We start from the raw sequence: 72,089 nt of genomic DNA, 5'->3' as shown, positions 1-72,089 counted from the left end.
TCTTCAGGACTCAACCTCTGATTCTATTTTTCAACTGCTCTGGCAATCTCAGCAGGATTCTTTGCTCTCAGCTCGGGAGGCTTAAAGACACGTCCACCACGGGTAACATGGCGAACCTCATCACAGAGATCGTTCAATAGTAGCAAGTCCTCATCCTCAAGCTTAAGGACATATGGGACTTCGCTTTTCTCTTCCTCCCTCTCGAATCTGAGGACATAAGGACATTCAGAGGATTCCCCAGCTTCTTGCTTAGAGGATAAGACATAAGGCTTTTCGCATTCAACTTCGTCATCATCGGATTCCCACCTCAAGATGTACTTCTTTTCAGAAATAACAGCACATATACGGGAATGATCCAGGACAACTTCTTCAGTAAGAATAGCATAGACATTTGGAGGAGGCATAGCATGCATTGGCAATGGATTCCTGGTGACATTAGGAAGAGCTTCCACCGCGATTTCTTTTGCCTCAATCTTATTCTGGATCTTATGCTTTAGTGCCAAACATCTGTCAGTCAAATGCCCAACACTCTGGTGATATTCGCATTACTGATATTTTCTCCAGTATTTCGGGAGAGGATTGGGAACTTCCCGGGGTTCTAGTAGGGTGATCTTCTTGTCTCTCAACAACTTTCTGAGAGCTACAGATAGGGAATAGGGTAAAGGAGTGAATTGTCTGGGCTCGTTCCTCTCCGGACGACCTCCTTAGGGACCTTCCTTCTTGATTGGACGAACAATATGCATATTGTTAACTTCCTTCGGAGGCGCCATAGGCCTTTTTCCCTCTCTGACATCTGAGGAGGAGTCCTAGTTCTCAGGCCGCCCTTAGCCAATATATCTTTGATTCTCGTCCCGGTCTTGATCAGGTGATCAAAGTCATTGAAGTACTGGATTGACATATGAGGAAAGTAAAAAGAGGAAAGATTCTTGACAACAATCTTGATAAGATCTTCATCCGGTAACTTGTTGGTCATTTGCGCTGCCTTTCTCCTCCATCGCCGAATGAAGGAAGTAAAGGTCTCATTGGGTCCTTGCTTCAGCAATTTTAGGTCCCTTTTTGTCACGTCAATCCCCTCTTCCATGGAGAATTGTTGGACAAATTTGTTAGCTACACCTTCAAGGGTCCTGATTTTTTCTGGCTTCAGATGCAGAAACCACTTCTTGGCTGTCCCAGTCAAAGTTCTAGGGAACACTAGAGCAATCTGCTCTGGGGATAAACCATGCTACTGCAAAAGAGGAAGGACAGACTTGAGATGGCTACGAGGGCACCCCATTCCGTCGTATTTGTCAAAGTCTGGCATTTTGAACTTGGGCGGAAGTACGACCCCTGGAGCTATCATGAATTCAGACATATCCAACTTTTTGGGACCTTGGCACTTCATGGTTTCCATATCCCAGGTCAGCTTCTCAATTTGGTCAGCCAATCCTTTTGATTTATCAGGATTTCTCAGGTTAGGAAGACAGTTCTCTTCTGCGTATTGGTCCTCATCAAAGTCTTCGAATTCAGGCAATACAGCTGGCCTGGGAGAAACAAGAGGGACGGAAGGTAAAATTGGAGGCTGCTGATGGGCAGGCTCTTTAGAGGTAGAAAGACGGTCATTTTTCAAGAGGGCTATTTCATCCTTCATGGCACTCAGCTGAAGAAGAATAGCCTTCATCATCTCATTCATATCAGGACTGTTGTTTCCGGTCTCTTCCATTGATTCAGATGCAAGTTGAATTGGTGAAAGTACTTCTGGAAGACCAAGGAGAAGCGGCGCAGGAGAAGTAAAGGATTCTGGGGAAGAAGAATGTCTACTCAGCCTGCTCTCTTTCCCGCAGGCTCTTCTGGTAACTCCTTTCATTAGACTTTAGATGATAGAGCAAATCTCTTATCTGTAATGTTATTTCCCCAAGCAGCTACAATAGACTTTATGAGACCGGGAGTAAGCTTTTCGCAAGGAGGAGGGGTTACGAATCCGGGAGGACATGGATTTCCCGTGATCTGGTAAAGCAAACGAGTGGGTGCATAAAAGGTTGACTTTTCCAAACTCATAAGATACACAAATGGATGCGGGTAGGTGCTAGTGATAACGTGTAAGCATGAATGACTCACCCAGTGAAATTGATCCTTCTCCACGTGCTGCAACCAATTATGCCACTCATCAATGGATTGGGGTTTATTGGCCATTGGTTGCCACGAAAGGTGATCCTTGAGGGTGTACTGAAGGGAGCTCCGTGGCTGAAGGATGGTGAGTTTTTCACAAAGCCACAAATAAAGCAGTTTGACACACCCATGGAAATTATCCTTAACCTCTCGCCGAGCAATAAGATCCAGCCCAGAGAAGGTTTCAGCTAGCATGATTGGGACAGGATTCCTTCCTTCGCTAATTTGATCGACTACACTCAGTAAGGTCACAGGGGCAATACTGGAGTCTTCACGGATAATGTGACGTGCAAGGACACCAAAGATTAAGGCACTGCGTCGACAACTTTGAAAACGGGAATCGGTAGGGTCAACGTTTTTAGAAAAACGCTCAATGAGGTCATCGAATTGCACGTACGTGTCTTTGAAATAGGGCATAGCATCAACAGTTTTGTTCTCGAAAAGCTTACGAAAAGGTAACGAGGAGACGTTACACTCGAAGGTTGGATCCAGAGTCCCTCAGGTGGGAGTTCTAATAGGGCGCACCAATCCTCGAATATAGGACAGATTTCAAAGGACCAAATTGAAAAACATGAAGAATAGGATCCCAGAGTCTTGCAGCTGCTTGAAGAAATTGCCAATTCACACCGGATTCACTCAAATGATTAAACGTGCTGATGAACCTGTCGGCCATACTCCACTCTGTACGCTCGCGCGGGAGAGCTCGAATTGACTCAATTATCCAATCCCTCATCACCTTGTTCGACATGATTTAACCTAATCACAGATAGGATAAGATCAGAAGAGAGTGAAAATAACCTTGAATAATGAAATAATAGGGATAAACTTGACCAATCATATGGGAAGGATACAACTGGTGACATTGAATTTCTTTCATCAATGATCAAGGATGATCGGTAGATCAGAAAGGTAGATCACGGCCACAAAATGACAGAAGTAGGTCATAGACTGGATCTCAAATCTGACGATGAACATCGACAACTGTATGATCAAGAGGATCGATAATGATAGATCATGGTCACAGAGACAGCGGACAAGCCATTAAACATATCTAAGACAGAGCAGGTAACTATCAAAATCTAGCCTAATGAGTAATATCTATACACAACATGGATCTATGACACATTAAAAGAATGGGCTCACGATCAAAGGGCAATGAATAAACCGTGGCCATGAGAGTGACGAGTATAGACCATTAATCAGGTGACTCTGAAAGAATGTACATATGATTGATTAAACCAGGGATCCCTCACTGGAAAAGAGGGTTCTAATCTAACCAACCGACAAAATTGAATATACAGAAGAGATTTGTACAATCTGAAGACAAAATGACAGATATAGTCCCAACAATTGTAAAAGAAATACTATCGACTGCATCGAAGGAATGCAAATAGGATGAATCAGACCTGGAATACCTACAACAAAAGGGGTCCTGATTTGAACGACTGACTCGACAAATAGGGTATGTACAAGAAGATGGCAAAACTGTATATCGACTCAGCGAGTAATACATGTACAAAGGAACAACACCACTGTACACTCAGGAGACAAAACATAGACCATGATCAGGATAAAGACCAGGGAAAATGATTAACCATTTTGAAGACTGGAGAATGAAACTATGTAGCTGATAGTTAGACCAAAAAACTCTATTGACAGACAGACCCTGGCCTAACAGGTTAGCACAAAGACCGATCAGGACAATAAGGAATCAAGGACTGGACCATGGCCATGAAAGGTGGTGAACAAAATCATCGGCCAGACCCAAAACTGAAAGAAGGAACAAACTCCACCTGATGATAATAAATCAGAAAAACTCACAAACATGGACCTAAGACACCGAATGACCATATGAAAAGAGATCACAGGGTAAATCATGATCTAGCTGACAACCGAGCAAGAGTAAGGGTCATCGATTAGGTCTGAAGGAAATGGCAAGACTGAAATAGATACAGAAACTTAATCTGAGAGACAGGTCCTAATCTGAGGATAGATACAATACATGCACATACATATATACATACATACCCTAACCAAGGGCACCAGCCCTAACCTGATCTAGCGGAGCCAAGAAAGTCTCGACTCAAAAGTGTCTGTGAGTGTACTTGATAATGCGGCGGATAATCACGGTGCGACTTACCCTTCTACACTACATGGGTAGGCTGACTTCTATCCTAGGCTCACATATGCTGGTCGCACATGTTCGTCCTATATGAGTACATATATATATAGTGTCCTAGCAAGGGTTCCTTAATTTTGGTTCTAAATGGGGCAACTAATATATATATACATAATATAATAAAATGAAAGTAGAGCCCAGGCATTTCTGCAGGGTACTATGCTTATGACCATACCCTTGATGTATAACGACAGCACACCCAGCATTATACAGAGTATGTTCATCGCTCATCGGGTGCTGTAGAACACCGGCACACCCAGTGTCTAGGGCTGCAGCTCCAGCGCATGGCTTGAAAATATATACAATGGTTCCCTCAAGGTCATAATTTCCCATCTGGTACGCGTCATATCTATTCCCTGGGGGCCAATAATGAAAACAATGAAAGAAATAAAGAATATGACAATGCATGATGTGCAGTGTGTGAATCCCTTGTTTTATTTACGCACCTACTTGGTGCCCCTGGATTTCTAACGATAAAGTTCCCATTTAACTTAGTTTTGACCCAAATTTCTTCAAAATTAATTTAAATGGCATTTTTACAGAGTTAGGCAATGTTTCAAGAAATCCCCAGCAGAGTCGCCAACCTGTGGACCCCGATCCGAGAGAGGCGGGGGGGACGAGCCCCCATAAAATCTCTCGATCATCCACGTGAAGGAGAGCTCCACCAAGGAACTCTCGAAAGAGTGCTCCTCACAGCATGAGTGGCGATGTAAAGTGAGATACCTCTCGATTCGGGGACTAGCCCGAATTTGAGGCGTACCTTAAACAAAGAAAGAGTCGCCATCCAAGGAAGTAGGCCCTGGATCCCATATTGTGCTCTGTCGCAACAGATAACCAGAGATACAAAAGGTTCGTGCCTGATGACGAATGGGGAAGGGGTTAGGCGCCCCCAATTCGCCCAAGTGCAAACACCTGGTCTCTTATGCCATTTATTATTAACCTTGAAGAGTTTTGGGCGAAAATCATGTGAAATGGGAACGAATATCCCCAAGATAATGTCTAGCTAATCATGCATGTCTCGGAGAGAAATAATAAGCACACACAAAAAGAAATGAAAGATATGCCACCTAAGAATAGCTAGGTTATGAGTGTCATGCCTAATTGGTGTCTAAGTTCTGATGGGCAAACACATGCATGCTAAAGCTAAAGGTATAGGGTCTGTACATGAAAGTAAGAAAACACAGCAAAACACACAACACAACACAACTCCACACACAACTCGACACGACAAACCCTAGACTCTAATGTGATACTTGACTCGGACCAAGATGGCCATCCATCCTGGCTGCTCTACGTATCCCGGCCTCGGGAAGAATCAGAGTCAATGTAGTTCGGCGACCTATGCTAAACTACAATGCCTAACCCTCTAGGACCGCTATCATAGACTCGATTAACTAGACTCGACTAGTTTTTAAAGCTTCTTGCTATTACTTAAGTTCAAGTGAATTGTAATTTTTAGGACTCCCTATATGTCCTAACTAATACAAACTTTGCCTTAAATTAATGCAGGTAGGCCCTACATCCTATGTGTGACTAGGCTGTGCGTCTTAAGGAAAACCATGGGCTATCTAAGCGCGTTCTAGTCTAGCCATCGGATCGACTAAATGTTTAGCCGACCACGACTCGAGGCCTCCTAACTCTAGGGACACTCATATGACCAGATACAATATATCAACACAATCAGGACAGACTCCTGTAGACACCCCATTTTGATCGGACCCAAGTTCGCTATGCTTGGGCGAAATCCCGTTCAATCATTTCCGCCATGTTTCGCACTTTTCCGTTAAGTGTTGAGAGAGATTATTCCCAAGAATCCGAACAAGAGAGAATTTGGATCCGATTGATGGGCCCGTCTTGAGCATTTGTTTAGATTTGGATCAAACAGGGTGGCCCGCACATTGTTTTAGTGAAAAATGAGTTTTGAACCTACTTCGATCCAACACCTAAAGATGATCATCAAGAGAACGGTCAAGATCTCAGAGAAGTCGTTTTAACAACCAATTTTGTTTCGATCATCAGGTTGAGTTACTCGGATCAGCCCATTGAAATGATTTAGGAGGACACAACCTACTTAGGTAGGGGACCCATCAATTGGATGGTCTGGATCGTCATAGAGGAATGATTTAAGGGGGCACAACCAATTTACATTGCGACCCACCATTTGAACGGTCAAGATCATCAATTGTCGCCCATCAAATGGACGGTTCGGATCATCAAATAGGAGTGATTTAAAAATGGGGTAACATATTCACATTTTGATCTATTGGATGGCTTGGATCAGCCCATAGGATTGATTAGCGGAGCACAAATTAAATCACATTGTCGCCCATCAAATGAACGGTTCCGATCATACTTTGGAGTGGGGCATATGATTTTATGCACAATTGGGAATTTGGTCACATATGGGACCCATTTGGGTTATCTTTTACCTACTCAAAAGAACTTTAAAAAACATGCATGGGGCCACACACATGTCAAAATTCAATGTCCACAATGGTGGCCACCTACCATGGAATATGTCCACAATGGTGGCCACCTACCATGGAATAAGTCCACAATGGTGGCCACCACCCTCCCATTCCTTTGCTATAAATGGTTCAATGAGGGTGAGTAAGAGGGAGGGAGAACTCATTTCTCTTCTATCATGTGTTCTAACAAAGTTGCTATGAGGGGTTGAAAAGAAAAAAAAAGAAAAGAAACAAGAAAAGAAGAAAAAGAAACAAAAAAGAAGCAAAAAGAGAAAGAAAGCGGAAGCGATCGCACGGAGGCGGAATTTTCGAGTTTTTCGGCTCTCGGATTCGGCGAGGATTTCGATCACAGGTAGGTACACCGTTCTCGGAATTTTTTTTAGAATTATTTGGTATATTTTCGGATTTTTGCATGATTTTTAACAAAGAAAACTAAACGATATACTAAACAGATTCCAAAAATAATGAAATTTCGTGGGAAAATAATATGATAATGATACATTCTACCATGAATTTGTGAGAATTTTTGGATTTTGTTTGGTATATTATTTTACGCATTCTTTGAAAATTATCAGATTTTGGGAGAATTGTTACTGATGTCAAATCACAGATAAAATTCTCCAAAGTTTTACAGTAGTCTTAAATTCTATACTTCTTGCTTCTGTAAAATTTTCAAGTGATTTGGATCTTGTTTCATATGAGCTGTAGTGTTAATTCATAATCTGGTTTGAAATTTGAAAAATCCGAAACTGATAGTAAATAGTTTTCTAAATTCATGGAAATCTCACAGCATGCTATTTTCACTTATCTCTTACTACTGTAGAAATTTCATGGAATTTAGATATCTATTTATAGTAGTTTATGTGTTATTTTTGCAATCTGGTTAATTAATTTTTAAATCCATATTAAATATGAGTTTAATGTAAAAATCTGTAAAAATCTTCCAGTAAATTACATCTCATCATATCTTGTTGGTGGAGAAGTTTCAACTCATTTCGAGTTCGTTTGCAACAGCTTCACTTGTAAAATCACTCATATGGTTAAAAATTGGTAAAATCCATTAAAAAAATAAAAATTAAGTGAAAATCATCTTAAAATCTCTAAAGCACCTTCATCTTTGTGTGTGTTTGGGAGACCCGCCCGGTCTCATTCTCTCGTTAGTCCTCTTTGTGCGCCGTTTGGTTTTGGAAGAACGCCCTACTCGGCTTGGCTTCATACCCCTACCCTTATGGGTATTGGGTTGCACATTTGTTGCACCCTAGGGCTAGGTAGCTGTCCGGCCCGGCTGGGTGTTTTACCTCTGCCAAATGTGCAAATTCGTGTTTCCTTTTCTTTTAGAGAGTCTTTGACTCATCTATCCTTTAGTTGGTGTTATTGGAGTCTTTGACTCATGTTTCCATTTCTTTTAGAGAGTCTTTGACTCATTCGTTCTTTTGTTGTACTACTAGGAAGTCTTTGACTCATTGGTTCTTCTGTTGGCGTTATTTGGGAGTCTTTGACTCATTCCTCCTCTAAGTTGTAGTATTAGAGAGTCTCTGACTCATTTGTTCCCCTCTTTAGTGTTGTTAGTTCGGAGTTTCTCCTTTAGAGTTGTTGATTACTTCGCTTTTGATTAGAGGCTAACTCAGTCTTATTAGAGCTTTGCTTGCTTAGGATCTTGGACCATTTTCTCTCTTCTTGGGACGCTATCTTTCTTGTTGTGGTTTGTCTCTTTGAGACGCTAGTTGCTTATTCGGGGTTTCCCCTTTTGCTTAGGGCTTTGCCCTAGTTTGTGGTATTACTTGCGTGTTCCCTTTAAGATTAAAAATATTTTAAGGTCCTGAGCATTGGAAAAGCTATAAAATCCAAAAACATTAGAAATTTAAAACTCAAAAAACATTTGAAAACATCAAAAACCTTAAAAAAAATCTAAAGTGTTGAGTGTTTCTTTTAGAAGCGTATTAGGCGAGTTCGATTTTCGAACTACGTTGGCTTGATCCTCTTCCGAGGTACGTAGTGCAGCTTGGGATTTATATCCCAAGTCCAGCCAAACTTTTTTGTAAATAATATTTTAAACTTTCTTCAAAAACCTTTAAAATCTTGTTTTCAAAAGATCTTCCTCTAGAGTTAGGAGTTTCTCCTAGATAGAGAGTTTTAGAGTTAGGGTTTTTCTTTTGATAGGTTGTTTGATTGTTTGATTGTTTGTTTCAGAGTTAGGGGTCTGTCCTAGAGTTATAGGAGCGCCTCCGTCCGGTCAGTCGGCGATCCATATTGCCGAGTGATGACTAGAGTAGGATACGCTAGTCCACCCTTTGTTTTCCTTAGGAAATACAGCCTAGTCACACATAGGTTGTAATAACCACCTGCATTAGGCTAGGGCTAATCTGCATTTAGTTAGGGCATATAGGGTGTCCTAAAATTCACAATTCACTGGAATTTAAATAATCGTACAATAAACTTTAATAATTGGTCCGGTCTTTTAGATCGAGTCTAGGATAGAGGGCTAGGTGTCTTAGGCATCTTAGCTTAGAATAGGCGCGAAGAACTACGTTGCCTTGATTCTCGTGGAGGCGGGGATACGTAGGCTTCTTTGGATGAATACCAGACCATCTGAGGACTCGGGCTAATCACTTTTAAAACTGTTGAAACGATCAAATCACTTAGAATTTTCCATGAAATTAGAATTTTAGGAGAACTTTCACTTAGATTGAATCCAAACCAATTAAGAAATCAAGATACACATTTAGGATTCACATTGAAATTAGATCATAGGATGCATGTCACATAGTTCGCACATTAACAGAGAGTTGAATGAGCCATTTAAAATGAATTTAAAAGAGTTAACTTTTGGAATTGAAGACCGATTATCGGGCAGGAATGGTGCATGTGGTGGATAAATCCCCATACCTTCCATTCTTGTAACCAGGTAGCGAGTCTAGATTTCTGGTTAATTATGGGTCCTAGATCCCACATCTAGGTGGCGACTCTGTCAGTCTCTTTTGTGTGGAATTCGGATTGCCTTAGTGATCCCAAGTTCACATAAAAGACGAATTAAAATCAATAATGAAAGGCACACGCCAATCGCGTGGGTACGAGAGACCAAGAGATAGTGCGTGGCGGCTCGCGCCACCACCCCTCTCGCGGGATCGGGTCCCACAGACTGGCGACTCTGCTGGGGATAACCTAACTTCATTACAATTCCAAAAGATTACTCATTTGAATCTATTTCAACTGGCTCATGAAAACTCTATCTCTTTTATGCTTGTTAGATTAGTTTGTATGCTTTATTTTCTCATCACATTTACTCAAACTTAATCTAACAAAACCTGAAGGCATCATAGATTGCGCGAACTTATTGCACACACTTACATCACTTTCATCTAAACCCCTGCATCTTACATGCACACACGTCCTATTTTAGAAACCCGGAGTGTTATCTAGCATGGTTGACTGGGATTTCATCACCTGGTGCCTCTGTGCTAGAGAAGCATTCCACCCTTAGCCTAGTACCTTTATGGTACGTAAACGGATCTCTTGTTCACGTACTGATACGCCGGACACTGGTACAGTATATCGAACATGGATTCGCGCTAAGGGAACTCTTGGCCTTACCCCTAGATTAACCCACACATGCATGTAGTATACGAACACATGTGCATCACGTGTGTTGAGCCTAGTTTAGGATATCCTACCCATTTGTGTCTAGATTAGGCCGTAGTTCATCTTCCAATGGCTACGATCGGTCATAGGTACACAAACAAAGTCATGAGTCGAGATCCTCTCTCCACTCCGCTAGATTAGGGTTAGGATTGATGCCTTCAGGTAACACTGATAAAATGTGCGAAGATTTAAAAAACTTTTCCTTTGGGGTTAGGATGTAAATCCCATTCATTTCCAAAGATCTCATAGGATTAGTCATTCATGATCCATCCGTTGAAAGCAATCTTATGCTATCTCATCTCATCTTGATCTCATCTTGATCGTACAGTTGTTGATATCCATCATTCAGATTTTAGATCTGGTCCTTGACCCTACTTTTGTCATTCTTATGGCCATGGTCTATTATCTGAGCCATTGATTTTTCATTGATCAATGTTTACCTATCATATATCTTTTACCCTTGGATCATATCGAAATCATTGATGGAGAAGTTTGATCTTACCTGTATTCTTTGAGTGCATGATCGTTGCTGAGATCGAAACTTATTTTGATTAGGGATGTTTATCGTTCCTGACTCTTTCATTCCCAAAAGAAGAACGGTTATATCCAAAGAACACCTTAAGGAATAGATTGAGGATTCTTTCCAAATTAACATACCCGTTGATGTATTTCAAGATTACTCTTTTCTCTATTTGTTTAGAATTTTTATCCCATGACTATTGAGATGGTGTGATTGCTTCTAAGTCAAAAGTCTGTGTTCAACAAAAAGCCCTTCTTCCAAAAGACTGACCATTTCTGAATTCATTCGATACATCAGTCTATTTCTTTACCCACATTGTCAGCATAAGCCTTTTGTTGCCCCATTTAACCTAGACCTTGTGGAGTTGCCTTTTCTGGGATTCCTACTTCGGGATCGAACTTTGTAATTATCATTATCATGAAGAAAGGTGTATCACCTATAAACTTCCAGTGCCGGTTCACTACCTTTGAAGAAGTGTCCTGTGTCTTTAGATTTGTCTTTCATTGAGTGTACAACAACTTTCTTCTCTCGAAGTTGGAAAAGTTCAGTTATGTTGATGTTAAAAAAAGAAAAGAAAATGTGTCATGTCAATCAGTCTTTCTCGTTCAGAGTCGGTGTTTAGCTTTTTGATTAAATTCAATGTAGAGCCTACTGAGGCGCGTTCAAAGTCATCTATGTACTTCAAAGTATTTCAATTCAATAAAGCATTCGAGTCTGTATCTTCAAATTTTTATGATTCACTCTTGGATCTAATGTTTAAATAACTAAAGACCCCCTTCTCGGATGAGAATGCAGACGAAATTCACCTCGAGATCTGAAAGATGGTCGAACGAGAGGAAGAGCGTCGAGCATAACCACTTAAAGAAGAAATCGAAGCCATTGATAGTGGTATCGAAATCCGAAACTCGGGAGAAATGGATTGGAAAAACTTTATCTCCTAAGGAGCGCAAAGATTTGATAAACCTGTTTAGAGGGGTTTGAGGTAGTCTTGCTTGATCCTATAAGGATAAACCAGGGGAATGCCCTGTCGTTGAGCAAAGCAAGACTTCATCTGCTTTAGACATCCAGTTGAAGAGTAAAATTTTAAAGAGATAAGCATCAGACATCCTGTGGAGCTGATGAAATACTGAGAGAAGATTTTCGGACAAGGAGTTGTGGAATCTTGAGCATAAATCCAAGATCTTTGAGATGAGAGTGGAGCATAGTGGTTGAAGTTTTGCCAGAAAACCGCCAGACTCCTCGATAAAAAAAAAAATTCTAAGTCTTTGAACCTTAAACAAAAGAGCTTGTACATCAAATACATCAGGAGGCCATCATTGGACGTTTGAGCCTTAATAGCCAAAATCCAACGTTTTAAAATCCTTTTGAGAACCCTTTGGGCCAACAATTTAAAGCCAATGTTTCTTTTCAAACACATTATAAACCCGGGGCATTTATGCACCCGAACTACGTCGGACCTGATCCCCATTTCTTCAGGGGTACGTAGGCAACTTGATTAATTCAGGTTCGGTCAAACCTTGGGATAAAATCCCTTTTCAAAATTTTGAAGCTAAATGCTAAACCATTCTTTGAAAAATCCTTAAGCGAACTACGCGGACCTGATCCTCCATTTTTGGGGTACGTAGGTAGTCTGGCTAGACCAGATTCGGTCCAAATCCTTAGAAACTTAGGTATTCAACCCTTTTGAACCCAAGCCCACCTAGAAAGTCCTTCTGGTGAAACAAGTAAAGGTTCGAGGCGAATGAAAAGAAAAACAGAAAGAAAAGAATGAGAGTCTGAAGATCCGCTAGGTTGAAAACCCGAAAGGGCGGCCTAGAGAAAGGTGAAAGTCGTTTTCTTGCTAAGTCAACAAGCAAAATGATTGACTTATCAGAAGGTAAGGGTAGTGGTATGCTGGATTGAAAACTTGAAGAGACAATCTAGTCAGAGGCAAATACTTCCCATGAAAAGTTGAGTTGAATAGAAGCAGAAGGAGGTCCTCAGTTACGTAGAATTCCCAAGTTTGAGTACAAGCAAAAATTGAGATAAGTAGTCTTTTAGACTGAAAGCTTGGAAAGCAAAAGTTGAGATAAGTGGTCTTTTAGACTGAAAACTTGGAAGACATTAATTTTGACTTCTTCCGAAAAGACAAATCAAGGAGACCGAGAAGCAACCTCTATAGGGCAGGATCCTGGAATCCGAATAGTGTCAGCAAGGCTTACTTTGACACCTTTTTAAACTAGGGGCATTAAAACCGAGCAATCCGAAGGGGTATAACCATGACGGATGTCCTGATGGAGGAAACTAGAGCCTTTTGGCATGGTTTTTTAGACTACTCTAAGAGTGGCTGACCTTACCATTTAAAAATAACACATTTGATTTAAGAGTGAATCAAAATTTAGTCAAGTCCCATGAATATTGTAAGTCTTCTTTGAAAGAGTCCTCAGGAGTCTGTTCCTTGTTTCTCATTGTTTTCTTTTAGAATCAAAAGTGTTTGGCACTGGAGAGAATGGGTGTACACCTTCCGAAATGTAAAGAAAAATCTAGAGTAGATCCTGGTTTAAGAATCAAAGAAGGGCAAGAGATTTGTTATTCAGACCTGCCTGAAACATCAAAGCCTCAAGCACTGAGCAAAATGAAGAACTCTTACGTTCAGCCTTTGTGAAGGTGGTCTTACCATTATACCAAAGAAAGAACCCATGCAAACTCAAATTTTTCCTACTTACCTTGGTTCTGCTTTCTTAAAACCTTGTCATGGAAGCACATCATACTAGGGGCATCTTTTATGACTTGCGTCATAAAAGATATTACACAATGATAACTGGGATATCTATTCTTAGCAAATAGAAACCAGAGAAGCTTGAACATACTCTTTGAGTTGAATTCCTTGATCAAGTTGTTTCTTTTGGAGTCAAAGTTTCATAAACTTCAATTCCCAGCGGGGTATATAATCTACTCCTGCATCTTTCAAACCTCATTAGAATGCTTTTCATCTGTTAAAGAGAGTCAGCACCTAAAAATCTCATCAATCTACTTGAGTTTTGCTTTCAGCAAAGATCATGCACTCCCATTTATTCTCGGCAGGAGATCGCCATGCTATCAATGAACTCGATATAAGATCGATAAATATTTTTGTGTTGATTTGAGACTCTTTGAGTAGTTAAGGCCCTTTGAGTGTTACAGACTCTTCGGGTAGTTGAGACTCTCTGAGTATAAATGTTTTGATTTGTTTTTAGACTCTTTGAGTAGTTGAGACCCTTTGAGTGTTACAGACTCTTCGGGTAGTTGAGACTCTTTGAGTATAAATGTTTTGTGTTGATTTGAGACTCTTTGAGTAGTTGAGACCCTTTGAGTGTTACAGACTCTTCGGGTAGTTGAGACTCTTTGAGTATAAATGTTTTGTGTTGATTTGAGACTCTTTGAGTAGTTGAGACCCTTCGAGTGTTACAGACTCTTCGGGTAGTTGAGACTCTTCGAGTATAAATGTTTTGTGTTGATTTGAGACTCTTTGAGTAGTTGAGACCCTTCGAGTGCTGCAGACTCTTCGGGTAGTTGAGGCTCTTTGAGTATAAATGTTTTTTGTGTTGATTTGAGACTCTTTGAGTAGTTGAGACCCTTCGAGTGTTACAGACTCTTCGGGTAGTTGAGACTCTTTGAGTATAAATGTTTTTGCGTTAATTTGAGACTCTTTGAGTAGTTAAGGCCCTTTGAGTGTTACAGACTCTTCGGGTAGTTGAGACTCTTTGAGTATAAATAGTTTTTGATGTATTTGAGACTCTTTGAGTAGTTGAGATCCTTTGAGTGTTACAGACTCTTCGGGTAGTTGAGACTCTTTGAGTATAAATGTTTTGTGTTGATTTGAGACTCTTTGAGTAGTTGAGACCCTTCGAATGTTACAGACTCTTCGGGTAGTTGAGACTCTTTGAGTATAAATGTTTTGAGACTCTTTGAGTAGTTGAGACCCTTCGAGTGTTGCAGACTCTTCGGGTAGTAGAGGCTCTTTGAGTATAAATGTGTTTTGTGTTGATTTGAGACTCTTTGAGTAATTGAGACCCTTCGAGTGTTGCAGACTCTTCGGGTAGTTGAGGCTCTTTGAGTATAAATGTTTTTTGTGTTGATTTGAGACTCTTTGAGTAGTTGAGACCCTTTGAGTGTTACAGACTCTTCGGGTAGTTGAGACTCTTTGAGCATAAAGGTTTTTTTGTGTTGATTGGAGACTCTTTGAGTAGTTAAGGCCCTTCGAATGTTACAGACTCTTCGGGTAGTTGAGACTTTTTGAGTATAAATGTTTTGCGTTAATTTGAGACTCTTTGAGTAGTTAAGCCCCTTTGAGTGTTACAGACTCTTCGGGTAGTTGAGGCTCTTTGAGTATAAAGATTTCTATGAAGCTCTCTGAGTGTTTGATTTGAGACTCTATGAGTGTTACATACTCTTTGAGTAATTTGATTTAATATTCTTTGAAGGGTTGATTTACGTCTGCATCGATAGTGGTCTGCTTTCTTTGAGGTAATTTCATTGGGTTCGTTTTCTTAAAAGCTTTATTTTAACAGAGTATGTTTGTGTTTGCTTTAAAAGAGTCTTTGCGTATTGATTTAAATAGTTGAGTTGTGAGTATTAGAGAGAAGCCATCTCATTGAGATGTCGTGATTGCCGAGTTACGGGTCGGTGAGAGGTTATCTCCCATTTGGTTGTTGTTTATGAGTCTCTTAATGTTACTTTGTTGTGTGCCCTTGTGAATACCACCCTTAGAAACCGAGAACCCAAAAATTTGCTTTGCTTTTGGGTCAGTCAAAATGTGTCGTCTGTTCAGCTTTGCCATTTGCGTGTTACACACGCTCTGCCAAAGAGGGGCATCTGTAGACACCCCATTTTGATCGGACCCAAGTTCGCTATGCTTGGGCGAAATCCCGTTCAATCATTTCCGCCATGTTTCGCACTTTTCCGTTAAGTGTTGAGAGAGATTATTCCCAAGAATCCGAACAAGAGAGAATTTGGATCCGATTGATGGGCCCGTCTTGAGCATTTGTTTAGATTTGGATCAAACAGGGTGGCCCGCACATTGTTTTAGTGAAAAATGAGTTTTGAACCTACTTCGATCCAACACCTAAAGATGATCATCAAGAGAACGGTCAAGATCTCAGAGAAGTCGTTTTAACAACCAATTTTGTTTCGATCATCAGGTTGAGTTACTCGGATCAGCCCATTGAAATGATTTAGGAGGACACAACCTACTTAGGTAGGGGACCCATCAATTGGATGGTCTGGATCGTCATAGAGGAATGATTTAAGGGGGCACAACCAATTTACATTGCGACCCACCATTTGAACGGTCAAGATCATCAATTGTCGCCCATCAAATGGACGGTTCGGATCATCAAATAGGAGTGATTTAAAAATGGGGTAACATATTCACATTTTGATCTATTGGATGGCTTGGATCAGCCCATAGGATTGATTAGCGGAGCACAAATTAAATCACATTGTCGCCCATCAAATGAACGGTTCCGATCATACTTTGGAGTGGGGCATATGATTTTATGCACAATTGGGAATTTGGTCACATATGGGACCCATTTGGGTTATCTTTTACCTACTCAAAAGAACTTTAAAAAACATGCATGGGGCCACACACATGTCAAAATTCAATGTCCACAATGGTGGCCACCTACCATGGAATATGTCCACAATGGTGGCCACCTACCATGGAATAAGTCCACAATGGTGGCCACCACCCTCCCATTCCTTTGCTATAAATGGTTCAATGAGGGTGAGTAAGAGGGAGGGAGAACTCATTTCTCTTCTATCATGTGTTCTAACAAAGTTGCTATGAGGGGTTGAAAAGAAAAAAAAAGAAAAGAAACAAGAAAAGAAGAAAAAGAAACAAAAAAGAAGCAAAAAGAGAAAGAAAGCGGAAGCGATCGCACGGAGGCGGAATTTTCGAGTTTTTCGGCTCTCGGATTCGGCGAGGATTTCGATCACAGGTAGGTACACCGTTCTCGGAATTTTTTTTAGAATTATTTGGTATATTTTCGGATTTTTGCATGATTTTTAACAAAGAAAACTAAACGATATACTAAACAGATTCCAAAAATAATGAAATTTCGTGGGAAAATAATATGATAATGATACATTCTACCATGAATTTGTGAGAATTTTTGGATTTTGTTTGGTATATTATTTTACGCATTCTTTGAAAATTATCAGATTTTGGGAGAATTGTTACTGATGTCAAATCACAGATAAAATTCTCCAAAGTTTTACAGTAGTCTTAAATTCTATACTTCTTGCTTCTGTAAAATTTTCAAGTGATTTGGATCTTGTTTCATATGAGCTGTAGTGTTAATTCATAATCTGGTTTGAAATTTGAAAAATCCGAAACTGATAGTAAATAGTTTTCTAAATTCATGGAAATCTCACAGCATGCTATTTTCACTTATCTCTTACTACTGTAGAAATTTCATGGAATTTAGATATCTATTTATAGTAGTTTATGTGTTATTTTTGCAATCTGGTTAATTAATTTTTAAATCCATATTAAATATGAGTTTAATGTAAAAATCTGTAAAAATCTTCCAGTAAATTACATCTCATCATATCTTGTTGGTGGAGAAGTTTCAACTCATTTCGAGTTCGTTTGCAACAGCTTCACTTGTAAAATCACTCATATGGTTAAAAATTGGTAAAATCCATTAAAAAAATAAAAATTAAGTGAAAATCATCTTAAAATCTCTAAAGCACCTTCATCTTTGTGTGTGTTTGGGAGACCCGCCCGGTCTCATTCTCTCGTTAGTCCTCTTTGTGCGCCGTTTGGTTTTGGAAGAACGCCCTACTCGGCTTGGCTTCATACCCCTACCCTTATGGGTATTGGGTTGCACATTTGTTGCACCCTAGGGCTAGGTAGCTGTCCGGCCCGGCTGGGTGTTTTACCTCTGCCAAATGTGCAAATTCGTGTTTCCTTTTCTTTTAGAGAGTCTTTGACTCATCTATCCTTTAGTTGGTGTTATTGGAGTCTTTGACTCATGTTTCCATTTCTTTTAGAGAGTCTTTGACTCATTCGTTCTTTTGTTGTACTACTAGGAAGTCTTTGACTCATTGGTTCTTCTGTTGGCGTTATTTGGGAGTCTTTGACTCATTCCTCCTCTAAGTTGTAGTATTAGAGAGTCTCTGACTCATTTGTTCCCCTCTTTAGTGTTGTTAGTTCGGAGTTTCTCCTTTAGAGTTGTTGATTACTTCGCTTTTGATTAGAGGCTAACTCAGTCTTATTAGAGCTTTGCTTGCTTAGGATCTTGGACCATTTTCTCTCTTCTTGGGACGCTATCTTTCTTGTTGTGGTTTGTCTCTTTGAGACGCTAGTTGCTTATTCGGGGTTTCCCCTTTTGCTTAGGGCTTTGCCCTAGTTTGTGGTATTACTTGCGTGTTCCCTTTAAGATTAAAAATATTTTAAGGTCCTGAGCATTGGAAAAGCTATAAAATCCAAAAACATTAGAAATTTAAAACTCAAAAAACATTTGAAAACATCAAAAACCTTAAAAAAAATCTAAAGTGTTGAGTGTTTCTTTTAGAAGCGTATTAGGCGAGTTCGATTTTCGAACTACGTTGGCTTGATCCTCTTCCGAGGTACGTAGTGCAGCTTGGGATTTATATCCCAAGTCCAGCCAAACTTTTTTGTAAATAATATTTTAAACTTTCTTCAAAAACCTTTAAAATCTTGTTTTCAAAAGATCTTCCTCTAGAGTTAGGAGTTTCTCCTAGATAGAGAGTTTTAGAGTTAGGGTTTTTCTTTTGATAGGTTGTTTGATTGTTTGATTGTTTGTTTCAGAGTTAGGGGTCTGTCCTAGAGTTATAGGAGCGCCTCCGTCCGGTCAGTCGGCGATCCATATTGCCGAGTGATGACTAGAGTAGGATACGCTAGTCCACCCTTTGTTTTCCTTAGGAAATACAGCCTAGTCACACATAGGTTGTAATAACCACCTGCATTAGGCTAGGGCTAATCTGCATTTAGTTAGGGCATATAGGGTGTCCTAAAATTCACAATTCACTGGAATTTAAATAATCGTACAATAAACTTTAATAATTGGTCCGGTCTTTTAGATCGAGTCTAGGATAGAGGGCTAGGTGTCTTAGGCATCTTAGCTTAGAATAGGCGCGAAGAACTACGTTGCCTTGATTCTCGTGGAGGCGGGGATACGTAGGCTTCTTTGGATGAATACCAGACCATCTGAGGACTCGGGCTAATCACTTTTAAAACTGTTGAAACGATCAAATCACTTAGAATTTTCCATGAAATTAGAATTTTAGGAGAACTTTCACTTAGATTGAATCCAAACCAATTAAGAAATCAAGATACACATTTAGGATTCACATTGAAATTAGATCATAGGATGCATGTCACATAGTTCGCACATTAACAGAGAGTTGAATGAGCCATTTAAAATGAATTTAAAAGAGTTAACTTTTGGAATTGAAGACCGATTATCGGGCAGGAATGGTGCATGTGGTGGATAAATCCCCATACCTTCCATTCTTGTAACCAGGTAGCGAGTCTAGATTTCTGGTTAATTATGGGTCCTAGATCCCACATCTAGGTGGCGACTCTGTCAGTCTCTTTTGTGTGGAATTCGGATTGCCTTAGTGATCCCAAGTTCACATAAAAGACGAATTAAAATCAATAATGAAAGGCACACGCCAATCGCGTGGGTACGAGAGACCAAGAGATAGTGCGTGGCGGCTCGCGCCACCACCCCTCTCGCGGGATCGGGTCCCACACTCCTAATTCTAAGACACCCCAAATGCCTAGGGCAGACTCCTAACTCTATGGGAAGATCTTTTGAAAATGGCTTGCAAGGTTATTTTGAAGAAATTTTGTATTTTGGGAAGGTTTGAGAGGTTTTGAAGCTTATGGAAGTTTTTGAAGTTATGACTGAACTCAGAATGCCAGCAGCAAGCCTGAGCTGCCTACGTACCCCTCAGCTAGGGATCAAGCCATCCGTAGTTCGGACTTTTTCTAAACCACGAAACCTAGGAACATGCAAAGGCTGTCACTGAAAGATGGAAGGACGGAATCCTAAACTCTATGAAGATTGGACAGACTCCTATACTCTATAGAGTTGGACAGACTCCTAACTCTATAAAGAGTAGAACAAACTTTTAGACTTTTTAAGGGTAGGACAGACTCCTAAACTTTAAAAGGGGTAGGACAGACTCCTAGACTCTCTATGACAGACTCTAAAGAGGAAGAAATCCCTTAACCTGTGAAAACTCTAAGGCAGGAAGGGAAGGGGTTGGCTCAAGAAGCATTCCGTCATAGCCTGCAACCCGAAGGGAGATCCTGAAAACTAATGATAATATCAAATACTAAGGGCTACCCTAAATTCCAAAGAAGATCTTAACTATGAATAAAATCTCTAAGACTCTGAAAGGGGGCCTGAATCCAAAGGAAGAGATTTTCGCTGATTGGGCTCGTGAAATTCCTAAGAGGTAATCCGGTTATTACCACTATGAGACAAATATGCTAAGAAAGAAATGAACAGGTTGGGCGCAGGCATTAAGTCATGGTGAAACCACTACTGAGAAAACTAAATGAGCACTATTCTCCTTTAATAATTGCATCCACTCTCTAAGCCGAATGAGGATCAACAGATGATCCCCAAATGACCACAGGAATGCAAACTGAGACCAGAAGTAATTGGGTTGCTAAAGTAACTCCACTCAAGGGGCAACTACTTAGAACCCCAAAGATTTTCTATCCAAATTTCAAATGCCCAAATTTCAAATGCATAAACACAATATTAAGGGGACACTCGCATGATCTTCAAGTTCAAAAACACGAAATGCATACACTGCTAGGCTTCATCCATAAATTCTAAGACAAGAGAAAGGTCTATGCATATGTGAATCGTGACATGCAAAGAAGCTTTGATAGCATTTCAACATATGGTCCACAGGAGAAAGCAAGCTTTCGCTGCGATGCTATTCATGACCCAATACAATTTAATCTCTCATGTCCCAGGCGGCGAAAAGAACAATATAACTTTGCAAATTATTAAAGCATTGTACTAGGAAGTAAGGAGGTAGAATAATTTTGTGAATTGTTAAAGCGTAGAACTGTTAATATTTTAAAACAGGGGCTAATATATTTCAGTATAATCAAATATTCATGTAAATCAATTGTACGAAAGGGAAGCCATATAGTAGGTCCAATGTCAAAACATAGGGGTAAAAATCAGTCCCTTTGTTGCCGTTCCATGGAGATAATACCCCTGCAACCACAGTCTTATAATCGTACTACCTCATTTTGTATTTCACCCATTAGCACAGCCATGAGGGATTACCTCCATACTCCCAAATATAGGGGCTCTAATGAACCAATTTAAGTAAGAATGACAAGACAATTTTATGACGCTACCGAAACTTGTTAGTGTTAATATCACAAGCTTAAAGGCATTGATATGGGCACTGACATGTCTCGACAGCCACACTAAATCCTTCATGCCTCCTTATTATTACATTAGAAGTCACCCAAAATTCTCAGCCAATTTATCTGAGAAAGACAAGCTACTACGAAAATTGTAAAGGGATTGGAGAATAGGCACCCTCAGCTACTAGTATTCCCAAGGAAATTGCAGACACTGATTTCATCAAACCACTTATATTTGCATTCCAAATATAGACCAAGGAAGAAGATGGACATTACCCGTATTGTCGTCTGAAGTAGACTTAAGATTAATTCCGACAAAATTCTTCGCCAACGCCACGCAAGATAGCCAATCCAACAGTGAACCCCACGCCACTCTCCCTCTGCTTTCCTCGATCCCTCTCTCTTTCTCTCTGGCTCTGCTTTTCAACCGAAAAGTTTAACCTCTCTCTCTTTCTCTCTCTCTCTCTCTCTCTTTCGGTCTCTCCCTATACTCCCCTCTACGACTCCCTCTCTTCCTATGCTCTCTCTCTCTCTCTCTGTATTTTCTCCACTTATTACTATTATTTGCTCTTTTTTTTTCCGGAATAAAGATCCCAAAACCAGAGAAGAAGCTACAATGGTGGCTTGGAAAAGGGGTTCGGAGCTGAAGGTCGAAAGGGGTTTTATGAGGAAAATGAAGAATGGGTTTGGACTTAAACAAATCTTGGTTGGATTTGGGACTGAAGCAGGACGGAGCTAGGGTTGGGTCAAAATGATGAATGAGATGGTGGGAAAAGAGAAAATGGATGGCAAGAGGCTGGCCGGAGTGGGATGGGCGGCTGACCGGAGAAGAGGAAATGGATGGTGTGGTGGTGGTCGGTCGGATTCGAGGTTGGTCGAAGGTTGGTCGGAAATTTAAGAGAGGGATGGCCGGAGAGGGTGGCCGTTGGGTCGGATTCCCGCAAAGTTGCGGGAATCGATGGAGATGGGGTTTGTGGATGGGGGTTTGTGAAGAGGGTGGAGAAGATAAAGATGGAAATGGGTTTGATGGTGGTTTATTTGAAGGAGGCTGATGGTGGTTTTGATGTGGGTTTTGCAGAAAATAGGGGATAGGTTCGGATTCCGGTGGGGTTTGCCGAAGGATGTGAAGAAGAGGATGGCTGGTGGCGGTGGAGAGATGGAGATGAAGGTGGAGGATGGTAGATGGAGGTGGGATAGGCTTGCCGGATTCCGGCAAGCTTGCCGGAGAAGATGGAGATGGGGGCGGATTTCTCTCTTCTCTGGTTCTCTCTCTCCCTCTCTCTTTTATTTTCTCCAACGAAAATGAGACCTCTCCTTCTCCTCTTTGTCTTTTGTTCTTTTATAACTAGGGTTAGGGACCTAGTTCTAATCCTAACCCTCCATCTCCTTTGATGGCCTAGATCACTTCTCCTTGTGCTAAATCCTAGAACCCTAAACATGTGCTTTCCATCATAGCCCTACACTTGTCCCCATTTTGATCTTACGGTCCTTGCTCATTGCTTATAGAGGAAGCAATACAAGTCTTCCAAGAATGCCCCTTTGGAGAGGGGGATTTTACTCTTTTACCCATATCCTAATTGTTGGCCATTTGATTGGAAATGATAAAGTCACCCCCCATTCATTCCTTGGACAACCTATTTTATAGAAAAAGCAACATATTTACCACCCCGCTCTTATCTGGACAGCCCCATCTAGTGCAATCTATGACTAGTCTGCTCTTTACAAGGTCGTGGCTCGGGTAGGAAATGGGGGCGGAATAAATGCCCTTCTTCTTCGATTTGCCTATGGTAAACTAGTACTGGCACACCCATGCATTGCTAATTCGCCTCTCTTTTCGCATTTCTTTATATTATGCTCGACTTAAGCCCAAGACATGAGCTGGGATGCGACTTGGGTCGATTTATGAAGCTCGGGTTGAGATTTTCAACTTGAAATCGGGCTAGGTTAGGATCGATTCCATTCATTTTCCGGGAAACCTTGGCCTGACCCAATCCAATCTATAGACTTAAGCGCAAAATATCAACACCAACAATTCAGGGTTCAAATAAAGGGGTGCGAATATCAGAGGTGGAGGTTACTTCGGGAATTTTACCAATCCCGGGGACATGAAAGTGGGGATCAGGGCTTCAAATTAAATGGGGTTTCTCGGGTTACGAACATCGATCAAAGGGCTAGGCAACAATTGTATTTTTCATATTCTTCAGGTTTATTTCGCACTTCGAGACCTTATTCAACCTCGGAATTTTGTTCGAATACACGGGTTTAGGGCCAGGTCAAAATGGGGTGTCTACAGAAAGGACCAAAAAGCACTTAACAAGTTCTAAACATACTCAATTAGGGTCCTAAAACATGATAAATATCTTGGGACAAGCCCTAGAGAACACACCCGAAAGATAGAAATGATTGGCACTTAGTAGTTCACTTAGTGACCACAGGCCTTAATTTGATAATAATTGGTCCTAAATATTTTCAAATATTTTTGAAAATATTTTTAACAGAAATATCTCATCATTTCCATTCAAATAGAGTATAAGAATGCCAAAATCCGCTAAGAAACAAGAGAAATATAAATTTTACAAAACAGGCTGAAAAACTGTTTTTTGCTGAAATTACAGCAGGCCTACAGCGGGCTACCGGCCCACCGCGGTCGACTGGCCCTGTCGACCGGCCCACCGCAGTCGACTGCTACTAGTGCACTGGAAATAGCCGTTGGGGCATAACGGCTAATTCTAAAAGTTGCACAGAATTACAGTTTTGCCCCTATAAGGGCTAGTTTTGACTCTAGGCTATATTTGAGTTTTCTAACCCTCCAAACTAGATTTTCACACACCAAAACTTCATTGGAACATATCTAAGTGTGAGGAAACCTCCTTGAGCCTCTTGTGAGCTATTTGTTAAGGATTGAGCATAGGACTTCATTGTATATCTTTGAGAATTATTTTGTGAGTACTTGAGAGATTGATCTTGCCTTTAAAGAGGCATTTGTATTTTTATTCTCTTTTGATTATACTTGTAAACAGCGAGTGGTGGAAGAGACGTAGAGCCATCTCTCCAGGGCGAGTGTAAGAGACGCAAAGCCTTCTCCAGAGCAAGTGGTTGAGACGCGGAGCTTTCTCTGGATTGTAATTGGGTTGATTCCTCTCCGTTAAGGGAATCAAATTAGTGAAGCCATCAAGATTCTTGGTGGAGTGGACGTAGGCCTTGGTGTGGATTCTTGGACTGAACCACTTAAAAATCTAGTGCACTCTTTCTATCTCTTCTCTATCCTTTGTGCATTGTATTTTTATCTTCCATGTGCTTGAATGTTTATATTTGCCATTGTCTTTTAGCTTCCGCATTCATTTTTGGCAAAAGTTTTTGAAACCCAATTCAGCCCCCTCTTGGGTTGCCATCACCCCTGGGTTTTCAATAGGTATCAGAGCACAAGGCTCTTATTTAAGAATTTTTGAATTTTCAAAAATTTAAAAGGGCAAAGATTTTTTTTGGCATCCCATGGATTTTAATGTTTCATCTTCTTCTCCACCATCCTTTGATGGGATCAAGTATGGTGAATGGAAATCCCATATGAGACTCTTTTTAGGATCTTTGGATAAGGAGATGTGGAGTGCTATTCAAAATGACTTTCCATTATCTTATAGGGGGGAAAATGATTTCAAATTGCATGAGTTAAATGTTAGAGATTTGATTGCAATTTGGTGTGCCTTGCCTCCACATGTGTTTGAGAAAGTTTTCAAGTGCAAAAGTACAAATGAGATTTGGCTTAAACTTGATAGTATTTTTGAAAATCATGTTTGTAACTTAGCATTATTAGAGGGTAAAGATTTATCTCATTCACATGTTGATGATGAGTTATCTTATAATGAACTAAAAAGTGCTTGTACAAAGTTTTTTGAGAAAAATAAGAAACTCAAAAGATCAATTTCAAAAATGAAAAGTCAAGTTGAATCTTTGAAAAATAAAATTGAGAGTATCTCATCCTCAAATGATTCTTTGAATAAATTGAACAATGGTTTGATTAGTATAAACAAAGACTTGATTCAAAAATGTAAATCATTTGAAAAAGGAAATGAAAAATTGGTTTTTAAAAACCAAAATTTACAAGAAGAAAAGAAAAATGTTGAAAATCTTAAATCTTCTTGTATTGTTACATGTCCTTCTACATGTTGTATTACATGTCATTATTGTGGTAGATTAGGACATTTTAAAAATGAATGTGTGTTTAGATCTTTACCTAAGACTAAGATGATTTGGGTTGAAAAGAGTATTTTAGGTAAATCTAAACCTATTGGAACCAAGTTGGTTTGGGTTCCAAAAGCCACAACCTCGCTTTTCTACGCCTTTGCATTAGATTAGAGGAACGTGCTTTGTTTTGAATATCTTTATATTTTGGAAGATTAATGCCTAAGGTTCTTGTTGTGATTGAATTTATTTCTACCTTGGCGAATGTGTTTTGATGAATCCCCATTACATTATTTTTGCAATTTATTTAGGGGGAGCATTGTATGTATTTTAGTTTGAAAACCCTATTTATGCTTAAACACTCCTTGTTTTGCATATGTTATTTAAAAAGGGGGAGTTTTAACTTGTTTTATGCCTTGACAAAGGGAGAGTTTCATTTCCATATCTTATATCCATATGTTTTAAAAACTCTCACCCCATCTTTTTGTTGATGACGAAGGGGGAGAAGTTTTAGGTAAATTGTGCTAAAATATGAGAATCACCTTGTGTGTTGTCATCATAAAAAATGGGGAGATTGTAAGCCCAACGTGTCCCACCTTGCCAATCTTCTATGTTCAAATGATTCCAAACACAAGTTGATTTGGGTTGTATTTCTAATGTGTTTGATATTTAAGTGCATGTGTTGGAGATTCAAGGAATCAAACAGAAAAGTCAAGGACATTGCATGGATCATGGCATGAACCAAATGGAAAAGATCATTTGAAGCTAAAGGAAGAAGAAGGCTTGGAGAATTTCATGAAGACCTTGTGAAGCCAAAAGAATGGAAGAGAAGATCCATGGTGACAATGAAGACTTGAAGAGATGAAGTCATTGAAAAAATCGAGTGTTTGTCAAGTCATAGAATGTAAAAGCCCAATCCTTAGCTTAGTACCTATGAGAGGACCAAGAAGTACTTAACAAGGTTTAAACATACTCAATTAGGGTCCTAAAACATGATAAATATCTTAGGACAAGCCCTAGAGAACACACCCGAAAGATATAAATGATTGGCACTTACTTAGTAGTTCACTTAGTGACCACAGACGTTAATTTGATAATAATTGGTCCTAACAATTTTCAAATATTTTTAAAAATATTTTTAACAGGAATATCTCATCGTTTCCATTCAAATAGAGTATAAGAACACTAAAATCCGATAAGAAACGAGGGAGATTTGAATTTTACAAAACGGGCTGAAAAACTTTTTTTGTTGAAATTACAGCAGGCCTACAGTGGGCTACCTACCCACCGCGGTCGACCGCCGCTAGTGCGCTGGAAATAGCCGTTGGGGCGCAACGGCTAGTTCTAAAAGTTGCGTAGAATTACAGTTTTGCCCCTGTAACGGCTAGTTTTGACCCTAGGCTATATATATGAGTTTTCTAACCCTCGAAACTAGATTTTTCACACACCAAAACTTCATTGGAGCATATCTAAGTGTGAGGAAATCTCCTTGAGCCTCTTGTGAGCTATTTGTTAAGGATTGAGCATAGGACTTCATTGTATATCTTTGAGAATTATTTTGTGCGCACTTGAGAGATTGATCTTGCCTTTGAAGAGACATTTGTATTTTCATTTTCTTTTGATTATACTTGTAAACGGCTAGTGGTGGAAGAGACGCAGAGCCTTCTTCAGAGCAAGTGTTGGAGACGCGAAACTTTTTTCGAATTGTAATTGGGTTGATTCCCCTCCGTTAAGGGAATCAAATTAGTGAAGCCATCAAGATTCTTAGTGGAGTGGACGTGGGCCTTGGTGTAGATCCTTGGACCGAACCACTTAAAAATCCGGTGCAGTCTTTCTATCTCTTCTCTATCCTTTGTGCATTGTATTTTTATCTTCCATGTGCTTGAATGTTTATATTTGCCATTGTCTTTTAGCTTCCGCATTTTTTTTTGGCAAAAGTTTTTGAAACCCAATTCACCGCCCTCTTGGGTTGCCATCACCCCTGGGTTTTCAATGGAGATGCACCCCAAGGGCTTGCCACCGTAAACAAACATCCAAAGGAATTTATCCCCTTACCTGCTAGTCCTTCTACCATCATGAAGATACTTCTCCAAAAAAAGAAGTTTTTCTTGCTTGCACTCTGTCAGCCTCCGAACCCTCTGCCAAAGAGTTGGAACAACAGAGAGTTTTGTGAATACCACTAAGGAAGGGGACACCCAACCGATAGATGTCTCGCTTTGAAACAAGCTGTCCAGGACCTCATTGAAAAGAAACAGAATAAACACGAAGAAATGTCAGAGTTTAACCAGAGTGACAACTTGGCCCCTGGGCTACTGAATCCCTGTTCCTAGAAGATCTTCCAATCGTCGGCATAATCGAGGAATCTATTCTACCTTTTTCCCACAAAGTATGATTACCGATGCTGGCAACGCAGAACTCTCCAACTGGTCTGATACCTTCGTCACATTGCTCACTTCCAGTATCCATTCAGAGACTGACTTCTCGTCTTTTGAATCAGAATACATCTCTGATTCTAGTTCTATTGAAATAATGTAAAATGTAAATGAGCCTGAAATGGGCACGTCAGTCAGTTCTTCCACTAATGCATCTTATGAATCAATGAAAGAACTTTCTCTGTATTCACCTTTATCTCTCGATTCTTTTGAAACGAATGTTTTAAATAAACATCAAACAACCCTCCTCATATGAGGAAGCAAACAAAACTCCCCTCGAGGTTAAGGAATTAATCAAATAAGAGAAGAAGCGTCGAGCAGAACCTTTAGAAAATGATATTGAAGTTATTAACATCGGTACTGAATCCCTGCTTCGGGAGATAAAGATTTGCAAAAACCTTATCCCCTGAAGAGCGCGAGGAATTAACCAATTATTAAAAGAATTCAAAGAAGTCTTTGTCTGGTCTTACAAAGATATGCCAGGATTAAGTGAGGAAATTGTTAAGCACCATATCCTTCTGTACCCATAATTCAACCCGAAGAAGAAACTCAGAAGAATGAGACCAGAATGGCTTCTCCAAATCAAAGATGAAGTGACAAATCATTTGAAAGCAGGCTTTCTAGAGGTTGTCACATATCCCGAATGGTTGGCAAACATCGTTCCAGTACCTACATACCAATCTTCAAGCCACTAAAAAAAAGTATCCAAACAGTGGAACACTGAATGTCAAGAAGCCTTCAAAGAGATTAAGGATTGTTTGTCATCTCTTCCGGTGTTATCACCAGCAGTCGTCTGACGACCATTCCTCTTGTATCTTTCAACAACAAACACAACTCTCGAATGTATGTTGGCACAGGAAGATCCTGAAACAAAAAAAGAAATGCCAGTATATTATCTTAGCAAGAAGATGTTGGAATACAAGCTGAATTACACTCCATTGGAGAAAACCTGTGTAAATACCAAAAAATACCCCCATTTAAAATTTTTGTCCCCCTCTTTTAAAGAGGGGCATTTTCCTCTGTGTTTGACTCTAATTAGGGCTTCCTAAGAAAGCCTATAAATATATCATTTCGTGGCTAAATAAACCCTAAACATTTTGTTCAGCCCTAGAGAAAGAAATCAGAGGAAGAGAAGGAGAAGAGCAAGGAGATCGCAATCTCAGAGCCTTCGACCGTGAATCCGGGTAAGAACTTTGAGTATTCTTTGTTTGACACAAACTAAAAACTAGATTGATAGATTTTGATAAAGTTTAAATCGATTAGATTTTGGTGTATGATTGATCTAAGGGATGAATTCATGGATCCCTAAGAGAATTTTGATTTTAGAAATATGGTTAGGGTTCAAATAGATCCCTAAAAAGAATCGATTAATTTTTTATAATTAGATCTGAGAATTTTCAAGCATAAAATTGGATTAGATGGATTCCTCTCGTCGATACGAGTCCAATGAATCCAACAACGCGTGAATCGGATGTCAAACGAATGAGTTATAGTCGTTTTTGTGTCAAAACGGTAAAATATCGTGTTTCGGGGAAAAACTGGGTCCGCACATGGGGCGGACGTCCGTTTGTACCTAGTTGGGTAAATTGAGAGATTCCCAGACATTCGGAAAGTTCCCGGACATCCGGCGCGATAGTTTTCCCCCAGCAGTTCAAACTTCAGAAATTCATAACTTATTCGTTTCTTATCAGTTTCGACGCTCTTGTACACTACGAATATGCCGAAAACGAGTAATTTCTTTTTAAAATCGATTCAAAAAGTTTTGGAGACTCTTAAATGATAAAAATTTCAAAAATACTAAAAGAACCTAGGATGGTTTACCGATTCGTTTCCGAAGGGACACTAAAGGGTGTCTTATGTCAGTATGAGGACATATATGTCCGATAGGAGAGAAATTAATAATGAAACTCATGGAGAATTTCGATATTCTTAATTGCAGGAAACTAAGGTGATTAAGAAAAAGGAAAAGTTTTCATCATTGAGGTACGTAATAAAGTACTATTTTGGGTATTTGTAAACCCTCTTCACTCTGAATCACTTTTGACTTTGGACACCTGTATTGATACCTTTGAACTTCTGAATTAGCCTTGGTCTTACGACGATATGCCGGGATTGAGCGAGGACATTGTCCAACACAAATTACCTTTAATTCCTGGCATCAAGCCGAAGAAGCAAAAACTCCGAAAACTTAAATCAGAATGGGAGTTAAAAGTTCATGATGAGGTTAAGAAACTACTTGAAGTGAAATTCATTGAAGTAGTCGAATACCCCGAATGGCTTGCAAATATTGTACCGGTGCCCAAGAAGGACGAGAAAGTCAGGATGTGTGTCGATTTCAGAGATTTGAACAAGGTTGTCCAAAAGATGACTTTCCGCTTCCGAACATCGATCTCCTGGTTGACAATACCGCTGGACATGCACTCTTATCCTTTATGGATGGATTCTCAGGGTATAACCAAATCAAAATGGCGCCTGAGGATATGATGAAGACGGCATTTATTACTCAGTGGGGGACATATTGCTACAGAGTTATGCCGTTTGGACTTAAGAATGCTGGTGCCACCTATCAGAGGGCTGCGACTACTCTTCTTCATGACATGATTCATAAGGAAGTCGAGGTCTATGTAGATGACATGATTGTCAAGGGCAAGACTCGGCCAGAGCATACAATCGCTTTGAGAAAATTCTTTGAGCGAATCCGAAAGTTTCAACTTCGCTTGAACCCAAATAAATATGTATTTGGGGTCACATCAGGAAAGTTGCTCGGATTCATGGTCAGCGAGAGAGGAATCGAAGTAGACCCTCAGAAGATCAAGGCTATCCAGGAAATGCAACCACCAAAGACGAAAAGGCAGATCCGTGGATTCCTTGGCAAGGTGCAATACTTGAGGAGATTCATATCTCATTTAACTATGACGTGTGAACTAATCATCAAGTTATTGAAAAAGAATTCTTCTAAGAAGTGGAATGAAGAATGTCAGGAAGCATTTGAAAAGGTCAAGCAATGCTTGTATTTGCCGCCTGTCTTATCCCCTGTCATTCAAGATCAACCGCTGCTATTGTATTTGTCCATCACGGATACAGCAATGGGTTGTATGCTTGCTCAGCAAGATGCAGGTTCTAAGAAAGAAAAGCCCATTTACTACATCAGCAAGAAAATGCTAGAATATGAAATCAAGTACACTATCTTGGAGAAGACTTGTCTAGCATTAGTTTGGGGGAGTCAAAGGCTTAGACATTACCTGTTGTCGAATAAAATATTTCTGCTCTCACGGATGGATCAGTTGAAATATTTGTTCGAAAAACCCGCTTTTACAGGAAGAACAGCTAGATGGTAGCTATTGTTGTCTGAGTTTGACATCACTTATGTCACTCAGAAATCAATTAAGGGACGGGTCATCGCTGAGTAGTTGGCTGATGCTCCTGTTGAGGAGAATGCTTTTCTGAAGGCTGATTTTCCTGATGAGGAGATCATGGACATTGAAGAAGAGACTCCGAGTTCCAAGTGGCTTATGTACTTTAACGGAGCTGTCAATAATCATGGTCAAGGAATAAGGGCAGTTTTGGTATCTCCAAAGAAGGAATACATCCCGATATCCATCAAGTTGCAATTCGAATGCACCAACAATATGGCAGAATATGAAGCATGCATCGCAGGACTTGAGGCAGCTTTGGCTTTGCGAATTCAAGACATCGATGTATTCGGAGATTCAATCCTGATCATTTGTCAAATAAATGGGGATTGGAAAACAAAAGAGGCGAGGTTGATCTCATATCACACTTATCTCGTATCTCTAGTCGGGAAGTTTAGGAATGTCACCTTTACTCATTTGTCGAGGACAAGGAATCACTTTGCCGATGCTCTGGCTACTCTGGCGTCAATGTTAGACATTTCTGCGACAATGGAGGTTCAACCTTTAGCTGTGAGGTTGCATTGGGCTCCCGCACATGTGAATGCAATAGAGATATCAGCAAGATGTCCAGATGGAAAACCATGGTATACAGACATTAGAAATCTCATTTCGGGCAAGGGGCATCCGCCTGAAGCTTCCAGCAAAGAGAGGAAAACTCATCAGAGGTTCGCTGCCAACTTCATTATCTGTGGTGAAGAGTTGTACAGAAGGTCATTTGATGGGATACAGCTTCTGTGTGTTGATGAAGATCAGGCTGCAGAGCTCATAGAGCAAACACATGAAGGTGTTTGTGGTCCTCACATGAATGGTAAGATGCTATCAAGAAAGATCCTAAGACTTAGTTTCTATTGGCCTACAATGGAAGCAGACTGCTTCGCATTTGTGAAGAAATGTCATAAATGCCAAGTCTATGCGAACCTTATTCATGTGCCTCTGTCAGAGCTACATTCTATGACCTCTCCATGGCCATTCTCAGTATGGGGGATCGATATCATTGAAAAAGTTTGTCCTAAATCGTCAAGTGGACACGAGTACATCTTAGTGGCCATTGATTATTTCACGAAATGGATAGAAGCTGCTTCATATGCTTCCATAACTTCCAATACAGTTGCGAAGTTCATCCGGGCAAATATCATTTGCAGATACGGAGTACCTCATGAATTGATTTCAGACAATGGATCTCACTTCAAGAAAGTGGTAGTACACCTCTGCGAAGAGTTCAAGATCAAGCATCACAAGTCATCTCCTTACAGACCTCAGACCAATGGGGCTGTAGAGGCAGCAAATAAGAATATCAAGGTCATGATCAGCAAGATGACTGAGACTTATAAGGACTGGTCGAACAAACTTCCTTTTGCTTTGTGGGCTTACAGGACATCGATCAGATCCTCTACAGGTGTAACTCCGTACTCTCTGGTGTATGGAATGGAAGCAGTCCTCCATATTGAGCTGAGAATTCCATCCTTAAAAGTTATGATGGAAGCGAATCTGCTGGAGTCTGAGTGGGCAAGAGCCAGACATCAGGAATTACAGATGATTGATGAAAAGAGACTGAGGGCCTTGTATCACATCCAAGGGTATCAAAGAAGAATCGAAAGGGCATTCAACAAGAAAGTCAACGTCCGAGACTTGAAGCCAGGAGATCTCGTCTTGAAGTCCTACAGGGCACCAATATTTGATCCCAGAGGGAAGTTCATGCCAAATTGGTCTGGTCCTTACATTGTTGATGAAGTCCTGCCTGGAAAAGCCGTAAGACTCCTCAATGAAAATGGAGAAAAATTAACAGAACCTACAAACCTGGACCAACTAAAGAAGTAATATGCTTAGATACACCAGGAGGCCGTCTTTGGTCGATCAGAGCTTAAAAGCCAACAACCTCAAAATCAAAAACCATTTGCAAACCCTTTGAGCCTAAAAAAAAAAAAAAATTTCTTTCTTTGATAAAATCAAACCAGGGGCATCTTTCATGACTTCCATCATAAAAGATATTGAACGTGAACTACGTCATGACCTGATCCCTCTCTACAGGGTACGTAGGTAGCCTGATCAATTCAGGTTCGGTCAAATCCTTCAAATCTTTCAAATCTTCAAAAAAAGAAAGAAACAAAACAAACCATCCTTTAAACCCAAATGGGAGAACTATGCGGACCTGATTCCCACTTCTTTGGGGATACGTAGGCAGTCTGGAGGGCCAGATTCGGTCAAATACATGAAAACTTACCAAAGGTTAACCTGTTTGAACCCAAGCCTACCTAAAAGTCCTTCTGGTGTACTTAGGCTCAGGTTTGTAGAGAAACAGAAAGAAAAGAAAAAATGATGGAGTCTTAGACCCGCTAGACTGAAAACCCGCAAGGGCGGTCTAGGCAAAAGTTAGGGTCATTCACCCGCTAAGCTGAAAACCCGAAAGGGCGGCTTAGGCAAAAATTAGGGTGTAGAGCCTGCTGGATGGAAAATCTGCAAGGGCAGACAGTCCAGGCAAAAATTAAGGCATGCGGTCCGCCGAAACGAAAACCTGAAAAAGGCGATTTGGTCATGATAGTGACTTCATAAAGGACAAAACCTCTGAAAGCCAGCAAGACTTTCATTTCTTCGGCGGCACTACAAAGTCTGAGTGAGCGCCAGTAGAAATTCTTCTGACACTTTATAAGCTAAGGAGGTTAAGACTAAGCAATCCAAAGGGATAATAACCTGATAGAAATACCGGAAAGAGGAATAAAACACCTTTAAATACGGTTTTCAAAAGATTCTAAGAGTGGTAGACTATACTATCTTAAAATACTTATCAGACTAAGAAGCAGATTCGGTCTCTCTTCGAGTCTAGGTCATTGTGTCCATTGAAGTCTTCATTTGTCGGTAGTCAAAGTCTTATCTCTGCCGAGTTGAGGCTAAGCTTCAGAGTCATGTGTGGGGAAGCCTGTGTAGTCCATTATCCCTTCTAAGAGCTGGGGTAGCAAGAAGCAAGAGGGGAAAGGCGAAAAATGATGAAGTTGTGTCTCCTCAAAGGTGATACGCAGTGAAACGAAGTTCAGAAGGTGGTAGATTCTTAAGTCCATCTGGCAGGCTTTCAAGCCCATATGAAATGGCAGAGATCATCGGAAATGAAAGGCGATTGTCGGGCAGATATAGTCTGTTGTAAACTTGAAAGCTTTGTAACCTCAAATATTCAAGAAATGAAAGCATTTTAACCATTTCCCTGTGTTTTGCTCTCTTGTGAATTTGTCATGGAAGTAAAATCAAACTAGGAGCATCTTTTATGCCTTGAGTAATCAGGTCATAACAATGATTGAGATGGCTATTCTCAACAAATGAAGATGAGAAGAGCTTGAACAATGTTTTTGAATTCAACTCCTCAGTCAAATTCCTTTGAGAGTCTGTCTTGGCTATCCTCTGAGAATCTTTCTCATTATTTCATTGAAAGTTTGCCTCATTATCCTCAGCAGAGTTTCTACTCGCAAACGAAGTTTGTAATCAAATCGAATGGTCGAACCTAACTAAATTTTCTCCCTGAGAGCATCCACCCCGAGTGAAGAAACCGCATTCTCCCTGAGAGCATCCACCCCGAGTGAAGAAACCGCATTCTCCCTGAGAGTATCCACCCCGATTGAAAAAATCGCATTCTCCCTGAGAATATCCACCCCGAGTGAAGAAACCAAATTCTCCCTGAGAGTATCCACCCCGAGTGAAGAAATAAAATTCTTTCTGAAAACATTTCGCTCCAAGCGTAAAACCAATTTCTTCCTGAAAGCATTCGCTCCAAGCGTAGAACCCAAATTCTCTTTGAAAGCATTCGCTCCAAGTGTAAAATCAATTTGTCTCTTTGAAAAGCATTTCGCTCTAAGCGTAGAACCAAATTTCTTCTCGAAAGCATTCGCTCCAAGCGTAAAATCTTTTTTTTCTCTTCTTCTTCTCTTAGAAAACATTTCGCTCTAAGCGTAGAACCAAAATTTTTCCCGAAATCTTTCGCTCTAAGCGTCGAACCCATTTTTCTTCCTGAAAGTATTTCGCTCCAAGCGTAAAATCAATTTTGTCTCTTTGAAAAGCATTTGCACTAAGTGTAGAACCAAAATTCTTTCTGAAAGTGTTCGCTCCAAGAGTAGAACCCAATTTCTCCTGAGAGTTTCCGTCCTGAACGTAAATCTAAATTCTCCTTGATAGTGTTATCCCCGAGCGTAGAAAGAACCAAAGTCTCTCTGAGAGCATCTTTGAGAGTATCAAGCAAGTAATCAAATCCTTTCCATTCAAGACCCCTGAGGCATCACTTCCTTCCAAAAATTCAACCTTCACAAAAATCATTTTTCTTCATTCTTCTTTCTATTCAATCTATCTTGGGCCAGTCAAAATGGATTGTCTATTCAGCTTTGACATTCGCGTGACAAGCATGCTCCGCCAAAGAGGGGCATCTGTAGACACCCCATTTTGACCGTGCCCTAAATCCCTCTGTGAAAATTAATAACCCTATCAAATCAGTGAGGTAGGACCCAAACTTCACTCTAAACTAGGTTAGGGACTCACCAAGGTCCCTGTAAAATTTCGTCGAAATCCGAGCACGTTTGCCTAGGGAACGAGCCGAGTGGGAGTCGTAATGTAAACCAGAAAAGGGGTGTGAATTTATCCTGAAGGAGGGGTGAATTTATCCTGTGAAGGACGAGCATGGGCCGAAAAAGACACGGATTGCGCGCGCGGATTTATCAATTTCTGCGTGCCTAATCCACTTGTTGTGCCATTATCACCCCCCTCTTTGCCTATAAATATCAGATTAATCCTTCATTTAGAAAAAACTTAGAATTTTCTTATCTTTTTTAGAGAGAGAAGCTCTCAGTTTTCTAGAGAGAGAAAACAGATCTCATTAAAATTTCTTCTTCTCCGACGATATTTCGCCCAAATCCGGCTGTTCCGCCGAAGATCCGACCGCCGGAGTTTCACCATTATCATCTCCTCTACCTCCTCTTCACCTCTATACTCCTCAACACCCTAGATTCACACTTTAGGGCTCTAGATCTACATTTTAAGCCCTAAATCAAGCCCTAACTCTTTATCTTCTCCGGTAAGATCCAGTCGGAATCCGGCAAATCTCCATGGATTCCGATTATCATCATCATCTTCACCTTTTCTCTCTTTGATTTTCTCGGCACATACATCACACAAAGAGATCTTCATTAGCATCAGGTTATAAGAAAGGAGTCTTCTTCTTCTTTGTGGTTTGAAAGTTACAGAGATTTCAAAAAGCAAAAGTTGGGAAGGAGAAGAAGCTTTGCCATCAAATTCAGCCCTATTTCTAGAAATCTTGTTGAAAGACTTTCATATTTTAAAGAATCTGCAAAGATCAAGAGAAATCAAAGGTCTAAAATTCATTATTCCACAAGGTAGGTTCATTTGATCTTTACGTTTGAGATAATATTAGTGACAAATGAATAGGATGTGAGAAATGCAAGTTGTGTGTTATTTATTGTGGCTGTAGTGTAAGAATTTTAGATCTTCATGTTTTGCTAGAGTTTTATTTAAGGTATGCTTGAGTGTTGAGTTGAAACTCAATCTTTGTATATGGTAATGGTTTCAAAATTGATTTTTCTTTAGCACAAAGATTAGCGTTATCTTTTCTATAGATTAGTTTTTCAGCGTGAATATCTGTGTGAAAATTTGAGATTTTGTGGAGTGTTCATGTCAAATTTTTTTTAGCTCTAGTATGCATAACTTTCAGGTGCATGTTTATCATCTTTTAAAGAAGGCATTTGAGTAATTCTCTCGGTAGTTTATCCTTTCTGAATTTATTTCTTTATTTATTTATTTTCCTTGAGTAGAATGATTCATACCTAGTATTATGCATTCATAAGAGGATGTAGTCCTCTGTACCTTTACAATATCTGTTCTTTTAAAAAGAAAAAATGGACGAAACAGAATTTGGATTAGAATATACTGAGAAAAGAATGGGGCTGTATTTTATGTTGGTTGGAACATTTATTGATAAAAATTTGTGGTTGTATTTGAGCTTATGGTTGGAATGATGTTAATTTTCATGGATTATATTAGCTGTTACAAATAGAATTGCATTCTTGTTTACATGCTGGCAGTGGATCAATTAGTGTTTAATTTTTTTTTTTGCTGTTTCTTAGGTGCTTTTGCATGTGAGACATAGTAGATCAACCTTAATTTTTCTAGCGACTAGTTAGTTCTTATTTGGAATTTTGTTGTGGACAATAACTCAAGGGATTGGATATTAGAACTAGTAAATATTTTTCTGAGAATGCAGGTTATTCATATCATGTATCAGGACAATGAAATCAAACTCCTTCCCATGCTACTTTTCTTCATTTACTTAAGTACTAGCCTGTAGAAGAATCTAAGAAGAATTTGGTGGCAATGTCTACTAGTCGTATCTACCTAGGATTTTTTTTATCTTATTTCTTCTATGGGATTCATTGACTTGGGATCTGTGGGTCCAGATTTATGTAGGAAATTTGTTTAAAATATATATATATATATATATATATATATATATATATATATATTGCTTGAACCTTGGTGTTTGTGTGTACTAAGATTTGTGAAACATAGAATATGTGTTATGCAATTTAAATTGGTGTTGTGTTCTTAGGTTTGTCCATGAAGCAAAGTTGTTTAAAGGTAAAGTTATAGGTGAAATTATGTTGAGTTGCTAGAGTTTTCAAATCAGTTATCACTATTGTTATATAAATACATATTTTTTTTATGTCCAAAGTTCATGTCTGGAATATTTTGGAGCAGATGAAGTTGTTTTAGCTGAAAGAAATGAGTATTTTTTTAATTAATCTAATCATATTTGGACCATTATATTTCTTCCTTTATGTGGTTGCCATTCTAAAAAGGTTAACAAATTGTCCCTGACACTTTACAAAGGATGCATATTATGTCAACATAGGAAAACTAGAGTTATAACTGTTCCTAGTAAAAAAAAAAAAAAAAACTGTTGCTGGATTTCTGTTTGCCTTGTTCTTAAAAATTATATAAGAAAAATGGAAGCATAAAGTGTTACATCCCATAATCTTTGAATATCAAATAAGTGGATTAGTTTAGTTTTGTTTGAAACAGTATATTCGTAAGGTGATAATTTTTTTTTTCTTCCTGTACAAGAGCTTAGAAGAAGAAGAAGTGGTTTGTCTGTACATAGTGTAGTATTTGTTCTTGATATCCTGTTGTCAATTTTAGATAATAGTGCCTAGTTTATTTGATGCTTAATTCTCTACTTGGATGAGTAATATGTTGATTAACTTTTATCATGTATGCCCGTCAAGTGGTCATCTGTTACATGTGTGTGTGTATATATATGTATGATTGCTAAGTAAATTTTATTACTTGAATGGGCATAGCTTAAGAAAATTGTAATGATTTGCTATTCATTTTTCTTTATTATTATTTTTATTGTAGAACTACTATTATATGTAAAATTGCAATTTATGGAAATCTTTGATAATCCGTTGAAAATTGAAGACAATTAAATGAAGATGCAAGTTGTCATATTGCTCATTAGTGGACTTGAGATAATTGTCTAATATATTTTTTTGCTGACATTGGTCCCTAAATTGGATGCATGGGTTGAAACATTTTTTTTTAGGGAATGTTCATTAGGGGACTTGCTCAGTCCAAATAACTCTCCCCTATTTTTGTTATAAGACTAACCTAGTCTTTTAGATAATAACCTTGAATATTAGAAGCCAATTCATTGCAAGGGCAATGAAAGAGATATCTAGAGCCCACCCCTTTTTTTAAAGAGACAAGCTATGTCTCAGTAAAAAAAGTCAAATCATTTGGAGACAGGCTTTGTCTCATTAGCACCTCCTTCTTAGAATTACTAATTTCAGAGTCAGTTCTTAGCATAGGAGTCTGTCCTTAGCTAGAGAGTCAGTCCTTCTTTCAGGAGTCAGTCTTATCATCATAGGGGTTAGGATTCTTTCCAACCTCTCATCAAATCATGTGATTTTTATCCGCTCCTGCAAGGTATAGGATGCTGTCCAACCATTGCAGAGTTGTTATTATGTTCATTTCCCCCGCAAAGCATAGGATGCTGTCCAACCTTTGCGGGATATCAGGAGTCTGTCCGACCCTTATGATGATAGGATTCTGTCCTCTTGTGTCAAAAATTCCAAAAACATCTAAAAACCAAAAATCTCAAAAATCTCGAGTCATTAAGAGTAGTTAGGAAATATATTCCGAACTACGTTGGCTTGATCCTCTTTCACGAGGTACGTAGTGCAGCTTGGGATCCACATCCCAAGTCCAGCCAAACCTTTAAAAATAAACATTTCAAACCTTCCCAAAAATACAAAAGTTCTTCAAAACCTTTTCAAAAAGTTCTTACCCTAGAGTTAGGAGTCTGTCTTAGCTGTTTGGGGTGTTTTAGAGTTAGGAGTCTGTCCTGATTTGTATTGATATGGTGTGTCTTGTCGTGTGAGTGTCCCTAGAGTTAGGAGGCCTCGAGTCGATCGGTTAGACATTTAGTCGAACCGATGGCTAGACTAGGAAGCATATAGTCAGCCCATGATTTTCGTTAGGTTGCACAGCCTAGATACCCACAGGATGTAGGGCCCACCTGCATTAGCTTAAGACTAAACAACTTGCATTAGTTAGGGCATATAGAGAGTCCTAAAAATTACAACTCACATGAACTTAAGCAATTGTACAAAAAAGCTTTAAAAATCAGTCGAGTCTAGTGGATTGAGTCTAAGATAGCGGTTCTAGATGGTTAGGCATAGTAGTTTAGAATAGGGCATCGAACTACGTTGACTCCGATTCTTCCTGAGGCCGGGATACGTAGAGCAGCTGGGATGGAAGGCCATCTTGGTCCGAGTCAAGTCGCATTAGAGTTTTAGGATTCATCTTGTCCAGTCATATGTAGAGTTGATTTGTGTTGTATGTTTTGATGTGTTTTCTTACTTTCATGTACAGATCCTATACCTTTAGCCGTAGCATGCATGTGTCTGCACATCAGAACTTAGACACCAATTAGGTATGACACTCATAACCTAGTTATTCTCAGGCGACACTTATTTTATTTATTTTGTGTGTGCTTATTAATCATCTCCGAGACATGCATGATTAGATAGACGTTTTCTCGGAGATATTCGTTCCCATTTCATATGACTTTCGCTCAAAACTCTTCAAAATCCATAATAAATGACATAAGAGACCAGGTGTTTGCACTTGGGCGGACAAGGTGCTCTTCGGACCTTCCTGTGGACCCCGATCCGAGAGAGAGGCGGGGGAACGAGCCCCACACTAAGTCTCAGGATCATCCACGTGAATGGAGAGCTCTACCAAGGAACTCTCGAAAGAAGTGCCCCTCACAGCATGAGTGGCGATATAAGGTGAGATACCTCTCGATTCGGGGACTAACCCAGATTCGAGGTGTACCTTAAACAAAGAAGAGTCGCCATCCAAGGAAGTGGGCCAAGGATCCCATACTATGCTCTGTTGCAACGGATAACCAGAGATATAAAAGACGGTTCGTGCCTGGTTACGAATTCGGAAGGTCCGAAGAGCACCTCATCCGCCCAAGTGCAAACACCTGGTCTCTTATGCCATTTACTTAATAATTTTGAAGAATTTTGGGCGAAAGTCATATGAAATGTGAACGAATATCTCCGAGAAGACGTCTATCTAATCATGCATGTCTCGGAGACGATTAATGAACACACTTTAGAAGAAATGAACTAAGTGTTACCTAGGAGTAGCTAGATTCTGAGTGACAAGCCTAAAAAGCTAAGTTATGAGTGTCATACCTAATTGATGTCTTAGTTCTGGTGTGGAAACCCATGCATGCTACAGCTAAAGGTATAGGATCTGTACATGGAAGTAAGAAAACACAGCAAAACATACAGCACAAATCAACTCTATACATGACGGGACAAGATGAATCCTAAACTCTAATGCGACTTGACTCGGACCAAGATGGCCATCCATCCCAGCTGCTCTACGTATCCCGGCCTCGGAAAGAATCGGAGTCAACGTAGTTCGATGACCTATTCTGACTACGATGCCTAACCATCTAGAACCGCTATTCTAGACTCGATTCCACTAGACTCGACTGATTTTTAAAGTTTTTTGTACGATTGCTTAAGTTCAAGTGAATTGTAATTTTTAGGACTCTCTATATGCCCTAACTAATGCAAGTTGTTTAGCCTTAAGCTAATGTAGGTGGGCCCTACATCCTATGTGTATCTAGGCTGTGCAACCTAATGAAAACCATGGGCTGACTATATGCTTCCTAGTCTAGCCATCGGTTCGACTAAATGTCTAACCGACCAACTCAAGGCCTCCTAACTCTAGGGACACTCACACGACAGGACACATCATATCAATACAAATCAGGACAGCCTCCTAACTCTAAAACACCCCAAATATCTAGGACAGACTCCTAACTCTAGGGGAAGATCTTTTTGAAAAGGTTTTGAAGAGTTTTTGTATTTTTTAAAGGTTTGAAATGTTTATTTTTAAAGGTTTGGCTGGACTTGGGATGTGGATCCCAAGCTGCACTACGTACCCTGTTGAAAGGGATCAAGCCAACGTAGTTCGGAACAGAATTCCTAACTACTCTCCTAATGACTCAAGATTTTTGAGATTTTGGTTTTTAGATGTTTTTTTTTTAAATTTTCAAGTGCTTTTGAAATGTTTTTGATATTTTTGACACAAGAGGACAGAATCCTATCATCATAAGGGGAGGACAGACTCCTGATATCCCGCAAAGGTTGGACAGCATCCTATGCTTTGCGGGGAAAAAGAACAGAATAACAACTCTGCAAGGGTTGGACAGCATCCTATACCTTGCAAGAGTGGATAAAAAAATCACAATGATTTGATGAGAGGTTGGACGGAAATCTAACCCCTATGATGATAGGACTGACTCTTGAAACTGAAGGACTCTCTAACTAAAGACAGACTCTCTAGCTAAAGACTGACTCATATATGAAAGGACTGACTCCTAGTGTACAACCCTAAGAAGGGAGTGCTAATGAGATTAGGTTAGTCTCCTAAAAGAAATGAAGATAAAAAAGGGTGCTAGTGAGACTGGAAAAGTCTCCTTGGAAAGAGAACACTATGACCAAAGAGACAAAGCCTGTCTCCCTAAAGACATGACTTTCTATGAGACAAAGCATGTCTCTCTAAAGGGTGCGGTATTTCTACACGAGACATAACTTGTCTCCTAAAAGGGTTTGATCTTTCTATTGAGACAAAGCTTGCCTTTAAAAGGTTGGCTCCAGCTAGCGCCATCATTGCTTTGCAATGACAGAGGGGACCTAATAGCTAGGGAACACATATCTAAAAGACTATGCAAGTCTTTTAAATAAAAGAGGGGAGTGCTACTTGGGCTGAGCAAGTCCCCTGAGAATGGGCTTGGGCTAGCGCCTTCATCGCCCTGGCGATGAATGGAAAGATCTAATGACTTGAGTCTATCTTTATTAAAGACAAAAGGAAGAGGGATATTACATGGACCAAGTAGGTCTCCCTAAAAGATAAGCTTGGGATAACTCCTTCATCGCCCCTGCAAGGATAAAGAGTTAACCTAAAACTTTAACTGATTACTGCCTAAGATAAGCATGACACCTACATATCAAAGAGTCACATCAACAATTTTGAATTTCAACTTATAGCAATAACATCCTAAATAAGTACATAATGGGCTAAATTGAGCTATATTCAACAGAGAGGATAGAATTCATAACCAAATTGTGTTGCTGTATTTTATGAACATATATTTACTATTTGAATATAAGCACAATTACTCATAAACAAATTCACAAAATTAAATTATCTGTTATCATTCAATCTTCACTTCTTAAGAGTTCTATTTTATAATGACATCTGAAATAGCATATAAGAATACAATCGCATCTTCTTTCTTATATAATAGAACGAAATAGACAAAGAAAAGACCAAAGTATGCCCGTAGTCTATTAAAAATGAGACCAACCAACCAAGCTCAATGAAAGGAAATGCAGTTTTAGGATGTAATCTTGCATATTGAGATGCAAGTCTGCAGTCTTGTCATGCAAGAACAACAATTTTTCATTGAATTAAAAATATCGCAGACAGCCAGTAGCATGTTATAATAACAGAAGTCCATTTCGAGATGTTAGATTACAAAATGCAAGTATAACCCAATTTCTTGTTCCAAAGAATACAATATGAACCTCCAAATTATCAACACGTGAATTTTAATACCAAATGATAATATGGAAATTAATAACTTCACCCAGTGTTACCCTGAGTTGCAATATCCATAGACAACTGAGACAATAATAGTATAAGAGCAGAGTTACATTTTGAAATTAACAATCAGATTGCACGCAGAAATACATGGCTATGGAGTTGTTCGTCACTTGAGACAAATAAATGTGTGGGTGAAGACTTATGAACGCCTTCTATAGCTAATGATAGAAGAGGTTACTGATATTCTGGAGGACACACAATGATTATGATGGAACAAGCCCACTGATCTTGCTTGATGACCAAGAAAAACTAATTACAATAAAGAGCAGTACAAAAGCAATAGTTTCTAAGCTTTCAGGCAAAGCTATATATATATATATATATATTTTTTTTAAACTAATTTTTCTAAATACAATTCTATGTTCAAGATGAAGTGTAAACTCAGGCAAACATCGGCAAACTAAATCTGGAATAATCAAGGTCACTGCCATAAGAGAAATTCGAGACTCCATGAAGAAATGAACTCAAGTTCACATTGCTCAACAAATGCTCATATTCATCTTGCTCTTAAACTACCTTTCATTGTCTACAAGGGTTGATTCAACCAATAATGTTCAATTGACTTGGAGGGCAAGTTTAACAACCCTATCCAGGAATTACAGAATGTAACACTGTTCAAATATTATACAAAATTGACAATCATCAAACCATGGCGCAATATCAGTTCAGAAAATGTAATTGGCATATATCATATTTTGATCCGTTTATGAGGACATTCTACCTTTCATTATTACCATACAAACAACGTAAATATGGCCATATGATTATCAACCTTTCTAATTTAATTCAAAAGACATCAATTTCTAGGTGAAAAATAAATGATTCTGAAGCAATTTTTATCAATTTTAAAGTAAAACAATTAAATCCAAAGTGATACCCTATACCATATGACTCTAATGTGAATTCCAGTATGAATGCTTAGATCCGAAACAATAATCATCAATTTTAACACAAAGCAACTTGATCTATACCAGTATTCATCAAATTCCATGTAAGCAAATAGATCTAGTATATTTTTTTTTCAATTTTTAAATTCCAAAAATTAGAGCTAGGGTGGCATTCATCCTCTTATAGCATCAATATTGAATTCATGATGAAAATTTATCTCAATTGAAGTCATCATGATTAATAAAAATTAGATCACCAACCTGATTGTCAGAATCTCGGATCAAATCGTCGGATCTTCAAATTCCACCGGAGTTTAAAGGAATGGCCGGAACTAAGGCCGGAGAAGATGACCGGAATCCATGAATGTCAATTGCTTGATCTCCTACTCCGGCGAGAATGCCGAAAAAGAGTATCGAAAGCTCTCTCTTACTATTTTGATCTAGGTCCTTTCAACAGATTTGGCCTCGCCTTATATAGATCTGCAACACATGTTACAGATCCTGGAAAATAGACATGAATTTTGATGGGAAGAAAACCTAGCAACAACAGATCAAGATCAAGAGGGAGAGAGAAGAGAGAGAGAGAAAATGATCGGAGGTTGTAGATCTTGCCAGAGCTCCGGTAGATCTGGCCGGAGAAAATCGATCGGAGAAGAAGAACGGCGAGATCTACTTTCTCTCACTGGCTTTTTCTCTCTTTCTCTCTCTAAAACGAATTTCTCTCTTTTTTTTTATAGATCTGAGGTTTTGGATGAGTTAGGGTTTCAAGAGAGGGATCTAAGGTTTAGAGATGTAGAAAAACCGATGGAGAAGAAGGAGAAGAAGAAGAAGATGAAGTAGAAAAAAGAAGATTTGGCCGAGGCTCACCGTAGCTTGCCGGAGAAGATGATATTGATCGGAAAAAATGGGGGAAAAGCTTGGATTTAAAAATTTCTAGGGCTTGCAACAGAGAGGAGAAGAAGCTAATGAAGAAGGAAAAATAAAATCGTAGCTGGCCGGGGTTTGGCCGGAACTGGACCGGAGAAGATGATCGGAAGCAAGAAAATCTCTCGTTCTCTCTCTCTCTGCGAAGATCTTTTTTCTTCTTTTTTTCTTAAAATGAAATTAAGCAGATATTTATATCAAAACAAGGTGCGGATATTGGCACTCAAAAAATGATGGGCGCGCGGCTTTTTGATGAACGCGCGACAAATTGATAAACGTGCGGTTTCGTATGTCCTATATGGCCCAAACTTGATACCGCTCCAGGATAATTCACCCCCTTCTGCGAACTTGTACTACGACTTTGCTCGACTCGTTCGCTAGGCAAACGCGCTCGGATTTTGATGAAATTTTGCAGGGACCTAGCTGAAGCCTTAACCTAGCTTAGGGTGAATTTTGGGACCCTAGCTGATTGATTTGGTTGAGTTTTGCTCAAACTCGGAAGGATTAGGGCACGGTCAAAATGGGGTGTCTACACTTCCAAATTCGTAACCAGGCACGAACCTTCTTTTTATATCTCTGGTTATCCGTTGCAACAGAGCATAGTATGGGATCATTGGCCCACTTCCTTGAATGGCGACTCTTCTTTGTTTAAGGTACGCCTCGAATCTGGGCTAGTCCCCGAATCGAGAGGTATCTCACCTTATATCGCCACTCATGCTGTGAGAGGCACATTCTTTCGAGAGTTCCTTGGTAGAGCTCTCCATTAACGTGGATGATCCTGAGACTGTTAGCATGTGGGCTCATCCCCCGCCTCTCTCGGATCGTGGTCCACAGGCTGGCGACTCTGCTGGGGAATTCTTTCGAGATATTGCCTAACTCTGTTAAAATGCCATTTTTTACTAACTTTGAAGAATTTTGGGCTAAAATCATTATAAATGAGAACTTAATCGCTTAGAATCCAAGGGCACCAAATAGGTGTTTAAAACAAGGGATTCACACACTACACAGCATACATCATTTTGTTCTTTATTTTCTTTTATTGATTTTACTATTATTGGCTCCACGGGATAGATACAATGGGTGTCACATGGGATGTCATTACCCTGTTGATGCTGTTGTATTTATTTCCAAGCTATGCGCCAGTGCTGCAGTCGTAAACACTCAGTGTACTTGTGTTTACAGCAGCCGGTGAGCAATGAAGCATACTGTATATAACACTCGGTGTACTTGTGTTATATACTTAAAGTATGGATCATATGCATAGTACCCGATATATTGAGTCCGGAGCTCTACTTTCATTTTACATATATTATATACATGGATATATTTGTTGATTTAGTAAAACCGAATTAGGAGTTGCATGTGCTTATATATATATATATATATATATATATATATATATATATATATATTGCATTCATATAAGGACGAACATGTGTTGCTTATACATGTTGGAGCCTAGATTTAGGAGCCATATCCTATCCATAGATTATTATAGCTCATCGTATGTGGCTACCACGCAGTCCTAGTACACTCACATGCTGTCTTGAGTCAAGTGTCTTGACTCTGCGGGATTATATTTAGGGCTGGTGCCCCTGGTTAGGATATATATGTATATATCTATATTTTGATTATTAGATTAGAGCCTACTCATTAGTGAGGCTTCCTTATCTAATCAAATCAGTCATATCAGTCTGTTATTCGGATCTAGACCCGACCAGTGGCTTTTACTTGCCCCTCTCATGGTCGTGGCCTATCTTTTGATCTATTCATTGAGATTCTTGTCCATATATCTCTGGATTATAAGATCAGGACCTACTTTCTAGTGGCGATTCCTGGCTTGAATCAATCCATCGTGTATATTCATCTGTCAGATCTAAACCCGGCTAGTGGCTTCTACTTGTCATACTCGTAGCTATGGTTTAATCCTTGACGAGGTGATGATAAATTTTACCTGTTATTATCCTTCAAAGTTCAAACTTCATTCATCCATTCTTTCGTTGTAGATTCATATTGTATATGTATTACTCAAATGGTTGTTTGCTTTGTCTTAGATATGGTCGATAGCTCTTCTGCTGTCTCTATGACCATAGTCTATCATTATTGATCTTCTTGATCGTACATTTTTGTCATCCATCTTCCAGATTTAGATCCGGTCTATGATCTACTTTTGTCATTTTATGACTGTGGTCTCGTCCCTGAGTTTCTGATCATCTTTGATCATCAATGGAACATTTGATGTCGCCAATTATATCCTTCTTGTGATTAATGGTTAAGTTCATCCTTATTCATTGTCTATTCCAAGTTATTCTCCATTCCCTAATTATCCCATTATATTCTTTGTATTTAGGTCAAATCATGGTGAATAATGTGCTGAAAGGCTGGATAAGCGAGACTATTAGGACTCTTCCGCGAGAATATTCGGAAAGGAATATGGCTGATAGGTTCATCTGTACCTTCAATCATTTGAGTGTATCTGATATAAATTGGAAGTTTCTCCAAGCAGCCGCTGGATTCTGGGATCCTAATCTTCATGTTTTTCGGTTTGGATCTTTCGAGCTTTGTCCTATATTCGAGGATTGGTGTGCTTTATTAGAACTCCCAACAGAGGGATTTTAGATACGATCTTCGAATATAAATTCCTCTCATTCTCTTTTTTGCAAGCTATTCGAAAATCAAACCGTTGATGCTCTTCCATGCTTAACGAATACATGTGTGCAAGTTCAAAACCTCATTACACTTCTTTTCGAAAACGTCGATCCTACTAACTCCCGTTTTCAGAGTTGTCGACGCAATGCTTTGATTTTTAGTGTCTTTGCGGGATATGTCATTAAAAAAAACCCTCGTGTTGCTCCGTTAACCTTGTTAACCGTGGTAGACCAAATTAACGAAAGGAGGAACCCAATCCCCACCATGTCAGCAGAGACCTTCTTGGGACTAGATCTCATTGCTTCCCAAGAGATCAAAGACAATTTCTGTGGGTGTGTCAAGTTGTTGTACGTCTGGATTGGTGAAAAACTTCAAATTCTTCAACGACAAAACCAAAATCCGTATACCCTGAAGAATTTCCATACATGGAAACCAATAGCCAATCGACCCCAGTCCATTGATGAATGACGTAATTGGTTACAACATGTAGAGGAGAGCCAGTTTTGTTGGGTAAGTCATTTGTGATTTCAAATTTTTACCAGCACTTACCCGCATCCGTTTATTTACCTCATGGGTACCGAGAAATCTTCTTTTTATGCACCCATGCGATTTCTCCATCAGATTACGGAAATTCCATGTCCTCCCGGAATCATAGTCCCTCCTCTTTGTGAAGATCTCACTCCTGATCTTGTCCGATCCATTGTGGCTGCTTGGGGAAACAAAAATATGGAAAAGAGGTTCGGTTTATCTCGCAAGGTCCAACGTGGAGAAATATCGGAAGAGCCCGCAAGCAGAAGAGCTCGAATTGAGGCGCCTTGAAGATCCATATCATGTTTTGTTATTCTGATTTCTGCATTTCCCATTTTTGTCAGTCTGTTTATCCAGTTGTGATTAGAGATTAATATTTTTCATCCGTTGTAATCACAATTTGAATTTTATTAATGAAAGTGTGTTTCTGTTTCTCTTGTTACTGTTTGATCAGAATAGTTTATCTCGATTATCAAAAATTTAATCTAGTGTTTATATTTCCATAACAGGATTCTTGATTGAGTAGCCATTGCTCCTAAGAAAATCCTCGTTTCAAAATCAACCTGGTCCCGTCAGTCCGCTGATTCCAGGCTGAGTCGATTTTCTTCCTCACCAATTTCTTTTACCTCCCCTGCATTACCTTTCTCTAATCTCCAGGAAATTCCTTCACCCGTCCAATTTGCACCCGAATCAATGGCGGAAAATGGAAATAATGCGCTGGACACCAATGAAATGATGAAGGCTATCCTGGCGCAGTTGGGCACCATCAATGAAGAGATTGCCCGTCTAAAAACTGATAGAAGTTCTACTTCTAGAGAAAATGCCCCCCAGCATCCTTCAGTTATACCTCCTCCACCTCCTATGATAAGCAGACCGGCAGTGTTTGTTGATGAAGATGACTTTGAGGATGGTCAATATGCAGAAGAGAATTGCCTCCCTCATCTGGAGAGAGCCGATAAGGGCAAAGCGATAACAAACAGAATGGATAGGCTGGCCCAAGAGATGGAGAATATAAAATTCCAAGGCCCGAAGAAGCTAAACATGGCGGACTTTATGATTTATCCAGGAGTCACACTGCCTCCGAGATTCAAAGTGCCAGACATGGAAAAATATGATGGGACAGGGTGTCCTAGAAATCATTTGATGTCTGTTCTTCCGCTTCTGCAGCAGCATGGTCTATCTCCGGAGCAGGTTGCTCTCTTATTTCCTCGATCCCTGATCGGAGTAGCTAAGAAATGGTTCTTGAGCCTGAAATCTGAAGAGATCTGAACCCTAGAAGACATCGCCAATAGGTTCGTCGAGCAGTTCTCCATGGAGGAGGGGATCGACGTAACCAAAAGAGATCTCAAAGCATTAAAGCAGGGCCACAATGAAACTTTTACTTCCTTCATCCGCAGATGGAGAAGGAAGGCCGCGCAGATGACTCATCGTCTGCCAGATGAGGAGCAAATAAAAATTGTTGTGAAGAATCTGTCTCCACAATACTATCATCACATGGCCATCTAGTACTTTCTTGATTTCAATCATCTCATCAAGACAGGAACCCAAATAGAAGATGCATTGTCTAAGGGCTTAAGATCGAGAGTTCCTTCTAATTCAAGAGAAGGAAAAAGACCTATGGTGGCACCTAAGGAGGTTCACAATGTGAATACTGCTCCGCCAGCAAGAAGAGTAAATTTTGGCGAAGGTCGCCCAGAGAGAAAAGAGCCAAGACGATTTGACCCTTTGCCATATTCCTTGTCAGTTGCATTGAAGAAGCTGTCGAGGGATAAGAAAATTGAGTTGCTAGAACCTAGGGAGGCTCCGAATCCTCTCCCGAGGTATTGGAGGAAGAATTACTACTACGAGTATCATCAGAGTGTCAGACATCTGACTGATAGATGTATGGCCTTGAAACATAAGATCCAAGATATGATTGAGGCAAAGAAAATTTCTGTTGAAGCTCCTAATGTTACTCGCAATCCCTTTCCGACGCATGCCACCCCTCCACCAAATGTTTATGCGATCCTTACACAGGAAATCATCTTGGACCATTCTCGTATTTGCACTGTCATCTCTGAGGAGCCGTATGTTCTAAGATGGGAAGAGGGAGACAGTGATACAAAAAATGAGAAGCCTTATGTACTATCTGCTCGGGCTGGGGGATCTGCAGAATCTGTTGAATGTTCATATGTTCTCAAATATGAGGAAGAGACCAAAGAAGAAGTCCCTTATGTTCTAAGATTAGAGGACGAGGATTTGTCACTCTTGAATGACCAGTGTGATGAGCTCTGTCATGTCACACGTGGTGGACGAGTCTTCAAGCCAGCTGAGCTCAGAGTCGAGAATCCCGCTAAGGTTGCAAGAGAGGTTGACCATCAGAACCAAAAGCAGAAACAGAGTTTAGATGATGAGGAGGACAATTTGCTGAAACAGCTGAAAAAGACGCAAGCCAATGTGTCCATTTGGGGTTTACTGATGGCGTCGCCAAAGCACAGACAGGTTGTGCTTCGTGAGCTGAATTCGTCCCAAGTATCAGTTGAGATTACTCCTGACGAACTGGTCAGTTTAGTGGCCGCAACAAGAGCTTCCCAGGATATATCTTTTACTGACGAGGACCTTCCTCCAGAAGGAAGAGACCATGTTCGCCCTCTCCGAATCACCATAATTTGCAACAAAAAGAGAGTGCCGGAAGTCTTGATAGATAATGGGTCAGCTTTGAACGTTTGCTCATTAAGTACTGCCACTACTCTAGGGTATGGACCAGGAGATTTTATACCATCTGAACAGGGTATATTGGCATACGACGGCACTAGAAGGGATGTGATCGGGATATTGGCCACTGAGATCGAGATTGGAGGAGAGACTTTCGAAGTCGAATTCCAAGTACTTGATATCAAGACCTCTTTCTTTCTTCTCCTGGGCCGGCCTTGGCTGCATAAGGTCGGAGTTATTCCTTCAACGCTACACCAGAAATTGAAATTCGTCAGGAATAACAGAGTGATTACAGTACGAGGAGATCCAGAGCCTGAAATTGGGCAGATAACTGCAGAGTCAATTGTCGAAAATGTTAAGGATGTCAACTTAACTAGGTTTTCACTGGAGGTCTCAACTATAACTATAAAGGAAGCCATGAATGAGGAAATCATGTTTCTATCAAGCACCAATGTTAGTGTCGCCAGGATGATGCGACGGTTTGGTTATATCCCGGGAGCTGGCCTGGGAAGAAACCTGCAAGGCCTGACTGAATGGCCAGTAATGAAGGCAATGAATGGATTATTTGGGTTAGGGTATCAGCCTACTCGAAAGGAAGTCCAAGAAATGAAAGCATACATGTTGAGATGGGCTACATGCCGCTGCTGCGATTTTGAGTTTCCAATGGGACCGTTCAGCACGGTCATGAATGGCAGGTTCAGAAAGGAAGGGGCTGATTGTCCGCTTTACGGTTTTTCTGAGCCTTGGTATGATGAGACTGGGAAGAAGCTGCCGGGTCTAGAGATTTTCTTTGCTGATGAACTGCCGAAGAACTTTTTCTTTGAGCAGATTGCAGCGACAATAGTGACAGAGGAACCCGACTCAGACTGGGTTGAGAGCTTTGAGCCAGAATTCCAAGATTCTTTGTTTCAAGACGAGGCACCAGTCATTGCTATGATTGGAAGAGACGCACCTTTTATGAACCCAGAGGATTGTATCACCCCAGCCGAGGGACCTATGGATAAGTGGACCTCACAGGTTATACCCCAAGTAGTCCTTCAGTATATTCCAATCCCTTCAAAAGAGTCACTCGTTTCAAAATTTGCGTCAGTTTCTGAGTCCATCCCAGAGTCTGTCATTTCTAACTTTTATTTTGATGCAGGTACTGTAGAGGTCGGGTCTACCTCTGGAGTGGGTGGCGAGTCTGTCCTTGGTGGCGTCGAGTCCGAGTCTGAGTACGTATTCATTGATTCTTCGACTGTACATATTTCTGGTTATGTCGATACTGATGTCGACTTATTTTTTCATTCTGTTTCAGAGTCTGTAACGCCTGATGTGGGCGAGTCATCTGATGTAATCATTGATTCCGATGAAATAAAAGACTCATTTGCTTATATTCCTGTACTTGTTTCTTCTGCTGATTCTACTTCTAAACCTGATCAAGTAACTAATAATGACAATCAAGACTCCCCCTCTAAGGAGGAAGCCGACGATACTCTCCTTGAAATCAAACATATGATTCAACAAGAGGAGAATCGCCGAACTAAACCACTTGAAGAGGAAATTGAAACCGTAAATATAGGTGATGAAACCTTAATTCGGGAAATACGAATTGGCAAAATTTTATCTCCTGAGGAACCCGAAGAATTAATCACCTTGCTAAAAGAGTTTAAGGAGGTTTTCGCTTGGTCTTACGACGACATGCCGGGATTGAGCGAGGACATTGTCCAACACAAATTACCTTTAATTCCTGGCATCAAGCCGAAGAAGCAAAAACTCCGGAAACTTAAAACAGAATGGGAGTTAAAAGTTCATGATGAGGTTAAGAAACTACTGGAAGTGAAATTCATTGAAGTAGTCGAATACCCCGAATGGCTTGCAAATATTGTACCGGTGCCCAAGAAGGACGGGAAAGTCAGGATGTGTGTCAATTTCAGAGATTTGAACAAGGCAAGTCCAAAAGATGACTTTCCGCTTCCGAACATCGATCTCCTGGTTGACAATACCGCTGGACATGCACTCTAATCCTTTATGGATGGATTGTCAGGGTATAACCAAATCAAAATGGCGCCTGAGGATATGATGAAGACGGCATTTATTACTCAGTGGGGGACATATTGCTACAGAGTTATGCCGTTTGGACTCAAGAATGCTGGTGCCACCTATCAGAGGGCTGCGACTACTCTTCTTCATAACATGATTCATTAGGAAGTCGAGGTCTATGTAGATGACATGATTGTCAAGGGCAAGACTCGGCCAAAGCATACAATCGCTTTGAGAAAATTCTTTGAGCGAATCCGAAAGTTTCAACTTCTCTTGAACCCAATAAATGTGTATTTGGGGTCACATCAGGAAAGTTGCTCGGATTCATGGTCAGCGAGAGAGGAATCGAAGTAGACCCTCAGAAGATCAAGGCTATCCAGGAAATGCAACCACCAAAGACGGAAAGGCAGATCCGTGGATTCCTTGGCAAGGTGCAATACTTGAGGAGATTCATATCTCATTTAACTATGACGTGTGAACCAATCTTCAAGTTATTGAAAAAGAATTCTTCTAAGAAGTGGAATGAAGAATGTCAGGAAGCATTTGAAAAGGTCAAGCAATGCTTGTCTTTACCGCCTGTCTTATCCCCTGTCATTCAAGATCAACCGCTGCTATTGTATTTGTCCATCACGGATACAGCAATGGGTTGTATGCTTGTTCAGCAAGATGCAGGTTCTAAGAAAGAAAAGCCCATTTACTACATCAGCAAGAAAATGCTAGAATATGAAATCAAGTACACTATCGTGGAGAAGACTTGTCTAGCATTAGTTTGGGCGACTCAAAGGCTTAGACATTACCTGTTGTCGAATAAAATATTTCTGCTCTCACGGATGGATCCGTTGAAATGTTTGTTCGAAAAACCCGCTCTTACAGGAAGAACAGCTAGATGGTTGCTATTGTTGTCTGAGTTTGACATCACTTATGTCACTCAGAAATCAATTAAGGGACGGGTCATCGCTGAGCAGTTGGCTGATGCTCCTGTTGAGGAGAATGCTTTTCTGAAGGCTGATTTTCCTTATGAGGAGATCATGGACATTGAAGAAGAGACTCCGAGTTCCAAGTGGCTTATATACTTTGACGGAGCTGTCAATAATCATGGTCAAGGAATAAGGGCAGTTTTGGTATCTCCAAAGAAGGAATACATCCCGATATCCATCAAGTTGCAATTCGAATGCACCAACAATATGGCAGAATATGAAGCATGCATCGCAGGACTTGAGGCAGCTTTGGCTTTGCGAATTCAAGACATCGATGTATTCGGAGATTCAATCCTGATCATTTGTCAAATAAATGGGGATTGGAAAACAAAAGAGGCGAGGTTGATCTCATATCACACTTATCTCGCATCTCTGGTTGGGAAGTTTAGGAATGACACCTTTACTCATTTGTCGAGGACAATGAATCACTTTGCCGATGCTCTGGCTACTCTGGCGTCAATGTTAGACATTTCTGCGACAATGGAGGTTCAACCTTTAGCTCTGAGGTTGCAATGGCCTCCCACACATGTGAATGCAATAGAGATATCAGCAAGATGTCCAGATGGAAAACCATGGTATACAGACATTAGAAATCTCATTTCGGGCAAGGGGCATCCGCTTGAGGCTTCCAGCAGAGAGAGGAAAACTCTTCAGAGGTTCGCTGCCAACTTCATTATCTGTGGTGAAGAGTTGTACAGAAAGTCATTTGATGGGATACAGCTTCTGTGTGTTGATGAAGATCAAGCTGCAGAGCGCATAGAGCAAACACATGAAGGTGTTTGTGGTCCTCACATGAATGGTAAGATGCTATCAAGAAAGATCCTAAGACTTGGTTTCTATTGGCCCACAATGGAAGCAGACTGCTTCGCATTTGTGAAGAAATGTCATAAATGCCAAGTCTATGCGAACCTTATTCATGTGCCTCCGTCAGAGGTACATTCTATGACCTCTCCATGGCCATTCTCAGTATGGGGGATCGATATCATTGGAAAAGTTTATCCTAAATCGTCAAGTGGACACGAGTACATCTTAGTGGCCATTGATTATTTCACGAAATGGATAGAAGCTGCTTCATATGCTTCCATAACTTCCAATACAGTTGCGAAGTTCATCCGGGCAAATATCCTTTGCAGATACGGAGTCCTCATGAATTGATTTCAGACAATGGATCTCACTTCAAGAAAGAGGTAGTACACCTGTGCGAAGAGTTCAAGATCAAGCATCACAAGTCATCTCCTTACAGACCTCAGACCAATGGGGTTGTAAAGGCAGCAAATAAGAATATCAAGGTCATGATCAGCAAGATGACTGAGACTTATAAGGACTGGTCGAACAAACTTTCTTTTGCTTTGTAAGCTTATAGGACATCGATAGGATCCTCTACAGGTGTAACTCTGTACTCTCTGGTGTATGGAATGGAAGCAGTCCTCCCTGTTGAGCTGAGAATTCCATCCTTAAAAGTTATGATGGAAGCGAATCTGCTGGAGTCTGAGTGGGCAAGAGCCAGACATCAGGAATTACAGATGATTGATGAAAAGAGACTGAGGGCCTTGTATCACATCCAAGGGTATCAAAGAAGAATCGAAAGGGCATTCAACAAGAAAGTCAAGGTCCGAGACTTGAAGCCAGGAGATCTCGTCTTGAAGTCCTACAGGGCACCAATATTTGATCCCAGAGGGAAGTTCATGCCAAATTGGTCTGGTCCTTACATTGTTGATGAAGTCCTGCCTGGAAAAGCCGTAAGACTCCTCAATGAAAATGGAGAAAAATTAACAGAACCTACAAACCTGGACCAACTAAAGAAGTACTATGCTTAGATACACCAGGAGGCCGTCTTTGGTCGATCAGAGCTTAAAAGCCAACAACCTCAAAATCAAAAACCATTTGCAAACCCTTTGAGCCTAAAAAAAAAAAAAAACTTTCTTTTTTTCATAAAATCAAACCAGGGGCATCTTTCATGACTTGCGTCATAAAAGATATTAAACCTGAACTACGTCATGACCTGATCCCTCTCTACAGGGTACGTAGGTAGCCTGATCAATTCGGGTTCGGTCAAACCCTTCAAATCTTTCAAATCTTCAAAGAAGAAAGAAACAAAACAAACCATCCTTTAAACCCAAATGGGCGAACTACGCGGACCTGATTCCCACTTCTTTGGGGATACGTAGGCAGTCTGGAGGGCCAGATTCGGTCAAATACATGAAAACTTATCAAAGCTTAACCTGTTTGAACCCAAGCCTACCTAAAAGTCCTTCTGGTGTACTTAGGCCCAGGTTTGTAGAGAAACAGAAAGAAAAGAAAAAATGGAGTCTTAGACCCGCTAGACTGAAAACCCGCAAGGGCGGTCTAGGCAAAAGTTAGGGTCATTCACCCGCTAAGCTGAAAACCCGAAAGGGCGGCTTAGGCAAAAATTAGGGTGCAGAGCCTGCTGGATGGAAAATCTGCAAGGGCAGACAGTCCAGGCAAAAATTAAGGCATGCGGTCCGCCGAATCGAAAACCTGAAAAAGGCGATTTGGTCATGGCAGTGACTTCATAAAGGACAAAACCTCTGAAAGCCAGCAAGACTTTCATTTCTTCGGCGGCACTACAAAGTCTGAGTGAGCGCCAGTAGAAATTCTTCTGACACTTTATAAGCTAAGGAGGTTAAGACTAAGCAATCCAAAGGGATAATAACCATGATAGAAATACCGGAAAGAGGAATAAAACACCTTTAAATACGGTTTTCAAAAGATTCTAAGAGTGGTAGACTATACCATCTTAAAATACTTATCAGACTAAGAAGCAGATTCAGTTTCTCTTCGAGTCTAGATCATTGTGTCCATCGAAGTCTTCATTTGTCGGTAGTCAAAGTCTTTTCTCTGCCGAGTTGAGGCTAAGCTTCAGAGTCATGTGTGGGGAAGCCTGTGTAGTCCATTATCCCTTCTAAGAGCTGGGGTAGCAAGAAGCAAGAGGGGAAAGGTGAAAAATGATGAAGTTGTGTCTCCTCAAAGGTGATACGCAGTGAAACGAAGTTCAGAAGGTGGTAGATTCTCAAGTCCATCTGGCAGGCTTTCAAGCCCATATGAAATGGCAGAGATCATCGGAAATGAAAGGCGGTTGTCGGGCAGATATAGTCTGTTGTAAGCTTGAAAGCTTTGTAACCTCAAATATTCAAGAAATGAAAGCATTTTAACCATTTCCCTGTGTTTTGCTCTCTTGTGAATTTGTCATGGAAGTAAAATCAAACTAGGAGCATCTTTTATGCCCTGAGTAATCAGGTCATAAAAGATATCAAATGAACAATGATTGAGATGGCTATTCTCAACAAATGAAGATGAGAAGAGCTTGAACATGTGGATCCCGTCCCGAGGGGGGTGGTCCCACGAGGGTGCGTGATTTTGTGACGATAGCGCCTTTGTCCATTGGATTTGAATATGATTGCTTTTTTTTCATAAATTTAGGATAAAAGTCCTAACTTCACGAAAGAAGCAACTGACCAGAGTCGCCACCTAGATTAGGGATCTAGGACCCATGATTAACTCTGTTAATTTGGTCTACGTTTTGAGTTCTGGGTAAGTTACCTGGTTACGCAGTCGGAAGGTGTACCGCACGAAGTGTACAGCACCGACCTTGCCTAACTTTTGAAAGCTTTAATTATTTTGGTTTAACAAAGGGGGTGAATGTGAACTTTATTAACCTAGATGCATTCTAATTTTTTTTTAGCCGTTCACAGTTTAGACGCATGCGGGCCAGGAGTGCATCCTACATGCAACTACATGCAACTACATACCTATGTGCCTATGTGAATGTTTTTGACATTTTATGAGATTGCTGAGATTCGGTTTGAGTTGAATTAGATTGATTGATTTGAGGTGAAGTGACCTATGCTATATGAACCTAGATTTAATGCAATGGACCTAAGTTACATTTTTAGTATATTTGTGAACTTTGGATTCTAAGAATTCTATTTCAAGAACCTAGAGTGTGATCTCTAAGTTTAGAGCCTAGAACTTTATGTTTTGGAGATTGGGATTTTTCATCTTAGATGATTATGAGTTCTTAGAATTCTTTAAGATTTTTGAATTCTTTTGAGTTCCAAATTTAACAAACACAAATAATCATACAAAGAAAGCAACTGGTACTAAAACATGCAAAGAGCAAAGCAAAACAACTAGCATGTGATTCTAAGCTTACGATAAGAACAATTAAAGAGATCTAAACATGCAACTAATCATGCAACTAAGTAAAAAGAAACATCTAACATGCAAAAAGGGTTTAAGGAAAAGGAAATGGTGAATAGGGGAATGGAAGGGATGAAGAAGGGTGTAGGGGGACAAGAAGGATGGAGAAGGGTGCGACTGAACTTGGGAGTGCCAAGTTGCCTACGTACCTCATGATGGGGATCAAGACACACGTAGTTCCACTGAAAGGGTTTGGATCTTGAAGATGGAATTGGGATTGGAACTTGGAATTAGGCTCTAAATAAATGGAATCACTTTTATTCAAGGAATTGTATTTGGAGATCCAAGTGACAAGCTTATGAAATTCTGCCAAGTGAGTTGGGTTAGGGTAGAATGGGGTTTGGGTTGAGAATATAGGGGTGCCATTTGGAATAGGGGTGCCACTTGGGTTGGGAATGGGAATGCAACTTGATTGGGAATGTAGGTGCAACTCGGGCAATGTTAAAGGGTGTGGTTTGGTTATGAGTAAGGTTGGCTCAAATTGGGTTCTAGGTTGAGACAAGTTGGGTTCAGGGTTGAGCTTGGGTTGGGTTCGGGTTGGGGTTGGGTTCGGACTAGGTCCGGGATGGACCGATCGGATTGAGCTGGACCGGGTTGGTCCGGGTTGGCTTTACTTGGGTTGAACCTGGGTCGACTTGGGTTGTCTTGGGCTGATTCGGGTCGACTCGGATTGAGCCCGGGTTAGCTTGGGCTGGACCCGGGTTGACACGGGTTGGGTCAAGTTGACTCGGCTTTTGGACTGGGTTGATGGGTTAGCATGAAACCCATGTGGTCTAGGTTTCATGACCGAGTGGCCATTGTGCTTATGATGGGTTGGGATAAGGTGGAGATGATGGCATGTGGATAGTGGGTTCGGTTGGGTTTCATTGGAAAGTGGTCTTATGGGATATGGATGGGGGGGTCTAGGTGATGTATGGTGTATGGGGCTTGGAGAATAGCTTATGATTATGGATAGGATGTATGGCTTGGGTCAAGGGATGTGGGGCATGACATATGGTGATATGGTGTAATGGCCGAATGCCATAAGGTATGGGTTAGCATAGTAGAATTAAATGGGAAGGGTTCTGTTGGTTATGGGATGATGGGGGGTATGATGGTTATAGCTATGAATGTATAGACTATGGGGATATAGCTATGGGCTATGGAATATGTGAATATGTGAATAGAGGATGAGATCTATGGGAGATGAGGTGTCATATATATAGCCTACTGCTAGTGGGGGTTGGGTTAGCCGAACACTAATGGGGTTTAGGTTAATGCTAGTAGGGTTCGGGGATTGCCGAGTGAGGCATGAGTAGGGGAAGGGATTTGGTTGGAGTGAACCGGTTGGATGAGGCTCGGGTTAAGGCTAGGCCGGGTGGGGGCTGGAGGTTAAACCGAGTTGGGGTTGGGGCTCAATCGGGTTGGGCTAGGCTGAACCGGGTTGGGCTAGGCTGAACCGAGTTGGGGTTGGGTTGAATCGAGTTGGGGCTGAACCGGGTTTGGGTCGGGTTGCGGGTCCGAGTTGGGTTGGGTTGAATCGAGTTGGGGCTGAACCGGTTGGGGTCGGGTTGCGGGTCCGAGTTGGGTTGGGTTGAACCGGGTTGGGGCTGAATCGGGTTGGGCTAGGCTGCACCGGGTTGGGCTAGGCTAAACCGAGTTGGGGTTGGGTTGAATCGAGTTGGGGCTGAACCGGGTTGGGGTCGGGTTGCGGGTCCGAGTTGGGTTGGGTTGGGTTGAACCGGGTTGGGGCAGGGTTAACTCGGGTTTGGGGCTAAGTGGGAAAGGCCCGGGCTGAACCAGATTGGATTGGGTATGGCTCGGGTTGAACCGGGTAGGTTTAATCGGGGTCGAGTCGGGTTAGCTCTGGTTAGCTTCATGATTGCATTGGGGTAAGGGCACTACAGTTGGTAGAGAGAGGTTCTATGAGCGGACGAGAGGGAGTTGAGTGATCGGATGGGAGAAGATATGATCGGATTTTGATCTGATGGTCAAGGATACATGATGGGGGTATGGCCCATGAGATGGCATGATGTATGATTGAACTGGATGCTATGGGGATGAGGGTGCATGTGCTGTTGGGTTGAAAATGCACAAGCTTATTAATGTGCACAGTACATGAAAGTCAATATAATGCACTATATGCATATCAAAATGAGATTTAAGACCATTCATGAACAGCACGCAAGTGGGTGAATATAATGCACAGGGTGCATGCGCTTGGCCGTAAATCATTCATACACATTGCGGAAAATGCAATTATGACTATGCACGAGGGGTTTAATTTTCGGGTAAATGCTCACAGTGCATAGGTGTTGGGCAACACGAATGTGTGCACCAGGCACGGTTTGGGTCCAAATGGGTTTTGGGTGTGGGCCCGCGTTGCGGGGCTTGGATGGAATGTGGCTTGCTTGCAGGCACGGATGGGAGGGAATTCGGTTGTAGGGTTGGTTGGGTTTAGGACTGACACGCATATCTTTGGTAAACTATGACTGGCCGAAAGGTAAGAATAGGGTTTAAGGTCATGGCTTTTGGAGAGGGGTCTTCTCTTTTGGTATAGCCAAAGATCACAAGTGGGTTTTTAGGCTAATTTATCATTAGTGGCCGAGATTAAGGAAATTAAAAAAGTAAAAAAGAAATAGGGAGAAGGAAAAAGTAAAATATGCAAGCCATGAATGATGAATTCATTAAAGTGAACTTGGCCTACCTCTTCGTTGTTTGGTGTCGATCCTCGCTTCCAGTGATGACCCCGCAATGGTGGTTGGACGAACTTATGAGAGGGGAGAGGGAGTGAAAATCGTTCTTCGTCGGTTCTCTTGGAGTATTGAATTGTCTAGAGGAGAAGAGAGCATGGGTATTTATAGGTGAGGGAGGAGCTGAGTTGCCATCTTTAGGTTCTAGAGGTGTAGGGTGGAGATTGAGTGATGGAAAAAGGAAGGGGAATGAATGACCAAGATCAAATTTTTCTAGAATATTCTCCCTCTTCTTTGGCATCTTCCATTTTAGCCATGGCCATGTTCAAAATGGCAGTCACTTATGCGGCCAGGATCAAGCACTAAAGATTTAGGAACAATTCAAGGTCCAAGATGATGCCACTTGTCCTTGGAATCTTTGTAGATTTGGAAGCAAATTTCAAGGCAAGGAAAATGTCCAATTTGGTTGCCTTTGTAGATAATGGCAACGATTTGGATGGTTGCGATTAACTGCAATCTCCATGTGATCGAAAGAACGGGCGAGATCGGGTCTCCAAATATCCTGAAATCTTTGCAAAGATATGGAATAAGATTGGGTGGTTGAGATCAATTGCAATCCTTAGGGGATCAAAAGAATGGATGAGATGATACCACCAAATCTCCTAGAATCTTTGTCAAAGATTTTCCAAATATTTTGAATGTGAAAATCGAAAAATGCGGTTTTCAGGAGATTTTGAAGTCCGATTTCGATAATTCTTTCACCGTTGGAATCGTTGATTTTTCCTCTTTCATTTGAGCCCAATATTGCCGTAGAAATACAGATTTTGAAATTTTCGACCAATGAGAGCCGTCGATCTCCATCGGCAAATCGCTTTCCCAAAGATTGGGCAAATCGGTGATCCAAATGAACCAACCGACTCGATCAATCTTGGATCAACGATTAAAACCATTAAACCAAGATATCAAAGCCAATTAAGACATTAAAAGGTTCTGTTATCGATGATTTAATGGGATAATTTCGACGGATCTCATTCATCCTGCCTTGATCCGTGACTTTTCACTAAGTTTTTTTTCTCAGTTAAGTAACCCAATGTTTAATCCGGATTCGAGATTAACCTTGATTGATATTATTTTGACTAAATGATCACAAATCCTTGATAAAGAAAGATACCCAAGTCAAGATCTGCCCTCGATCTGAAGATTTACGGAAATCGGGTCTCGGAATGGAATCAGAGCCCAGGTTGTGAAGTAACCCAAGCTTATTTTATCCCGTTTGATGATCCGCAAAGTCAGATCGAGATATTAATACCCTAAAATATATAAATCCATGATAGAGGGACTCTTACATGGATTTAACACTCTAAAGTCACCAATCAGGGCATTTTTCTAATTTTTCGGATCTAATCATCTGACCAGGTACATCTCTTTATTATTGTGATGATGCATATTTTACCAGTGAAATTTCACGGATCAATATATTAGATCATTATTGGTTAAAGTGTAGCAAAATGAGGGTGTCTACAGAACACAGTCTTTGAATTCAACTCCTCAGTCAAATTCCTTTCAGAGTCTGTCTTGGCTATCCTCTGAGAATCTTTCTCATTATTTCATTGAAAGTTTGCCTCATTATCCTCAGCAGAGTTTCTACTCGCAAACGAAGTTTGTAATCAAATCGAATGGTCGAACCTTACTAAATTTTCTCCCTGAGAGCATCCACCCCGAGTGAAGAAACCGCATTCTTCCTGAGAGCACCCACCCCGAGTGAAGAAACCGCATTCTCCCTGAGAGTATCCACCCCGAGTGAAGAAACCGCATTCTCCCTGAGAATATCCACCCCGAGTGAAGAAACCAATTTCTCCCTGAGAGTATCCACCCCGAGTGAAGAAACCAAATTCTCCCTGAGAGTATCCACCCCGAGTGAAGAAACAAAATTCTTTCCGAAAGCATTTCGCTCCAAGCGTAAAACCAATTTCTTCCTGAAAGCATTCGCTCCAAGCTTAGAACCCAAATTCTCTTTGAAAGCATTCGCTCCAAGCGTAAAATCAATTTGTCTCTTTGAAAAGCATTTCGCTCTAAGCGTAGAACCAAATTTCTTCCCGAAAGCATTCGCTCCAAGCGTAAAATCATTTTTTTTTCTCTTCTTCTTCTCTTAGAAAGCATTTCGCTCTAAGCGTAGAACCAAAATTTTTCCCGAAATCTTTCGCTCTAAGCGTCGAACCCATTTTTCTTCCTGAAAGTATTTCGCTCCAAGCGTAAAATTAATTTTGTCTCTTTGAAAAGCATTTGCTCTAAGTGTAGAACCAAATATCTTTCTGAAAGTGTTCGCTCCAAGCGTAGAACCCAATTTCTCCTGAGAGTTTCCGTCCTGAACGTAAATCTAAATTCTCCTTGATAGTGTTCGCCCCGAGCGTAGAAAGAACCAAAGTCTCTCTCTGAGAGCATCTTTGAGAGCATCAAGCAAGTAATCAAATCCTTTCCATTCAAGACCCCTGAGGCATCACTTCCTTCCAAAAATTCAACCTTCACAAAAATCATTTTTCTTCATTCTTCTTTCTATTCAATCTATCTTGGGCCAGTCAAAATGGATTGTGTATTCAGCTTTGACATTCGCGTGACAAGCACGCTCCGCCAAAGAGGGGCATCTGTAGACACCCCATTTTGACCGTGCCCTAAATCCCTCTGTGAAAATTAATAACCTTATCAAATCAGTGAGGTAGGACCCCAAACTTCACCCTAAACTAGGTTAGGAACTCACCAAAGTCCCTGTAAAATTTCGTCAAAATCCGAGCACGTTTGCCTAGCGAACGAGCCGAGTGGGAGCCATAATGTAAACCAGAAAAGGGGTGTGACTTTATCCTGATGGAGGGGTGAATTTATCCTGTGAAGGACGAGCATGGGCCGAAAAACACACGGATTGCGCGCGTGGATTTATCAATTTCCGCGCGCCTAATCCACTTGTTGTGCCATTATCACCCCCCTCTTTGCCTATAAATATCAGATTAATCCTTCATTTAGAAAAAAATTAGAATTTTCTTATCTTTTTTAGAGAGAGAAGCTCTCAGTTTTCTAGAGAGAGAAAACAGATCTCATTAAAATTTCTTCTTCTCCGACGATATTTCGTCCAAATCCGGCCGTTCCGCCGAAGATCCGACCGCCGGAGTTTCGCCATTATCATCTCCTCTACCTCCTCTTCACCTCTATACTCCTCAAAACCCTAGATTCACACTTTAGGGCTCTAGATCTACATTTTAAGCCCTAAATCAAGCCCTAACTCTTTATCTTCTCCGGTAAGATCGAGTCGGAATCCGGTAAATCTCCATGGATTCCGATTATCATCATCATCTTCGCCTTTTCTCTCTTTGATTTTCTCGGCACATACATCACACAAAGAGATCTTCATTAGCATCAGGTTATAAGAAAGGAGTCTTCTTCTTCTTTGTGGTTTGAAAGTTACAGAGATTTCAAAGAGCAAAAGTTGGGAAGGAGAAGAAGCTTTGCCATCAGATCCAGCCCTATTTCTAGAAATCTTGTTGAAAGACTTTCATATTTCAAAGAATCTGCAAAGATCAAGAGAAATCAAAGGTCTAAAATTCATTATTCCACAAGGTAGGTTCATTTGATCTTTACGTTTGAGATAATATTAGTGACAAATGAATAGGATGTCAGAAATGCAAGTTGTGTGTTATTTATTGTGGCTGTAGTGTAAGAATTTTAGATCTTCATGTTCTGCTAGAGTTTCATTTAAGGTATGCTTGAGTGTTGAGTTGAAACTCAATCTTTGTATGTGGTAATGGTTTCAAAATTGATTTTTCTTTAGGACAAAGATTAGTATTATCTTTTCTATAGATTAGTTTTTCAGCGTGAATATCTGTGTGAAAATTTGAGATTTTGTGGAGTGTTCATGTCAATTTTTTTTTAGCTCTAGTATGCATAACTTTCAGGTGCATGTTTATCATCTTTTAAAGAAGGCATTTGAGTAATTCTCTCGGTAGTTTATCCTTTCTGAATTTATTTCTTTATTTATTTATTTTCCTTGAGTAGAATGATTCATACCTAGTATTATGAGAGGATGTAGTCCTCTGTACCTTTACAATATCTGTTCTTTTAAAAAGAAAAAATGGACAAAACAAAATTTGGATTAGAATATACTGAGAAAAGAATGGGGCTGTATTTTATGTTGGTTGGAACATTTATTGATAAAAATTTGTGGTTGTATTTGAGCTTATGGTTGGAATGATGTTAATTTTCATGGATTATATTAGCTGTTACAAATAGAATTGCATTCTTGTTTACATGCTGGCAGTGGATCAATTAGTGTTTAATTTTTTTTTTGCTGTTTCTTAGGTGCTTTTGCATGTCAGACATAGTAGATCAACCTTAATTTTTCTAGCGACTAGTTAGTTCTTATTTGGAATTTTGTTGTGGACAATAACTCAGGGGATTGGATATTAGAACTAGTAAATATTTTTCTGAGAATGTAGGTCATTCATATCATGTATCAGGACAATGAAATCAAACTCCTTCCCATGCTACTTTTCTTCATTTACTTAAGTACTAGCCTGTAGAAGAATCTAAGAAGAATTTGGTGGCAATGTCTACAAGTCGTATCTACTTAGGATTATTTTTTTATCTTATTTCTTCTATGGGATTCATTGACTTGGGATCTGTGGGTCCAGATTTATGTAGGAAATTTGTTTAAAATATATATATATATATATATATATATATATATATATATATATATATATATATATATATATTGCTTGAACCTTGGTGTCTGTGTGTACTAAGATTTGTGAAACATAGAATATGCGTTATGAAATTTAAATTGGTGTTGTGTTCTTAGGTTTGTCCATGAAGCAAAGTTGTTTAAAGGTAAAGTTATAGGTGAAATTATGTTGAGTTGTGTGGACCCCCGATCCGAGAGAGAAGCGGCGGGGGACGTGTCCCCACGCGCGAACAGTCTCAGGATCATCCACGTGAATGGAGAGCTCTACCAAGGAACTCTCGAAAGAAGAATGCCTCTCACAGCATGAGTGGCGATATAAGGTGAGATACCTCTCGATTCGGGGACTAGCCCAGATTCGAGGCGTACCTTAAACAAAGAAGAGTCGCCATCCAAGGAAGTGGGCCAAGGATCCCATACTATGCTCTGTTGCAACGGATAACCAGAGATTATAAAAAGAGGGTTCGTGCCTGGTTACGAATTTGGAAGGTCTAAAGAGCACCTCATCCGCCCAAGTGCAAGCACATGGTCTCTTATGCCATTTACTTAATAAATATGAAGAGTTTTGGGCGAAAGTCATATGAAATGGGAACGAATATCTCCGAGAAGACGTCTGTCTAATCATGCATGTCTCGGAGATGAATAATAAGCATACATAAAAGAAATGAAAGAAGTGTCGCCTAATAATAGTTAGGTTATGAGTGTCATACCTAATTGGTTTCTGAGTTCTGGTGTGCAAACACATGCATGCTACAGCTAAAGGTATAGGATCTGTACATGAAAGTAAGAAAACACAGCAAAACACACACTTCAATTCTATACATGACTGGACAAAATGAGTCCTAACTCTAATGCGACCTGACTCGGACCAAGATGGCCGTCCATCCCAGCTGCTCTACGTATCCCGGCCTCGGGAAGAATCGGAGTCAACGTAGTTCGATGCTTTATTCTAAACTACTATGCCTAACCATCTAGAACTGCTATCCTAGACTCGATTCCACTAGACTCGACTGATTTTTGAAGCTTTTTTGTACAATTGCTTAAATTCATGTGAGTTGTAATTTTTAGGACTCTCTATATGTCTTAACTAATGCAAGTTGATTAGCCTTAAGCTAATGCAGGTAGGCCCTACATCCTATATGTATCTAGGCTGTGCAACCTAATGAAAACCATGGGATGACTATATGCTTCCTAGTCTAGCCATCGGTTCGACTAAGTGTCTAACCGATCAACTTGAGGCCTCCTAACTCTAAGGACACTCACGCGACGGGACACACCATATCAACAAATCAAGACAGACTCCTAACTCTATAACACCCAAATAGCTGGGACATACTCCTAACTCTGGCGGAAGATCTTTTTGAAAAGGTTTTGAAGAATTTTTGGAAGATTTGAAAGGTTTGAAATGTTTATTTTTAAAGGTTTGGCTGGACCTAGGATATGGATCCCAAGCTGCACTACGTACCCTGTGGATAGGGATCAAGCCAACGTAGTTCAGAAACGATTTTCCTAACTACTCCTAAATGACTCAAGATTTTTGAGATTTTTGGATTTTCAGATGTTTTTTATGTTTTTTTACTCAAGAGGACAAAATCCTATCATCATAAGGGGAGGACAGGCTCCCGATATCCCGCAAAGGTTGGACAGCATCCTATGCTTTGCGGGGGAAAAAGACAGAAACACGACTCTGCAAGGGTTGGACAGCATCTTATACCTTCCAAGAGCGGATAGAAGAACATGATCTGATGAAAGGTTGGATAAAATCCTAACCCATATGATGATAGAATTTGATTCCTGAACAAGAGGACTGACTCTCTAGACTAAGGACGGATTCCTATGCTAGTGGACTATCAAACCAAAATAAAGCTCACAAGTAATAAGGAAAAAAAGAGACCCTGTGCATAATTGGCAAAGGAAAAACACCCAGCCGGGCCGGACAGCTACCTAGCCCTAGGGTGCAACAAATGTGCAACCCAATACCCATAAGGGTAGGGGTATGTTGCCAAGCCGAGTAAGGTGTTCTCCCAAAACTAAACGACGCACAAAGAGGAGGTTTAGCCAGAGAATGAGACTGGGTAACTCTCTTAGACACAGAGGTAGGATAGAGAAAAATGCTAGCAAGACTGGGCAAGTCTCCTAAGCACAAGGATGGGCTCCAAGTAACCTTATCATTGCCTAAACAATGATAAGAAAATGAGATAACTGACAAATCAAGTTGGTCTTCGACTAGAAGAGGGTTTAAGACCTGTGAGACTAGAGGTAGTCTACTAGGGGTTGACTCAGGTTGATTCATTAATGAGACAATGCCTGTCTCCAAAGATTTGGATCTAAAAGACTAGGCAAGTCTTTTGAGAAAATAGAATGCTATTTGGACTGTGCAAGTCCCCCTAGAGATGGGCTTGAAATGACACAGGAAAGAAACCTGAAAGACTTAAACAGTCTCATAAAATGAAGAAAAGATTAGAAGGGAAAACATTACTAGGACTATGCAAGTCCTCTAAAATAATGGGCTCGGGATGACTCCTTCATAGCCCTTGCAATGAGAGGGGATTCTAGTATCTAAAGAAATTTAACAGAAATCTATAAGACTGTGTTAGTCTATCAAAGAGAAAAAAAAAGACTACCAGATAATCGCAAATTCCATTCTATTCTTATAAAAATAAATCAAGTGCTAAGCAAAGAAGAATTTTCAAAAAAAATCTATAGCAATCATAAAATGATAAACAACATTAATTAGTCCAGACCAGCCGCTGGATAGCTTAATGAAGTAAAAGAAAACAATATCAAACACTTCTATGCCCAACCACAAACACCACCCCAATATGGGGATGAAATCAGATGATGCTAAAGTAATCATCTGATATCATATACACATGATAATATTTCTATATCCCGCCTTGAAATCAGACAGTACTCATGTCGATAATATCGAATAGAGTAGTCATCTGATCTCCTTCTTCCTATTAAACAGTTTATTTAAATAAAAAGGAATGAGTATAATAAGCTTTGAGATAATCTCACCTGAACAATCCATTTATTACCGTCTTCGAACCCTAACTCAAAGCTTAGTATGAAAGGGAAGTATTAAATTGATAAATACTGGACTATAGGCTTAATTTTGGAAATCCTTATCGAAATCTTCTCAAATTTTATTTCAAAGTACTCTTTATTCAGTTTTTTTTTATATATTTATCAAGACAAAGAAAAATGATTTTCTCTGCATAAGACATAGCTTGTCTCCCTAAATAGGGACTCTAGAGAACTCTTTCATTGCCCATGCAATGAAAAAAGGAACCAAAGGTCTAAAAGACTAGGCAAGTCTTCTAAAGAAAAGAGATAAAAGAGGGTGTTAGTGAGACTGAGCAAGTCTCCTAAAAGAAAAACGGGATTCCAAGTATCCTTATCATTGCCTCTGCAATGATGAGAGGATTAGGACAACTACCAGACCAAGTTGGTCTTCAAAAAAAGGAGTTTCTAATAATGAGGCTAAGCAACCTCCTACGCGCGACTCAATAATTAGACAAAGCCTGTCTCTTAAGGATTTGAATTTCATGCTGAGACATAGCTTGTCTCCCTAAAAAGGCTCTAGATGACTCTTTCATTGCCCTTGCAATGAACAAAGGGATCTGATGTCCAGGGAATATACATCCAAAAGACTGGGCAAGTCTTTTGAATAGAAGAAGGGAGTGCTACTTGGACATGAACAAATTCCCTACGGATGGGGTTGGGCTATCGCCTTCATCGCCCTGGCAATGAGAAGGCCACTAGTGTCTTAGTTTCAAACCTAAAGACTTGGAATGCTCTCTAAAGAGAAGAAGAAGAGGCGGAAAGAAGACATGGGTTACTACCATATCCTAGTAAGTCCCCTTAATAATGAGCTTGGGCTAACGCCTTCATCGCCCAAGCTTTGAAGACTCATAAAAATAAAGGGAAATCTAAAATTGTAAACAAGGATAATGAAACTAATATTCATAAAACTAAAATCCATAAAATAAGAACAGGACACACCCTTGGAATACGTTATGCAAGCTAAAATCACAACTATGAAATTAGATAGAGAATAAGATGAACAAGTCATAAGTACTCTAACTAAGAACAGGTGATTCAAGCACACTTTTCCGATATAGGGCAACATTAATACTGTCAGCTAAAGAATCATTATGAGCACTACTTTACTTATAATGGTCACACATTTCCTTAACCCTTTTCCCTTTTCTCATTAGAAAATGAAAGTAGAAAGTGCTTACACCTCAAATGTTCAAAACAATTGTGAAAGGTGAAACAAATTTTTGAATGTCCAAGTGCCCTGAATATGAGAGATTTAATTTGAGACTATATAAAAGATATAAATGAGGCATGGTGTTCAAACATGGCAGTACTTAAAATAATAACATTTAATAACAAGAGTGGAAATTTGCCAGACTTGCCATATATATAAAAAATAGAATAATAAATTTTCTTCAATAATGCACATTTGAACAAGATAGAAGGCATTCAACAAGAAGACCCAAAATCTAACGAAGTATAGCCCAGCTACTAAGGTCACCAAAAGAAGCGTTATTTTAGGCCTGGGACTTGCTATTAAATTTAACCTTTAATTGACAAATTGAAATTGACTTACTCCATATGAAATGAAACTATTTCAGCTCATATAAATGATAGGTCAGATTTTCACATATTCAATGAAATAACCACACTGACAGAACTTATCATAAGAAATAGAAGAAGAAAGAAAATGACAAAGAATTGGGGTCAGCACAAGGAATAAAGCATATCAATGTCCATATTAAGAGTTTGGAAGGAGGAGAGCCAACATGAACTCCATTGTTGTTTTGATTAGTGCATTGAACTCGTTTTATCTCTCATCACAACAGTTAAGAATATCCCATGCAATCCAAAAGAAATGCAGGTTAAGCAAGCAAGCTGAGTTTATGCAATTGAAATGGATAGTAAGCAGACACTTCTACCAGCTGTGAGTAGAATATTGAAGTTTAGAATGAAAATATTATTCCGCTAATCAAACTTCCATGCCTAAAAATCATGCAACAACAAAACAAATCAACCATAACTACGCTACATGCTCCACCATACTGATCCAAAATGCTAAAAAAAAAAGTATTCTATAAGAAATATAAAATGTACAGACTCAGGCTTTTGTACAAATAGTAAGTGAACTAAGAAAAAATATCTACAGAGATAAATGGAATACCATGATAAAAAAAAAAAATTCGTGCATAAAGATCTGACAATAGAGAAAATACATATACCAGCCCCATAATCTATATATTGAAGATCAAATCCCAACTAAAATTAAGACATTTTCTCCTCATTCAGACAAAGACCTCCAAGCAAGATATTCTAAGAAATATTATCACATACATTCCTCTTTGAAATCATAACAAAATGCATGATCATTTTTCATATTGCTTACCAAACTGAAAAATTAGACCATTGAGAAAATGTATAGAAAACATTGAACTTTCCAGAATTACAAATATAATAAAAACAAATTAATGACCAAATCAATCGTTTCTAAGTATAAGCATGTAGACACATAACCAATTTTCAACATTAAAATGAAGAACATAATTAAATATGCTTCAAGATGAGGAAACAAAATCAAGATGCATAACCTGGACAGGATCCAATACTGGAAATTTCATAACTCTGCTTTAAAGGAAAACACACATCCAAATTATTAAAAATGAACTAAAAGTAGGATACTATTGAGAACAAGCAAGATTTTGATTGATATTGTAAGTTGAAAAGAAAAGAAAAGATTACCTGAATTGAGGAAGATTTTTGGAAAATGTAATCAATCGAGGAATGCAGAAATTACCAGAATTACAAAAGAGATTAGATCTTGAATTTTGCTGGATCTGCAACTCAATTTTCTTGATTTTTCCCTCAAGTAAACACTAATCTGCAAGAACTTTTCCTCAGTTCTAGCCCTCTTTCTCTATAGCTCTCTTCTTTCTTTTTGATTTTCAGCTCCAACCTCTCGTATCTCTCTTTTGCAAAAGAGAAACTCCAGATCTCCCTTTTCTTCCTCTTTTTTTTTTAATAAAAGATGAAACCCAAACTTGTCTTTCACAAACCTTCAATCTCAGATCTAAGAGCAGGGATTAGATTAAATGGAAAATATGTGATCTGAGAAAAAAATGGGGGAAAAAATGAT

Source organism: Tasmannia lanceolata, unplaced genomic scaffold (genome assembly GCF_043159265.1).
Source record: "Tasmannia lanceolata isolate RefF3 unplaced genomic scaffold, GAP_Taslan_0.1 ptg000012l, whole genome shotgun sequence".
In the NCBI taxonomy this organism is placed as follows: Eukaryota; Viridiplantae; Streptophyta; class Magnoliopsida; order Canellales; family Winteraceae; genus Tasmannia; species Tasmannia lanceolata.
The sequence above is the reverse complement of the archived record's forward strand: the minus strand, read 5'-3'. Positions refer to the sequence as shown.